The sequence below is a fragment of the Phoenix dactylifera genome, chromosome 16 (genome assembly GCF_009389715.1).
Source record: "Phoenix dactylifera cultivar Barhee BC4 chromosome 16, palm_55x_up_171113_PBpolish2nd_filt_p, whole genome shotgun sequence".
Lineage (NCBI taxonomy): Eukaryota > Viridiplantae > Streptophyta > Magnoliopsida > Arecales > Arecaceae > Phoenix > Phoenix dactylifera.
The window spans coordinates 2,331,479-2,383,946 of record NC_052407.1 but is presented as its reverse complement, the minus strand read 5'-3'; the positions used below and the strand labels follow the sequence as shown (position 1 = coordinate 2,383,946).

General features: G+C 40.6%; 3 protein-coding genes across 15 annotated transcripts in view; 1 reads left to right on the top strand and 2 right to left on the bottom strand.

The window, feature by feature from the left end:
- LOC103710203 (protein CHROMATIN REMODELING 35-like) overlaps positions 1-1,429 on the top strand; it is a 12,482-nt gene extending 11,053 nt beyond the window's left edge. For 2 of the 4 annotated variants that reach the window (XM_039114227.1, XM_039114230.1), the window contains exons 5-7: positions 1-796; positions 892-970; positions 1,072-1,429. The exon at positions 1-796 is cut by the window's left edge and continues 964 nt beyond it. In XM_039114227.1, coding sequence (XP_038970155.1) covers positions 1-796; positions 892-895 — 800 coding nt within the window. In that variant the 3' untranslated portion in view covers positions 896-970; positions 1,072-1,429. Of the gene's footprint in view, positions 797-874; positions 971-1,071 lie in introns of all 4 variants that reach the window. The other 2 variants (XM_039114228.1, XM_039114229.1) reach the window with 2 other exon arrangements.
- Positions 1,430-12,016: 10,587 nt separating this feature from the next.
- Positions 12,017-19,959, bottom strand: LOC103710173 (BEL1-like homeodomain protein 11). 5 transcript variants are annotated; one of them, XM_017843551.3, is made up of 7 exons: positions 19,794-19,959; positions 19,589-19,670; positions 19,396-19,481; positions 18,092-18,967; positions 12,558-12,919; positions 12,406-12,466; positions 12,017-12,315 (listed from the first exon to the last, which is right to left on the bottom strand). In XM_017843551.3, exons 4-7 carry the CDS (start codon positions 18,917-18,919, stop codon positions 12,205-12,207), a joined length of 1,362 nt encoding a protein of 453 aa, XP_017699040.1. In that variant the 5' UTR covers positions 18,920-18,967; positions 19,396-19,481; positions 19,589-19,670; positions 19,794-19,959; the 3' UTR covers positions 12,017-12,204. The 5 variants fall into 5 exon arrangements, with proteins under 5 accessions (XP_017699040.1, XP_038990492.1, XP_038990493.1 ...); XM_039134564.1 differs by having other exon boundaries at positions 19,608-19,670; XM_039134565.1 differs by having other exon boundaries at positions 19,632-19,670.
- Positions 19,960-21,616: 1,657 nt separating this feature from the next.
- Positions 21,617-30,039, bottom strand: LOC103710171 (BEL1-like homeodomain protein 7). Of its 6 annotated transcripts, none has more exons than XM_039134560.1 (6): positions 29,836-30,039; positions 28,443-28,519; positions 26,838-27,940; positions 23,293-23,669; positions 23,134-23,194; positions 21,617-22,477 (listed from the first exon to the last, which is right to left on the bottom strand). In XM_039134560.1, the coding sequence occupies exons 3-6, from the start codon at positions 27,846-27,848 to the stop codon at positions 21,836-21,838; spliced, it is 2,091 nt and encodes a 696-aa protein (XP_038990488.1). In that variant the 5' UTR covers positions 27,849-27,940; positions 28,443-28,519; positions 29,836-30,039; the 3' UTR covers positions 21,617-21,835. The 6 variants fall into 6 exon arrangements, with proteins under 6 accessions (XP_038990488.1, XP_008794018.2, XP_008794014.2 ...); XM_008795796.4 differs by having other exon boundaries at positions 26,838-27,815; positions 29,836-30,036; XM_008795792.4 differs by lacking the exon at positions 29,836-30,039 and adding an exon at positions 29,483-29,819.
- Between the last annotated feature and the right edge of the window lie 22,429 nt (positions 30,040-52,468).

The window sequence follows — 52,468 nt, the reverse complement described above, 5'->3', positions numbered from 1 at the left end:
ACTTTACTGTGCTTTTGAAACTCAGTGCTAGGCAAAAAACAATTGTTCAAACGTTAGAGAAGTTTGAGAAGTTCAAAAAATGCTCTGTAGGCAGTGCTGTCTATATCCACCCTCACCTATTGGATATCTCGGAAAGCACTGCTGGGGATAGGGTCTACTGCAATGATGAGAAGATTGATGGTTTGTTAGACTCGGTAAATGTGAGAGATGGGGTAAAAACTAAATTCTTCCTTAATATCTTGTCTCTTTCCGAGTCTGTTGGAGAGAAGGTCCTGGCTTTTAGTCAATACATTCTGCCTTTAAAATTCTTGGAAAGATTGTTGGTCAAAATGAAGGGTTGGCATTCAGGAAAGGAAATTTTTATGATCACTGGTGATTCAAGTCCTGAGCAGAGGGAGTTGTCAATGGAGCAATTTAACAATTCCCCTGATGCCAAGGTTTTCCTTGGTTCAATCAAGGCTTGTGGGGAGGGCATCTCTCTTGTGGGTGCATCACGTGTTGTGATCTTAGATGTTCACTTGAACCCATCAGTTACTCGCCAAGCAATTGGGCGTGTCTTTCGACCTGGCCAAGAGAAGAAAGTGTATACTTATAGGTTGGTTGCTGCTGATTCGCCGGAAGAGGAGGATCATAAAACTTCATTCAGGAAGGAGTTAATATCAAAGATGTGGTTTGAGTGGAGTGAATATTGTGACCATCGGGACTTTGAGTTGGATGAAATTGATATTGCTAGCTGTCAAGATATGTTCTTAGAGAGCTCCATTTTGGGTGAAGATGTCAAGGTCTTGTACAGAAGGTTAGTTTCTTACCATGCACATGCTTGTCTTATCTTCTCAGTTATTGTGCATGGGGGTATGATTTTTTTTTTTAATAGATAATCCTTGTATACAGGTGATCATTTGACTGATGCACAGGATTTATGTTAGGGCTTGAATTTCTTTAGATGAGCGGATACATATGACTGGTTTCAGTACATTCCTCTCCCTTTAAACTTTATTTTTCGTAATGTTAATCTTCTTACAATGTATAATTTCCATGGCCTTGAATATAACAGTGTTTTTCCTTCTTCAGGCTGTTGGAGTGCTACAGAGACAAACCAGTGTGCAACTCTTCTTGGTGTTGCTCCACTACATTATGTTCAAGTGATACTTTAGAGGAAAAATTTTGTAAATACTAATGATCAACAATTCTGTTGTCTGAAAGTTGATCCTTGTGGAAACACTTATCCATTGATATGTATGTGTGGATTACTTGGCAACTGATGCTAAGTTGTTCATAATTTTAGTGAGGTATGTAGTCCTTATTGAGATCCGTCCCTCCCTCTGTATGTGTGCGTGTTTACCATGAAATTAACATTCCTGTAAGACATCGTCTGATGTGCTCTTGAGCTCACTTGGTAAATTCAGAACTTAAAAACTTTTCTTGAGAATTTTCGTGAAGTTTTCTAGTTTTAAACCTGATTGACTCGCAAATTGGCATCATTTTTCAAGGGATCCCGAATTGACAACTTCATTTTTCAATTATTTTCCCACGATTCTGTCATGGAGAAAGTGGTGGCAGGAATCAAGCTTCGGCAGTGGAACTGATTTTCCAGAACCAGACAGAAGAAGATATTTAGAAGTTGAAGAAATTTAAAGGTATGCAATCATCATTACAAGTCTGATGATTGTGCTGGAGATAATCAGAAGCAGGTGTAAGCTTGTGTTGATGGCATAATCAAGGTAGAATGGTATAGGTGATCTGGATCTGCTAAGTGAAGCTAGTGTTTAATTGTGATCCCTGGCCTTCTAAGTTCCCTTGCCCAGAAATAAATATCATCCATGTTTTTTATATTTTTAAATTTCATAATCGGGCAGAAGCTTCTCGCTCACGGGAGTGCTGTCAAAAGTGGGAACTCGTCACAAGGCCTACTCTTTTTTCACACACCTGATCTGTAAACGTAGGGAAAGGCCTGACGACTAATCTATCATATTTTTAGTTTTTTAAGTTGAATCAAGGTTTACCGTCTAGATATTGAATTTTGTATTGATGCCACGCCAACATAGTATTCATACAGTATTTTATGATTTTTTTTAGTATACCAAGTTTTGGTATACCATCTGTATTAGGTATTGCTAAAGTACAGTATGTCTCGTGTTTTTTGGTTTGGATCGGTACGGTATATCTTAAATCAAAGGCAGTTGTACCTTGAGCAAATTTTGATATGATGACACAGAAATTGGAAAATAATACAGTCGGAATCAGATGGGGATGTGCCGGAGATTTAAGGGATAATGGATTATAACTGTAATTAATCATCAAGACTTAAAAAACATTTGGGGAAAGGAAAAAAAAAGCTGCAAATCTGGAATACGAGGATATTAGATTGGCAGCAGGAATGAAACTATTTGAGTAATGGTATGGAAAGGTTTTCTTCTTGGGCAACGTCTCCGCTGGGATCTCGTTTTGTATCCAATAAATATCAGTTCTATTAGCTCCGATGACATGAGGCAATAAATACTAAGATATCATCCAATATGATATGCATAAAAATCTCGACCCTTTTATCTCTGATGTTATTAACCAATAAATATCAAGATGTCGACCGATTACAATATTCAATGGCCATTACTTTTGAATCATTCTTTTACCTCTTTAAATAGGTTGCTTATCTAGGAAAGCTTGAAGTCAATGCTAAAGCATGGTCGGTGATCTCGGATTTATCATATTGAACCAAGATTCCGATATATCCAAAGTTTTAGGCTTTTTGAAGCTTTCGCCACTTCCTCTACCAGCCAAGAAAAACTGAGTTCTTGCTTCATCTTTGTCCGAGTTGCTAAGATGTATGTCAAGTTTTGAAAATCTTATGCTACAACTGTAACAACTCAGGACCTCACTAAAATGGTTAGCCGGAAGATATTTTTTAAGTTTCTTGATCTTGTATAAGTATCCAAGATCTATCCAACGAATAACTGATGTGGAACCAAACATATGCCCATATGAGTCCTCACATACTTCCTCTATTCAAGCCCTGACGTCCTCGTCAAACTAAAGGTTCAAATCTAATCACACAACACGATCGGCCTATGGTCAACTCCAATGAATTTGTGCTGCATTATCCCTAGTTTACATAGGCTATGGGTTGGGCTTACTTTAATACCATTTGTAACAACCCACGACCTCACCCAAAATGGCTAGTCGAAAGGTATTATTTGAGTTCTTTGATTTTATATAAGTACCCAAGATCTATCCAGCGAACTAAACACACGCCTGCGCGGGTCCTCACATACTCCTTCCGTTCATTATTTGTCGTGCCCCGAATCCGGAGCATGATTTGTAGTGCCTTAGATCCAGAGCATGACATAGCCATGCTATCGTAGGTAATTAGTGTCCACAATAACATGAAACCCACAATAACAAATCATAAAAAAATAGTATCTGTCCAACTTTCATTGCAAACCAAAGAGAAGGAAGTACAGAGCATCTAAAATCCAACATCAATGCCAAGCCCATCATTAGTTATATATTACTAAAACTCTTCTACATATTGCCAAACTTGCTAGTGCGAACTTTAAGCCTGGACCAACCTTCGATCCTACTGATCTTATTTGTCTGGGGAGAAAAATGCATCAATGAATATATGAGCGATACAACTTAGTAAGTAAATCTTTTACTACCTTACCAGATCAAGCATAATTTTTTCATTCCAATGCATCATTTAAAAAAAATAATAGATATTTCAAAATAAATATTTCATAATACGGTATAATAAAACAAGTCATAAAACTAATGGTATATACATAAATCATTCATATTTTATAAATATAACTTCAAGTTCATTTTGTAAATAAATAAATAAATTATTTTTATGATATTTAGCTATATTGGCTCGTGTTTGTAGATCATATTGATAGAACCCGATAATAGTTTTCTTGACATTCTAGAGAGATAAAATAGAGAGAGAAAGTGAAGAGAGGAGAGTATGAAGTAGAAAGAGAGAGTAGAGAAAGGAGAGGGAAGAGAGGAAGCAGAGAAGAGAGACGAAATGAGAGAAGAGAGAGAAAACGAGAGAGGAATGGCTCTCTTTCTCTCTCTCCTATTTTCTTCTTTTTCTTCCTTCTTCTTTTCTTCTTTTGTTCTTTCTTCTCCCCTAGCAACAGCAAGGAAAAGAGGGGTGGCTGATGGCGGTGGCTGCAACTGTCCGGCCAGGTGGTGGTGGCGGTGGTGACGGCCGACGGCGGTGGCCGGTCGGCGAGGAAATCCAAGGAAAAGGCCCGAAAACAGGAGAATGGACCTCTCCTTGGCTTCCGGCCATGGCTCTGTCGTGGAGGAGAGCAGGGAGGCCATGGTCTCTGTCGGAGGTCTGGCTCCAAGAGGCGGCAGCGCCAGTGGCCGGAAAGGGGATAAAAAGATCGGCCGAAACAGGGGTAAAAACACGGTCCTCTTTGCCGGTCGATTTTCGGCCGATTTTTCGGACGGCGGCCATGAATCCCAGTCGTGGGAAGAAAAAGAAGGAACAAAAAGGCAGTCCAAAGCATTACCTTGGCTCCGGTGGCGTCCGACGGCCCCGATTTTCGGCGGGCACAAATTCGAGCAGCCGTGAGCTCTACCGAAGCAAAGAGAGAGAAGAGGTAAAGAAGAAAGGAAAGGGAGAGGAGAAGAGGAAGAAGGAAGCAGGCGGAGGAAGAGGTTGTGGAAGCTCGGTGGAGTCGGGGGGTTTTATAACCCCCTCCGGAATGAATGGGGGCGGCCGAATGGCCGGAATGGCCGTACCGGCCGTCCGTTAGGCGGTTGCAACTGCCGCCGCAACTTCTCCAGTGGGCCTGCCGACTTTGTTCCCGGCCCAATTGGCCCGAGTCTTACGATAACATTTCCTACACAAACAGTTCTCTTGTCATGCGGCAAGAAAGATGGGCAACTTGCTAGATTTGTTGTCATATATGGCAGAATATTGGTTGATTTCGAAATAGCCAAATCAGCATGTGTAATGAAATCCTCTTGGGTGCATAACAGGTGCCGCAAAGCATTTCTGAAACCAGGTGCACAGGGAAGGTGATGCTCCAGAGAAGATGCCGGCGTTTGGACCGTGGATGGTCACAAATAACTCTCGAAGTCTACGGGCAGCCAAGATACAGACTTGGGGGAAGGAGAAAATCGAGTCCGGGGCAAGGCTAAACTCGGTGCCAATTTCTCCTCGCTCCGGCAAGAAATCATCCGAGCACAGAACGGAAGCTGAGGCTTCCCGATCGACTCCGAGGGGTGACAAAAGCCTACCAAGGTCGCTCGACGGAGGACACCGGAGAAGGACGTCTTGGCAGCCGGTGTGGGCGTGAGCAAGGTCGGACCGAGTCAACTCTTCCAGGGAGCTGAAGCGGGGGGGGGGGGGGGGGGGGGGGCTCGGGCGGTGCAGGAGTCTTGGGTCGTCGGAGGCCCCTTTCGATGCGGGGGTGCGGCAGCCTCGGGGAAGCAACTGGATAGAGCCCTCTCCGCGGTGGCAAATCTCTCCGTTTTGGGGGAGACGTCGATGGCCAGACTGACCGGCAAGGAGGGGGCAAAGGAAGGGCCCGCTGGAGAGGAGGCGGCCACTGGTTCCAGGACAAGCAAAGTGGGGGATGATTCTCTCGGCTACCCCAAGGCACGAGCTATGATACAACCGTGGCATATGGCACGATTGAACAGTGATAGACCTTTGCTGGGGGAGAGTTCAGAGGAGCAAGCCAGGTGTGCTAAGAAGGCCTGGGGCTTCGGTTTGGAGGCTGGCAGTGGGCAAAGGGAGACTGTGGTAGGAGGTGCAAATGATCATGTGAAGCCCTCTAGCTCTAGCCATGTGGCACAGTCTGAATGTGGAGATGATCATCACCTGATTCTGAGCCAATTGAAGGCAGTAGCGAAGATGGTGAGCCCAGGAGACTTGGCTAGTGGCGGGGAAACGGATGAGGCGGTGTTTCATGATTGCAACCCCGGGGTAATGGGTTGTGATACTTCCATGGGTAATCAATAAAAGTTCTCCTATGGAATTGCCGTGGTGCGGAGAAGCTTTCCTTTGCCTCGGCTTTTCGCCGGATTGTGAAGCAGCATAGTCCAGACATATGTGTGTTGTTTGAGACCCGCCTGTACGGGAGGAGCCTACAAAAGGCTAGGAGAGCGATTCCAGATTGTGGGGATTCTATGCAATGGAGTCTCGAGGGCTGTCAGGTGGCATTATTGTCACTTGAAAGCAGGGATCTTGCAGATGGGACATCTTTCATGTTTGTGACCAAGAGGTGATCATGGTGATCTCGGAGGGTACTAGCGCCCCTTGAGTCCTTGCAGCGGTGTATGCTAGCACTGATTTCAGGAAGAGAAAGAGACTATGGGAGAAAGCATCGTAGTTGATTTGTCAGGGTTTCCCTATGATGATGGCTGGTGACTTCAATTGTATTGTTGATCCTCAGGAGAAGATGGGGGGTAAGCCTTTCTCTTATGAGAGGAAGGTGAAGGAGTTTTAGGATTTTCTGACTGCTAATGGACTGATAGATCTGGAATTTTCGGGCCCTAGATTTACATGGTGCAACAATCAGCAGGGTCAGGCTAGAGTTTGGAAGAGACTGGACGGAGCCTGTGTGATAGTTGGGTGGGTCTAGAGATTTCCGGATCATCGAGTGAGTCATTTGCCCAGGATTGCGTCCGATCACTGCCCTTTATTGGTGTGTACAGATGCATACACCCCAGTGCACCCCCTTCTTTAGATTCGAGAAGCTGTGACTGTGTTATCCGCGATCATGGGAGATGGTGAGGGAGGCATGGAGCATCCCAGTTAGGGGTGATCCCATATATCGGGTTTCCCGCAAACTGGAGTTGACGAGGAGGCGGCTGAGGAGGTGGAACCGAGAGGAAGTGAGGAACATTTTTAGTAGGATTGAGGAGTCAGAGGTGGCCATTGCTAGATTACAGGCTCGGGAGGTTCGAGGAGGGGGGCTTTGGATGAGGAGGTAGGGGAGCTCAGATCATTATTGGCACTGCATGATGCCCTTCTCAGACATCAGGAGATATTCTGGAGATAGAAGACGAGGGTACAATAGATCATGGAGGGGGATAGAAATACCAGATTTTTTCACCAGGCGACAGTGATTAGGAGGCATCAGAACCGGATCGGAGTTATCAGAGGTGAGGACGGGCAGCAGTCGGAGGATCCGGATATGATCCAGAGGATTTTGGTGAGTTTCTTTAGGGCCAGGTGGACAGAGCAGTCGTCAGGTGGGAGTCTAGCAGATATTCCGCCGTCAGTGGTCGGGGTTACAGAGGAGGAGACTTCAGCTTTGATCAGGCTGGTTTCGGAGAGAGAGATTAGGGAGGCGGTGTGGTCCCTCGGGGGGGACAAGGCCCTGGGGCCGGATGAATTTCCACCGGTGTTCTTTCAGAGATATTGGATGATAGTTGGACGTGATGTGACGGAGACCATACAACAGTTTTTCAGCTCAGCAGTGATGGCGGCTGAGTGGCAGCAGACTTTCATCACCTTGATACCGAAGCGGCTGGACGCTTCGGAGCCGAGTCATTTTCGTCCGATTAGCCTTTCTACGACTCTGTACAAGGTTACGACTAAGATTCTTGCTGTCAGGTTGAGGAATGTTCTTCCTAGGCTCATCAGCCCAAAGCAGGGGGCTTTCTTGGAGGGGCGGAGTATATCTGACAAGGTACTCATTGCCCAGAAGTTTATGTTTGACCTCGGGAGGGCTCCGATGAGGAGAAGCTTGATGGAAATCAAGCTTGACATGGAGAGGGCCTATGACAGGATGAGGTGGGACTTTGTGCAGCAGTCTTTGCAGGGATATGGGTTTCATGAGATATGAATCAGGTGGGTCATAGGCTGCATTAGTGCTCCTTTTGCTATTCTGATGAATGGCATGCCGTCCCCTTTTTTTAAGTCGTCAGGTGGGTTGCGCCAGGGATGCCCACTTTCTCCACTACTGTTCATTATTTGTGCGGATGCACTGTCTAGATCTCTTCGGCAGGCAGTAGCCAGTCAGGAGTTGGAGGCTTACAGATTGGTGGCGGGGGCCCCTACGATTTCTCACCTGCTCTTCGCTGATGACTGCTTGCTTTTAGCCAAGTCGTCTAGGCAGGGGGCCCAAGTGATAGGTCAGGTCCTTCGGGATTATTGTGCTGTGTCGGGTCAGCGGGTCAACTTGACCAAATCGTTTATTATGTTTAGCCCGAAGACTAGAGTGGCGATGAAGCACTCCATATTGGAGATCCTGGGGGTGGGTGAGCGGGTGGGTACGATGACATACTTAGGGATCCCACTCTATGGCCGACGATTGAGGACTAGGGACTGTACCTCTCTTGAGCTCAGCATCAGATGCAGGTTAGAGGGGTGGCAGATACATTCACTTTCCATGATGGGTAGGATTACCCTGGTTCGCTCAGTTCTTACATCAGTCCCCATCTATCTAATGTCCCATGCCGTGATCCCGGTGGCAGTTCTGAGGTCCCTTGAGCAGCTTTTCAGAGAGTTTATCTGGGGGAGGAGCAGTGGTAGAGGCGGTATCCATTTGTTGGCGTGGGAGGTTGTTTGTCAGCCGATCAGCGCGGGAGGTCTGAGGGTGCAGTCTTTGGTGGCAAGGCGGGAGGCACTTGCGGCGAGGCATGCAGCTAGATTTGTGCTTGAGCCCGAGAGTATGTGGTCCTCTTTGATGAGGGCCAAGTATGGAGAGCTGGGACTTGGGATGCGAGCTGGGCTTCATCTTTCCCCGGTCTGGAGGGAGATGTGTGTTAGGGCTATGGTGTTGCTCCCGGAGATTAGATGGGCCATTGGGGATGGTCGTTCTATTGATGTGATGGAGGACAGCTGGGTGACCGAGTGGCCGATCTGTCGCATGCCGACCTTGGTGGACTCAGCGAGATTATCAGGGTGTAGGGTCAGGGATCTACTGGACTCAGAGGGGGGCTGCTGGAGGGTGGGGTTGATTCGGGAGGCATTTGGGGAGCACTTGGCGGAGTTGGTCTTGTCTCTGCCAGTCCCCACGGTGGGGGGGAGTCTGACAGGTTAGATTGGAGGGCGACGGGACGGTCGCGAGTGCGGGCTAGAGATCTTCACGCCCTGTTCAGCAGGGAGTCAGGCCGACAGATTGCGGGTGGCTGGATATGGAGGCTACGGATTCATCCCCAAGTGGCACTTTCATCTAGAAGGTGGCTTGGGGATGCCTTCCGACCAGGAGTTTGCTAGTTCGGCGCGGTATGCGGGTCCCTCATTATTGTGAGGCATGTGGTGATATTGAGGAGAACATCGAGCATGTTCTTCTGCAGTGCCCCAAGGCCTGTGAGATATGGCGGAGGTCATCGGCCCCACTACTAGACTCGGTGGGTTCAGCACAGGACCTGATGCAGTTACTGAGAGACTCCATGAGGAGTCCTAGAATCTGTTGAGGATGGGATTCTTAGGGCGTATCTGTCCTACCATATATGGCTGGACAGGAATGCTGGTATATTTGAGGGGAGGCGGTCGCCTCCGTAGATGGTGGTGAACAGAGCGGTGCGTCACGCGAGGGAGGTTATTGCGGCTACCATTGTGATTTTTTCTGGGATGGCTAGGGACACTTGGGGTACTCACGCTGTTTCAGTGCTCCGTTTTGTCCTTGTTTCTTGGGTACCCCCATCCCTGGCTATCTCAAAGTAAATTTCGACGGCAGCGGGTCAGCGGATGGCGTGACTGGAGGGGTTAGCTTTGTGATCAGAGACCACTGTGGTAGGATGCTTGCTGCAGGTGGGCGCCGGACACCTGGGCTCACTGTTGTTGGGGCAGAGCTGCGGGCTGCCTGGGAGGGGTTATCCTATGCCAGGCAGGTACTTGGTGTGGAGCGGGTGCACCTTGAGGGGGACTCAGCGGTGGTGATTGACTGGATCCGGGGGGTGGACAGGTATGGTGATGGTCACCCCCTTATCCGAGAGACACGGAGGATGGCTCAGTCTATGGGCGGCTTTCAAGCAGTTCATGTGTTTAGAGAGGCGAACAGGACTGCAGACTGGGTCGCCTCCTATGTCGCCCAGCACTCCGGAGATTTTTTGTGGACGTCCGAAGCAGATGTTCCTTTTGCTTTGTTGTCTTTACTTTCCCATTAACTAGATCAGGTTAGACTTATATAAATGAGTAGCCGCTTTTACCACAAAAAAAAAAGCATTTTTGAAACTATTTAATTAAAATGAGGTGATTGTTCGATTGCCAAGGTCCTTTTTTGGATTAAAATAATAAGGATAATTTACTTTTCGGAATATCCTTCCAGGAGTATTGTGGAGAGCTGAACACGGCAAGAGAATTGTTTTTGGGGAGTCCTATATCATTACTCATTTCACATAACCGGAGACAAGATGGAATTCAGTCTCACTAGAGACCCAGATTCCAAGGGTTGGACTGTGTTCATAGTTCAAAATGGTACCTTTTTCTGCATTTCTCTTCCATCACCAGAAGGCATGAGTGAAATTAGTATGATTAGGTAATGTGCTGGAACAATAATGGACAAGGGTGATGACAGACATTTCCAATAACTTCTGAAGCCATGAGTAAACTTGGGACTTCTAAACAGATCATTGCTAACACCTGGACTGGTATCAGCTTCCTGAAAGATTCGCAGAAAAGTAATAAAACTGATAATAATCAAAGCAGTGGCTTCAGAAGAAATAGGAAAAGCTCTATCGGTTGTCAGATGATCAAGTTCCAAGCCCAAATGATCATCAAGCCCAGTTACACATGAATATGATATTAGAATTGCTGGATCCTTATGCTAGGAATTAAAACACCATAATAAAATAAATTTAATCACATACCATTTAGTCCAGCCATTCCGATGCAGTTTTTTTTTAATAGCAGTCCTCACGTATAGGAGAAACTCTAAGATCAGCTCTTCCTCTCCCTCTCCTTTATCTTATGATGTCATTCAATGGGGCAGATAACCCTCTAACTTATATATATAGTATTGAGTCAGAGTAGGGTTTTGAATGGGAGAAGGGACCGGGCCAAAATAAATAAAACAGTTGTTGAGCTCTCCCATTTAGGTACCCAAATAACCAAGAACCAGGCCCTACACCTTCATACCACATTCCCATATATATATATATATATATATATATATATATATATATATATATATATATATATATATATATATATATATATATATATATATATATATATATATATATATATATATCCGAAAAATACTGAGATGGACCATAGCCCAAAACTTTATGGATCACAACTTTATTTGGGCTTCTACAACATGCTTGCCCTCTTGTGAAGAAACTTGTTTGCTCACAGCTGCAACAAGATGAATACCCATCAGGTAGGTGCCTAAGAGGCGAAAGGGCTAAGCGAGAAGATTTGGTGGCCATCGTGCTAAGCTAAATACAGCTTACAGCATGCATGGTTAGATGGCTCTGGATATTCTCCAGTACTTAATGAGGGAGCTTTTCCTCATTAGACCTCTATTTTACTGCCAAACTGATCTTTGTAGCTGGACATTTAGGGCCAATTGTTCTTCTTAGACGAATTTTGAGAATTCTAATACCATAGGATAAGAAAAATAAAATCCTGTTCTCTAAAGCATTTTTTTCTTTCTTTGTGCCTCTATGAGCCATCCAACTCAGAAAAGTGTCACAGTTGAGTATGGATTGAATCGACAACATGATTCATGAAGAGTGGACCAGATTGGTGTTGTCATATGAATGCCATCTGATTCAAGGAACTTTAACAGAAATCTAATTCATCGGACCACGGTTCAGAATTTAATCCCACACTGTTAGTATGCCAATAATATAATATCTATCTTAATATATAAAGATCCTGGAATCATTGATTGCCGAGATTTTGGCGTGGGCCTGCAACCTGAGCTTGGGGTCATGGGATGGGCGAACTGTTGAGGAAGATTGGATCAAATTGTGTTGTAAGGTGCACGAGATGTATGCCCTATATAAGAATGCTTTTATACTTTCTCAGGTTGGTGATATCCACCCAAGTTGTCGTGAAATAATGTGTGCATGCACAGTTAAGAGACATTGAGACTCATCGTAATTCACTGCTACAACAAGCAGCTTGATTTCTCTCTACATAACCTTAGCTTCTATAAAATTAGAAGTGTCACAAATTCCAAGAAGGACCAGCAGAGATAGGAACATACGCAGAAAACATTAATCAAATCATATCATATCATATCTTACAACAATCCAAGTTAACCTTACTATGGTCATATTTTAAGAAGATGGGTTTGAACTCCCAGATTCCTCTGCAAACTCCTCTCTGTACATCTCTTCAATCATTGGCTTCCACAGACGGACACGCGCATTTATGAACCAGTTTGAAATCTGGCATCAAATGGCAGTTAAGTTTAGTCCGACAATTAAGAGAAATCTACAAGAACAGTGTCTAGGAACAGATTTGCAGTCGCATATTACTTGGTTTCTGGTTAAGCCCGTCTTTGAAGCCAGCATAAGCTTCTCACTGTCATCTGGGTAGCTGTTGGAAAACAACGGGATCAAAAGATAGAAAGATAGCACTGCATGGTTAAAATTTCCTTCGAGAAAGCATTGCATGGATGAAAACTTACGGGTGAAGAAAATGTTCGAAAAGCCAAGCTCGAAGGACTGCAACTGAGTTTTCTGGTAATCCTCTTAGTGGTCTCCAAACTTGTCGGATTTGGATCATTCCTAGGTGCCGTAGAGTCTCTCCCTTTTGTCCAGTGCTCTCTTCGGAAAATTTATGTCGCGAAATTGGTATGTCTTCAAACTGAGATTCCCTTGAAGCATGTATTTGAGCGACTATCGAATCCCTGAGGTGGGAGAAGTGTCGAGACATTGCTTGGATTGTGAGGGCAGTGTAGGATGCAGCAGCTCCTGAGCCTGCTACGACCTCAAATGATGACACCACTTGGTCCATGCGGCTGAAATACTGCTCATATCGACTCTCAAGCTGGAAAGGAAGAAGATATCCAGTGTAAACTTGGGCCGAGTAATTCCGTCTCTCACACTTATAATTTTCTTCCAAAATTATGTTATATGTTTCACATCCTAGGGAAATGCGTAGTCCTAGCAGCATTAGAATTTGTTTAACCAGAATGCAGTTATTGCTAGTTTACATCCAGATAGCTCTGTATTTTTTCTTCACAAAAACAGAAGCCGTTGGAATGGAACTCTGACAAGTAATGTGCTGATGAGGAACTTTTCCTCAAGGACCATTTCTATACTCTCTCCTCCCCCCCCCCCCCCCCTGCTCTTCCTTCTTCTATAACACAATGTATCGAATCAACAAATTAGGATTAACCTATAGATCTTACTGATTTAATATCTGACAATATTTCATTCTACAGTCTTTGGATAAGATTTCCAAGTAGATTTTGTTGTCAAGACAAACTTCTATATTAAAGTGCCCCCATTGGCCAAGACATTTATATGATATAATATAAAAGTTGGTCTTTTTCGCCGGGGGTTGTATATAACATTGCCAAAAGTACATAGGGGCTGCATATGATATTGCTAAGTGCATATAGCAAAGCCACCTATTAAATGATGATAAATCCCATATCCAACCTCTTGATCTTCCTCAGCTCTTGTAATATCTTAAATGATTGTCAATCTCATTTGATCGATTTTATATGAGACTGATGAATGCTATATTTATAATATTATAGATGAAATGGCCCGGTTTGGCCAAACTTACTAGAACCATCAATGGCCGACCAGACTCCTGATGGGAGTTTGCTTTTTTTCCGAAGCCCAAGACTCCAAGAAGAATTCCGAGACCTAGGCTACTGGAACCCTAAGTCTCCTCTATAAATAGAAACCCCTCTCCTCCATGACACTCCACCACCGAGCAACGTCCCTCATCCTCTCTCTTTCTCCCTCTTTTCTCTCTCTGAGTTTGCCGTTCCCCAACACTATGCCCACTGGAGAATCGAGGCTATCAACTTTGTCAAATTTCAAGGTCTAACAAATTGGCAAGAAATCAATCAAGAAAGCCCTTTGCCTACTTTCCTTTTTTTTATTCTTTTTTTTTCTTTTTTCGACAATCGACACAAATGCCTTTTGACACTAGACCCGTGGCCAAACTCCTTGGTCTCCCTACGACCGTCCATGGTGAAGCCATAGCTGCCTATGAATGGCCAACTACCAAAAATTGTTCCGTAGCTGTGGTATATTCATTATGATAGTTGTACTTTTGCATTGCTTTATAAGGAAACACCTCTCACATCAAGTAAGCCTATCCATTCTGATAATACAATATACACAAATGAAGAGGATTCTAGCTTTGTGGCTTCTTCATATCCTTTTTATACTTCTGTGGGGCTTCTAGAAATGTTATTCTATCTTACATGGGATGGTATCAACTTTTGCTAAACTATGAACAAAACTGCAGCATCTGTAGGAATTTCGGAAGCTAGGACAACGGTGCCAACTGCCCTATTTTCAGATGCAGTGAGCGCACAGAAAAATAAAAAGAAGTACAGTTTTTTCATGCACTTTGAACATTCTGATTTTCTCTAAATCCTCAAAGAGAATGTTAATATTGCCTTTCTTCTTTTATTTAGTCTTACTCTAAATTAGAAGAGAAGCACTAGGCCTTGGAGGCAGAGAAACTGCAATGTGAAGCTAGGACAAGGGTATGCTTTTTTTTTTTCTTTTCTCCTATTAATTCTTAAGACTAATAGTGCATAAAAAAGTTCAGCTTTATGCAATTTCATGGCCATCCTAGGGTTCCGACAACTGGCGCCACTGCCCCTTGACACCGAATCCAAGGCCAAACTCTTTGGCCTCCCTATGACCCTCCACAGCAAAGCCATAACTGCCGATAAATGGCCAACTATCAAAAATGAAGAAAAGTCCATGTTCTTCTATTTTTTCAGTCATGCTTTCCTTTGTTTTCTCGCCAGCCAATCATCGTCGTTATTTTTTCATTGCCTCCAACCGACGACCATGACCTATAGCTTGGACCTGCCTCCAGCAACCCTAGCCCCGTGGCCAAACTCCTTGGCATCTCTATGACCCTCCATGATGAAGTCATAGCCATTGGTGAACTGCCGATGCATTGCTTTTTTCCTCTATTTTCTCGCCAACTGATTATTGTTGTTATTTCTTCACTGTCTCCAACTGTCAACCATGAACTCTAGATCGGATTTGCCTCTAGCAACCCTAGCCCTGTGGCCAAACTCCTTGGCCTCCCTATGACCCTCCATGATGAAGCTATAGCCGTCAGTGAATGGCTAACTATCAAAAACGAAGACAAATTTATGTTCCTCTATTTTTTTAGTCCTTTTTCCTATGTTTTCTTGCCAGCCGATCATCATCATTATTTTTTTACTGCCTCCAACAACCCTAGCCTTCCCTTCCTTTTCTCCCTCCTCTCTCTTATTTCTCTCTCTTTTCCCTCTTCTTTCTCTCTCTTTTCCCTCTTTCTCCCTCTAGTGGATCTACGGACCCCAGAGCCCCATCTCTCTTTCCTATGGACCCAAGTAAACCCCGGTAAAGAGGCCCTAAACCATCCTAGAACCTGAGTGCTATGTCGAATCCATCACCTCGACCCTTATAGGTATCTCTATAATATGGTCACCATTGACCCCTGCTAAGTCATCTAAACCATAACTAGTTCTGAGCAATTGAGTCTACCCTATTCGGATTGACCCGAGCAGTTGGGCACCACCGTCTTGCCGATCCTATCCTTTCTCCACCAAGTCCGAAAATGAAGCCACACAAACTACAGCACCCAAATTGGATCTTTTTGTCCAATTTTAATCTATTTTCAATTCTCTTGGGTTTCAAAGTTGTTGATTATGAATTTTAATGGCTTTGAATAAGTTCGATGATTTGCATAGTTGAATTTTGAGAGTTCAACATGAAAGAGGTAAGTAATCTTTACACTCCTAGTTTTCAAATTACCAGTTATTTTATCATGAAAAGAATGATTCTACATTTTTTAAAAATTAAGGATTAAGCATATGATATTATAAAAACTCATAATTTATCTTAAAATAATGGTTCCATGTATATTTTAATATTAATGACTTATTTATGATATATGAACTCCATATTAATAAAAGTTGTATTTTTGTTATGAAAAAGAATGATTTCATGATTGCTCTACAGCTAAAAATTTATTTATGGACTTCAAATTCTACAAAGTCACTCATTATATTTCAATAGACATGTATAGTTTAAGAAAATATGTTTTTAAAAAATATGATTTAAAAAATATGACAAAAGGTTCTTAGATGTTATGTACGACCCCCTAAAAGAAGGGTAGATTTATATCCAGAGCTAGTCCTATACGATCCTGCCAGTGGATAATAGCAGTTGGCATACGACTCTGTCAATGAGTAATAGTAGTTGACATACACCCTACCAGCAAGTAATAGCAGTTAACATACGGTTCGACCGACGGATAATAGTAGTTGGTATTTTATTGATTACAACCCTATCACGAGTATAATAATGACCTTAGCATTTAGTCTGAGAGAAGTAATTTCAATTGTACTATAGTTAAATGATAAATAATTTATGACTTTATTTATATTATTCACTTGGAACCATGTTTATACATATTCATAATTTATACATACATACATACATACATATATATATATATATATATATATATATATATATATATATATATATATGATTGGCTTTATGACATGCTTTATTATATGGTACTATAAAATATTTTATCTTGCAATAATTGTTATTTTCTCTAAATGCTGTTTCGATTATGCAAAAATTTATGCTTCATTCGGTAACATAGTGTAATATTTACTTACTGGGCTGTGCAGCTCATATTTTTTTTCTTTTTTTTTTAGACGAATAGGTTTATTTGGAATGAAGAATGATCCTGACTTAGAGTTCATGCTAGAAAGCTTGGGGATTTTATAGCAAAAATTTTAGTTCTTTAAATAATTATGAATTTATAGTTGGAGACTTCATGAATCTTAATGTTATAGGTTTTGGTATTTAAATTTGGATTTAGAAGCCTGCACTTGTCTATTTATTTAATAGATGATAGACTTGGACCCTATTGTTATATTCTATTTGAGATGGATTTTCCTATAGATTTACTATGGTGGGCTCCATGTTATCATGAGAGGTACCCTACTATAGCATGACCATGTTATGATTTTGATAATAGATAGTGATAAATAACATTTGATTGGTTTTATATAAGACTCATAAGTGATGATAATTGTTAAATTTTTTATGAGATCCTAAATCCAAAATTCCATTTGAAATATGCAACTTAACATATGAACATCCCAAATCAAATTTTTAAAAGCTTGCCATCTATTCAACAAAATAATCCTTAAGATAAAGCCACCTATTAATTTGCTCTTAGAAAATTCTACATGTGAGTGTTTCGCAAAAATTGAGAAGCTCCAAATATAAGTTGAAGATATATCTATTTAGAGTAATAAATAGAACTTTAATTGAAAGGCTTCTAAAAATCTATATAATATAATATAAAAATTGATCTTCTCACTAGGATTGCACATAGAATTGCTAAGTGTACATTATAAGCTGTCATCTATTCAACAAGAAGTTCTTAAGAAAAGGGTAGGTGTTAATCTTCTCTTAAAAAATGCCACATGCTAATAGATTAAAAAACTAATAAGAAGCTTATCTTCTTCAGTTTTTTCTTCTTATCTTCCATACCACTTAGATTGTCTATTTTTTGGGGGTAATAAATAGACTCTTGATATTGATGACAACAAAGAATGTTTAACGAAAGGGAATATAAAAAGGTTGCCATAATTGTGGGAAGGGTTCTATTTTCTCTTCAAAATCTACATAGCCAACAAGCACTACAGTATGTACATATCTCTACATATTTATTATTTACAAATTTCTCTCCTTCTATGGCTATTTACTATGTACCATTGCTCATGCCGTGACCAACCAAGCATTAGTCAATGATGCATGCACCATCTAGCAAATCATGAAAATATTGTCATACTACTTATTATTTACCATAAAAAAAGCTATTCTTTTGTAACTCAATCAAAACTTACCAACATTCACAAACTACGTATGCATACCAAATCCCCTGCAACTCACAGGTCTACAGCTAGTTTGAAAATCAAAAAGAGAGGGGAGTGAGTACCTCATCCAACAAAGCAACAAGCTTGGTGATCCTGACCTGAGCATCATTTTCCTTCTCTGATGAGTAATGATTTGTCCATCTTGTGTTTACTTCATGATTGTTCATCCTTTCTCGCGCTTGAAAAGATCGGCCGCTAATCCTATCAGTCATTCCAGCTGCCATATGTTTCCTCGATTGCTTATTTGAACTTTGCTCCACTGCATTGCTTACGCACACAACTTCATCAAGCAACTCTTGGGCTGGCTTCAGGTATGGTGAATTTTGAAAAGCAGTGGTTAAACATGACATACAATCAGCAGGGTTTGAGGTATTATCACCACTGCTAGTTTTTTCACATTCACAGAACATGTAGTCATCCCTTGCATGTTTAGCACTTTGGGGATGAAACTCTGCTGAATCTTCTCTAGCAAGTGTGTAGTTTGAAGACATGCTATTTAGTTGTGTCTGCTTATACTGGTTTGGACTCAACACATCAGAGAAGGGGTGAGAACCAAGAGTTAGTGATAATCTATTCTGACAGCCATACATAAAACCATGGAAATTGTTCCTCTTCTCAGCTTGACAATTCACCAAATGTCTCCGTCCTAACTCAGAATCCTCCGATCTTTGATTATGAAGCATGTCAGTTAGTCCAAAAAATTGTTCCCCAGGTGACTGGAAATCAGATGGCATGCTAAGTTGAATCAAGTCATTCTGGTCCTTTCCATCGCAATACAATGCACTGCCAAGATCTCCACAATGAATTCGATGGTGATCATCCATATCTGAGGTAATGCATCGGCGTAAAACGCTGGAGGCTGACCGATTTGCAAACTCTTGTGAAACCATAGCTATATAAATCAGAGTCACAGAACAAATGGTGACATTGTGAAGTCACTGCAGTAAGCCATAGCTACATAAATCAGAATCACAGAATAAATGATTTGGCGGCAATACATCGATGCATCAATCAGCATCCTCCTTGTACCAAAGAGTGGTACATGGAAAATACAAAAACTTTATGATTGCTAATGAAAAGCATGCATTCTAGAGGCAACGAAATAAGCTTTGTAGGTTAAAATATTATGATGATAGCTGGCAGATCAACAGAGACAATGTTTTTCTTTTCAACAGATATCTGTCCAAGCTCTCTTCCCCTGTATGCAAAGCTTGAAAAGAGAAGTAGAATAACAGTCTTACTTCTTTTTTATTTAAAATTAGAACATGAATAGGGATTACAATCTCACAGTGATTTTCATAAAAAAGAAGAGCAATAACGCAGGAGTTCCTTGAAGGGAGTTAACGAACAACAAGATTGCGATTACCTTCATGTCCATGGGCGTCCGAGAGATGGATTGCCAAAAGCCATGGATGCTCCTAGTTGGGGGGATCAAAAGCCCTGACCAGGGAGCTGCATTGAAATCGAAGATAACATATTAACAAAACCAACTTGCTCCAGCAGCCGCAAGAGGCAGCGATGAAGGCAATACATCAAATACAGAGCTCTAAGAGAAACACCAGGGCCAGAAAATAACACCATGAGCTAAGAGACTCAGGAAACCTTAGTAGGAAACTGAGAGACCGCCCAACTCTTTTAAGACTGAAGAGGCAACAAAAAGGACACAGTGAATGCACACGGGAGAATAGACAGTACCCAAAACAAACTTGGTTAAAAGCCACTCAATCCAACAGTATCCGCATGTGTGTTATGTTGACAACTTACAGATCTGAATACATAGATCACATGCTGATCTTGGCTGATAAAGATGGGAGAATATTTGATGGCTCGCTTCCGCTACCCGAGCAGCCTGAGAGCCATTCTAACCCCTAATGCCTCCAAAAACCATCAGCAGCTTTGAAACACTTGATAAAAGGAGGAGGAAGAAGAGCAAACAATTGAAAAAGGAGGGGGCTGAAAGCAGATAGCTTGATAGGGTGGTCCCCTTGGGAGACAGAATAAAGGTTTTGGGGGGCGGGGGGTGGGGGGGGGGACCAAACAGAGATTAAAATTTCAGCTTTACCACTCTGCTGTCATGTAAAGACTAAAGGGGGAGTCTCTACATGTTTTATTGGACGCTGTGCGGTGCAAAGAGGCGAGAGCCAGGTCAGAATTTCAAAGAAAAGGAAAAAGAAAATTAGAAAGTGGGGGAGGTGGGGAAGGAATCCAAATCTGTTCAAAAGGGCGCTATCTTTCTGGTTTCTGCTGAGTGTAAGAGGATAAGGGAATAATATCTCCTCCTTTTCACTCTGGTGTTTCAATGATAAACAGATGATAAAAGGGATCAGGAATGACCATTGAAATGGATTTTGGTTAAGGGGGGAGGTGGGGTTTGCGTTTGATTGCGATGTGTGTTGGTGAATCATCTGATTTTGATTTGATTTGACTGTACCTCAGATTGGGGTTTCCTCTGGTAATGATTGCTACCTTTTGTCTTCTTTTTGTTTTAAGCCTCCCCCTACTGGTGCTCTCTCATTCTGATAGGTGGTCACATGCTGGCTGCTAATGATACTCGCTCTTCTCTTTTCCCACCAATATCTTCATTACCATTTCATTCAAGCTCCCATCTGAAATGACAGCTCCATAGCAGGCTTAGCCGCTCCCTCTCTCTCTCTCTCTCTCTCTCTCTCTCTCTCTCGTCTGCTTTTTTTCAGGGAACCATTTATTTACTGCAGCTCTAGTTCTGTCAAAAAGATGTGCAATCTATGGGGCCACTTGGCCAGTGTTGCAGGTCTGCGACACTAAATACATTGAGCTTTTTTAAGAGAAAAGATCGGACTTTCTTGCATTTGGGTTGCACTTCAGTAGTCGTTGTTCCCTAGGCGACGAAACGCAGCTTGCTTTTGGTCATGCCGCCCAATGCCTTCTCGTGTTTGCTATTGTGAGTTCGCAGTAGGGTGATCAGCACCAACGATGGGGGATTAGTATAAAACTCTTCCCTGCACAACTGCATGGGAATTGGAAGCAAAGTCTCTCCCTGGAATGCATGGCTAGGAGTGATCCAAGTTAAATGATCGTCGACTGTAGTAAGCTGCTGTCGCAATGGCATATGAAAGCCATGATTTGAAAGTTATTAGCATCACAAATGTTAACACCAGTTCAGAAAAAGAAAGAAAAAGAAAACCTAAGTTGGCCCGAAAACCTAAAATTATGAAAGTTAGAAGATGGTCATCCTAAGGCTGCTTAATATCTAGGGTCCAGCAACTGTCAGATATGCTTTCCAGTTCTCTGATTTCTTACCATCTTCCTCCACATTTCTTAAGCAATGTTTTTCTTTTGTGAATAATAAAAGAAAATCTCATGAGATAGTTTGATGTCCATTGCGAGTAATGACTGAAAAAGAAGAGTACTTCAACCCAACAACTTCAATCATTCTGAATCTACCTCCATCTTAAAAGCAGCATTCATCATTTTGCTTTCGAATGTTTTGCTTCAAAAAAAATGCTCGCAATGTCACATCGTTTCCTTTTCTTGAGGAAGATGTCTCCGTGTCTCCTTGAAAGATGAGAACATATCACCGCACCCACCCAACCATACACAGACAGAGATAGAGAGAGAACTACATCATATCTTACCTTCAATAAAACGAAAATGAATAAAATTTTTCATGTTCCTTCTTCTATCTTCACATGCTAGCCTATTCATCCCACCCACCTAATTTATATTACATTGTATTAAATGCTATTGTTTCTAACCAATGCAACAGTAACATCAAGCTTCTTTAGGCATGTTAATCCCACATCAGAAGTTCTTCTTTCTAAGAGCATTCAAGCCACAAAATCATGCAGCAGAGGTGATGGCCCAAACCTGTGGCGCTGGTCCATCGAATTTATACAGTCATAATCTGTGGCATCAGCCTCAAGAGGAGGAGCAGCACTGTAGACATCTTGCCCTCTCACCCCGAGGAAGCTCTGCTGACCGTTCGATACAGGAAGACAGCCATCGCAGTGCTGCAAACCCAATGTGAGAGACACGCCGCCATTCCTGTACCTCCCCAACTTAGCCATCTGAAAACCAACAAGCCTCCCACTTCCGTCGGATTTTCGGGCTATAGCATCATGGAGGAGGCCGCAGTCCCCTCCGTCATGCTGCCGGTCCTTCAACATGAGGTTCATGAATGTGTCATCGGCACTTGCCTCATTTGGAAACCCAGCAGCTGTCCCGCCCGCATCCATGCTGGAGATGTTAGATTTAGAAGATTCATTGAGCTGGCTCGTGTGGCATCCTTCAGTTGCAGGACTTTTTGAGTGTTCCCTCTCCTCAGAGGATCCGGTCTCATCTCTACTTTTGGGTATATTCTCCAAGGAGGAGTTTGAATCCATCTCGGTTTCACCAATCTCTTCTTTATACATCTCCTCAATCATAGGCTTCCACAGGCGAACACGAGCATTTATGAACCAGTTTGAGATCTGCATGAAAAGAGAAGAAATTAACCATAAATAACGGATGTCAAATAATTTGTCCTGGGACTCCAGGATTCCATTAGCATGAATATTGGCTGTCAATAGATGATAGATCTGTGGGTATGACAAGGCAGATGCATATAGATTTCATGTATTTCCTGCTGGAGTCGCCAAAGTATAATTATTAGTTCTACGAGGGTCTGATCATATACCAATGTTGAGCGTACAGACCTATCAAACTTTGCAATATAAATTTAACGATCAAAGTATATGTGGCAGTGAGCATTATATGACACAAATAACCTTATTGGACACTAATAAGTTGGAAGTAAAATGTTTATGTTTGAGCTGGATCAGAAATGAGCACTCTCATAATTGTTTGTGCACAACTATGAGTTATCGGCTACACACTTCCAATTATCAGTACAGTTGGGTGTACAGACCTTGCTTTGAAAGAAACAGGTAGTGACTCTTGAAAAGATTTTAAATCAATCTATGGTATTAAATCAAATCAAATCTGTGAGTTTAACAAGCAATATTTAGCAACGTGAGCTAGACATTCATCTTACGAAAAAACTCCACCTTTTCTTCTGGTAATTTCAGTTTTTGTGCCTAAACTTATTTTAAACATAAACATATAAATAAATAAATAAATAGCATACCTGGCTCCTTGTTAAGCCTGTCTGTCTTGCTAGCATTAGCTTCTCAGAATCCTTCGGGTAACTGGAGAAAATAATACACAAAAACACTCAAAAAAAAAAAAAAAGCATGCAAAACTAAACTATCAAAAGGAAACAAAAAAGGTGTCTAATGGAACTTACGGATGAAGGAAGTGCTCAAACAACCAAGCACGTAATACTGAAACAGAGGTTTCTGGTAGCCCCCTTTGTGGTCTCCAGGCATTGTGCTGAACCATGCCAAGCTGCTGCATTGCCCTCTGTTGCTTAAGTTGCTGATCTATGTATTTCAAGCGAGATATTCCACCACCCTTACTATTGGAACTATCTTTCTCTCCAAGGCTCTTTTTGGTAGCTCGAATCTGACAACTAATAGCATCCCTCAGACAGCGAAATTGTCTAGATATTGTTTCAAGGGCAAGTGCAGTGTATGGTTTAGCAGCCCCACACCCTGCAACTACATCAAAAGATGACGCTACTATTTGCATCTGATGGTAATACTGTTTATGTCTCCTGTCAACCTGCAGTTTGATGGAAGGAAATTAAGATCTGCCAAAAATAAGCTGAGGTCTGTAGGTAAATGAATTATCAGTCAATATCTTCATAAAAATAACATTTGAAAATCATTCATCAATCATTAAGATTGCAAATTTGCAATCATCATAGAATTATATCAAAAAGTAATTAACCTTTGGCCTATTTATCCACAATTGATTTTCCATAGAATTTTCCTTACAAGCATGGCATTGAATAGATCAGTCTTCGATGTCACTAAGTGATTTATAGTCTTAAAGATTGTGGATCACTGCATGTTTTTCAATTCTCCCATATAAGTAAACTGTAATAATCATTTTTAACACAAAATCATATACCATGTTTCTAGGCGAATGATTATTATCTTTTAAAATTGTATCAAAATTGTTCTCTAAAAAATTCCCAAAGAAATCAAATTTCTTTACAACCCTTAATAACAAGAAAATCTGATGCATTAATACTGCTCTCTCATCACACATTTCAATTGCACTATGATAAAATTTATCTCAAACTAAACATGTTGCAAACGATATTATTGAATGTTAAAAATAAAGACTAAAAAGCAAAAGCAACCAAGGCAGCATCTGTCCAAGAATAGCAAACAAGCACTTGGTATTTACTACCTCAGTTACACAAACTCTGACTGCATAGAATAGAAGTAGCTAGGAGCTTATATTGAAAATTGATAGGCCTATTCTAGCACACCTATATAACAAGTCATAAACCTCAGCATTGCATGGGCACATCACAAAACCTTCTCTGGTAACTTTTTAGGTTTTAGGTTCTCTTTACATTTGAGACTACTTATAAATCTGATGAGATTCACATTTTACTGATATTTGTTCTAAGGAGGTTGATCAGATTTATAATTTGCTTTTCATGAAGTTCCTATATTCAGGTACAATACAGCCATGACTTTAATGGAACCACAACATGAGATTTTAGTGTCTATTTCAGATCTCTGTAATAAATTCTTTTGAAATTATTGACTATTAAAATGTAGAAGAAGGATTCAACAGACCAAGTTGTCAATATCTCAAGTGTTGCAGAAGGAATAAGGATGTAAAAGATATTTTTCTGATTTTCAATCATAAGTTCAATGACATGCTGAGAATTAATTTGTATGGTCTAGGTTAAGATAGATTTTGAAGATCAAGTCATTGTTGGCTTATAAATGTGAATAATTCCTAACCATAATACCAAGTGACATGGATCAACCCGAGTATTCTTCTATTATTGTGGTGACTCCGCAGGACCACTCCTCAACATATAAATCACATACTCCAATTATCAGATAAACTTTCAATGATTGAAGTTCTTGGCATAGACTATATTTGGTTTTCAAAGATCATCATTTAATTGTTATAACCTTTATTATGCTGCCTCTCCAATAAACTTGCTAAGGTTCATAAGATTGATCTGACCACATTAGAAACACACCACACCTGTTCACATTTAGTTAGCAGCAAAAATTACTCCATCTAGAATTCTCCTTTTTTAGGAAATCTTAGTATAGAGTCAAACCAATAAATCAACCACAGCATTCTTTCATGAAATTTCAGTTTTACTGGTCTTGCATTTGATTGAACCATGTAAAGCCTTTCCCTTGCTTATCCTTGTTCTTTTTTCCCTCTTGCTTTTGATATCCAAATTGTCGTTTTGTATCGATTTTAAAACCTCTCCTATTTCCATTTTTATCTCATCCATGCTCTATGAATATTTCTCCATCTCTTCAGCTGGACTTGGATAATATTTCTAACAAGATACTAAAACTAAATAATTGCATTTGTGATGCATACTAGACTTTACTAGCTCTATTGCACCTTTTTTTTATCCTATATCATGCTTGACTGTTTGTTTCAAATGATGTCCTACCTCTAATATGTCACTATTATACGTCTGGAAGACATGAGTTTGGAGATAGTTAGGGATTAGGACAGCTTATATACCAAACTGCAGCAACCTACCTACTGCTTCTATCGTGATGCTATCCAAATTACCTCCAAAAGATGAAGAAATGAGGTATAGCAAACAATTTCACCACTTCAACCATGACAGTGTGAAATTTCTCTCAAAAGGGGAAGCCAAGATCCTCTCATTTCTTTTTGGCAGTAATAGATATATTCACGACCCTGATTATCATGGCTCTGTTAAGCCTACCGTATATACAAAGGAAGGCATTAGGCAGATAGCCTAATTCAGTGATTAAAGGGTCCATTGTTTTCTGGTGAAGAGAATTCATATGTACTGAGTCTAAAGAATCCTTTCAAATTCAGAAAGAAACAAGCACTTGATGAACAATTATAATGTGGAGAAAACATTTGAAAAGCTGCATATCTCTAGAGATCCATAACCTCCACCAACATTCTACTCAAGCTCATCCTTCAAAATATTATATGTACACAAATATAAAGCATGATAAATGTACTAAAACTGAGTCAGATTGTGATAAAGAAATGGATATAAGAGAAAAACCAAAATGCTAGTTTTCCAACTTCCACTGCAATTCACAAGATGGATAATGTCACATGCAAATGCATAGTATAACAAAATTGTGGATCACCTAACCAGTCACTACCTAATCTCCAAAGCAGAAAAGTCCATAAACATTGTTTGTACAAAACTCTTTCTTTCCACCAAGTGATAAAGGAAAAGGAATTAAAAGAGAGAAAGCAGAAAAGGATTTTGATGCACTATTAAGCATATAATTTGTCTTCTAATGATTAGTTAGATAACTCAAGAGGTAATAGACAGTAATGCAATGCATGTTATGTATAGGAATCAAAGTTCATAAGTGACTTTTCTTTCTTTTAGCTTGAAGAAGGCAGCAGATATGTTTTCATAATTGAATATAATTATGTGCTAAAGAATATGCACCTAAATTTCTTTTTCAGCTTTAACCACACATAAGACAGCAATGTTAAAGAAGTAGGCAGAAAACCAATAAAAGAATAACCCATTTGAATACAACTAAGAGGATCAATTAGAGCCAAGATGATATTTATGACAGAGAGAGATCCTGATCTAATCTACTGGTGTTGGAAAATCCAAAAATTTAATTTGCACATTTATTTCTGACAGCAAAACTTAGTTTCACTCAGTACATAGTATATTGTAGTTGAAGAGCTAAAATTAAGAAGTACATGAGTTTGCACCTCATCCAACATTGCCAGAAGCTTCATCATCTTGTTCTGTAGGTCCTGCCTTTCGGAGGGTGAGAGTTCAGTAGGTGATTGATCATTGGACCCTTGAGGATTTAAAGACATCCCATCACCCTTTGATTCTGCATCATTATCTCTGCTATCTGTAGCACCAACAGAATTATCCAAACTTTGAGTTCTGCCTGTTTTCTGTTTCAAAGCCTTCTGGACATTAACAACTTCATCAAGCAACTGCTGTGCCACCTTGAGATATCTAGAGTTTGGAATTGTGCTTGTGAAACTCGAGAGGTCATATGGAGAGGCATTTGAATGCATAAGCTTGTTTCTACAGATATCATCTCTAAATGCCCTGCCATCTCCCAAATTTGACTGATGAGAACTTAATATCGAGATGTCTGAGTTTGCAGGCTGGAACTGAAATGGAGGAACTGGAATCTGTGTGCCGAGGCTGAGAGATAACGCCTGGCGTTGTGCAGTCGAAATATTTGACTGCCGCAAAGACAAGTTCTGGCCATTTAAAATGCCCAACTGCGTATGAAGACCCATATGGGGATCATCAGCAACTGAACTGGGAACCAGATCACTGACTCCAGTCAGCGACCTGCCAACTGTTTGCATGAACAACACCTCATTCCTTCCATCCCTCAGAGCATTGTAAGGGCGTTCACCAAGATGAGATGCAAAGTCAGCCCCCCCTGTAAATGAGTCCTGTGATATCATAGAGGCGGGAACAGGAGGGTCAATGCAGTTTTGTTGGGATTGGTTATTGCCCGTCAATTTGCCTGAATATGGAACGGAAGGCGAATAGCGTGGATACATCATGTTGCTTGCAGTTGAGGACTCAGGATATGATGCATGTCCTGGGTCCCTTGTATAAAAGGTTGGCATGACATCCATTTGGTTGGTAGAGCTGGAGTAGAAAGTAGCCATTACCCTCTTCCTTGGTTTTGAGATGGATAAGAGATTTACAAACTGTACAAACAGATGATTATAATGGTGAATCATTACAACATATATATTCTTCTATGGTTATTCTGGTCATTGAGACTCAAGCAGATTGTCACCACAAAGAAACCCTTTGTGTATAAATGATATGGCTGCAATAAATTAGTACAAATAAAAATTAGCAGCAAAGACAGAAAACAAAAGTTTGACAAAGATGGAGACGAAACAAACTTGAGAGAAGACGATAAAATACAGCATAGGTAAGATCACATGGAGTAAGTAGGGAAGACATCGGTTTATCGTAATGAGGATAAGAGAACAGATGTTCTTTCAAAAATAAAAATCTCATTATAATAGAAAGAAAAAGTTGAGGCCTAAATCATAAGTTGGCCTAAAGCTACAAATTCCCCCAACAGATATCGCGGCATGAAGAAGCAAAAATCAGAAGATGCTGATTAGGACTAAAAAAATAAAAATAAAAATAAAAATAAAAAACTTATCATCAAACTACTGTTTATATGTATCTCCAGGTAGCTCCTTAAAAGTTGGAATGTTACATGGAATGAGCTCAGAAGTTGAAATGCTGGATATACTAACAAGACGAAAACAAGGAAATCTTAGAGTTTCCAAAACAAAGTTTTGAGGCTTTTTTACCTTATTTAATAATCTAAACAACAATTGGAGGCAAAACCTATCAGAGTCCACTGCTTCGTTCCTGCTTCATGATCAATCTGCACAAACACTCAAGAGCAGTAATTATTCTTAGGACGCCACTCGCAGAACACCGAAAACTATGTAGAGTAACTTAAGTTCCGTGTTTCCAGAGCAGAATGCAATTTTTCTTTAAATACCAAGGAAAGCCAAAAAGAAAATCCAGTGACCACCCAATTGTTTCTTTTTCATTGCCGCGGTTCTTCTAGCATGTGCAAGGAAAAGGAGTTTTTTTCATGAACAATCAGAGAGGTAAGAAAAAACTCCTACCTGCACCTACAAAACCCAAAATCAATACGCAAATTCGACTCCTTTCATTCCTTCCAACTTGTCATCACTCTCAAAATTCCAAAACCCCATAGTGCCCAAAAACCCTAACCACACAGCAAAAGAAAAAAAAAACTGTCACTGCCCCTTTTCTGAAAGAGAAAGTTTTGCCTGAACAAATACATATATTAAGAGAAAAACCGCATGTGCACTTGGAAAATCCAAAACTCTTTTCTGAAACCTCCATTCTTTTATACCAGTCGATACCCAAAATTCCAAGAACCCAAAGCCTAGACCCCCCCCCCCCCCCCCAACAAAAAAAAAAAAAGTTGACACTCAAAAAAAAAAAAAAAAAAAAAAAAAAAAAAAAAAAACACACACACACACACACACAACTTCCCAAAATCCAAGAAAAGAACAGGAAAGAGAAAAAAAAATGAAAAACCCAACAAAGATCAGCTTCCAAACAAAAACAAAACCAAAACTTCGAGCTCATCATCGGCAGAAAAATTAGTTGCACCCACCATACACAATAGTTAAAACAAGATTCCGACAAAGAGAAGAAGAAGATGATGATGAATACGAAGGAGAAGAAAGAAAGATGCGATTTTGATACCATATAAACAATTGAAAGGGTCTCTTCTTGAAGTACAAGGAATTGATGGAATTGGAGGAAATAGAGACCGAGACCATAAATAAATAAATAAATAAAAAACCTGAGAGCGAGAGCCCTGAAGAGGGTGCGCCGTGCTCCTCGTGGGGAGCAGAAGAACATGAATTCAAAGCCGATCGGCTGAGAGAGAAATCCTCCCAAGGCGGAGACAAAACCGATCCCGAGGCTCAAAAACAAGCCCTATTCATCGGACTCATAAGTTCCTCCCACCCCCAAATAATAGAAGAAGACGACCCATCCATTTTTAATATTTAAGTCCTCTTTTTCCCTCCCCATGCTCTCACCAATAACTTTTTTAATATTATTTTCTTTCTATTCTCGGCTCTCTTTCTCTCTCATCAAATCATCATCTTCAAACACAACATTTCTATATTACCACGTGAAAGCAAACCTTACCCTTCAAAACGCCATGGCAAGGCTTTCTCCCCATCTCTAGTCTCTATGCTACCTCTCTTCCAATCCAAGTCTCTCTCACTTCCTTCCTATCAACTTGTAGAGTTCTCTATCCCCTAACCACCAGTAGGTAGACCTAAACCTTGTCTTGACACCTAAACACAAATGCGCTTTCATAGAAGAACAGTATTCTCATTTTCCATGCTTGCAAATTAAATGCTGTCAAATGAAGCATTTTCCACCTACTTCTCTTTCTCATTTTTTACATCAATAATTATTTTTGAGCAAAATGGTGGAAAGAACCACCATATGTTTTATTAGAAGAAGAAAGGAAAAAAGGAGATATTTAAATTAAAAATTTTAAAAAAAAATAGTGTAGATATTAGGCTCTACCATTGTTGTCTTCTTTTTGTTGCACTAGATCCTACGTTAGTTTTGTTATCTTCTGGCTATATATTAATTATTAGAAAGCTCTGCACCCTAATCAACTACTATTAAAAGCAAAGAGATTGCTTTAATTAATGAGCCTGATTAGATGATTAACCAGTTATTATATACACCTGCTTACAAACACTCCTTGTTTGGCCACTTGGTGGATTTGAGTGTGACGTTTGTTGATTAAACACTCCTTGTTTGTGTGTCTTCTGGTTGCTTACGACACTTTCCTACAATTTTTAATGCCTACATGGCCCCTTCTGTCTATATCTGCATGGGTGTTTTTAAACTCGAAGAGTGTAATTCTGGCTCTTCCTCTCGGAACAAGGTGATTTATTTGTACAGGCCCCACGGCAATATCTAATTGATAGATGCATCGTTTTGATGCCTGTTGTATAAAGTAAGAGACAGGTGAGACTTGGAATTATAAACGATTCAACTATAATAAATGAGCAATCAAAGCCTGTAATTGATCAAACAGGCAACAGGGAACAAGTCATTTGGGTTGATGAATAATGTCTGTGAAAAAGTTTCATAAGCAAGTTGGCACCGTGGCGATTGTGTTCCCAGTTAGTTTATATAGATTCTTGGGTTTGATTAGTAAAACTCGGTTGTTCCTTTGTTAACTCGTAGAGTTGACACTGAGTTTGATCAGTGTAATTAGAATTATAACTCAAAACGAGAACACTTGATGTGGTTTCTTAGTTTTAGTATACCAGAAAATAGTTATCCTCCTATGCTTGTTTATCAGTTTGTTCAAGATGCAGAGAACTTGAATTAACCTTTGAGTCCACTCAGTGTCTAGCCAATTCAAGTTGATCTCTGGGTTTTTGATCTTTGGGTCGAGATTTCTTGGCTTGACCATATGAAAGCTCAAAAGAGGATGGATTCTAAATAATCTATACTAATTATGGGCATCGTATATTTTTTTCTTGGCAATGAGAGATGGCTACCTAGGCATGGCTTTAAGGGCACCAAACACTTTCACAAAAAGAGCGCATGTAATATGTCAACGTCAAAAAAAAATTCTTAATCATATTTAACAGAGCATGATACATACACAGTTTGTTCTATATTTTTAATCATTTTTTATTTTTTTATTTTTTTTTTGCTTTGTTCTTTTGTCGACAGGTGAAGCTATTGAACAACCTTCAACAACACCACTGATCAAACATATCATATCAAAACTTTGTTGCTAGCGTCTGACCAAATTTAATTTACACTAATTCTACCTATTCCTACCTGATCCCAGTCTCCAATCAAATATATAAATAGAGATATGATCTCAAGTTTTACCACATTTTTTTCTCTAGAAAACAGAGTTTTATGATGTAGATTGATCCAATCATTTTGTTTGGGTTAAATTGAGCTCCAGTTTGACGCATTGTGCTTGTATTCTCAAGTGATTAAAGGGGTTCACATTCTGGTCCGCAAACTATAGATAGCTTTATCCTGGATTGATGCACAATGTCATAATTTTGTCATGCTAACCCAAACATTTAATTTCTTTTCAAGATTGCCTATGTAAAACTAGTAGTTGCATCATAAACACAAGCTTGCTCCAACTATGCCGAGTGCAGACACAAATAGCAAGTATATTTAATGCATGCAGACCACATAGAAATACCAGTTGCATATGTGGTGAATAGTGATCCAAGCTAGGCAACAGCTAGAAGACGCCCTAAATAATTGAATTCATATAAGATGCTCATGGATGTCAGATTTCTGGTAGGATACAATTCATTAATTATTGGAGGATCTATGAATGTTCGAACCTAACATTGAGAGATAATAAGCTTTCACCTAGACTGCAAGCTAGGGTTCCGATCGAAACCCACCGGTATGAACTACACAATAATTAAAGAGATCAAGGGCTTCTGTCTCAAGTAGTGAGCTGCAGGTGGATGCTTTCTCAACAACATGATCACAATCTTAGGTTTTGTTTCTTATTTGTGTCTCCAAGGGGCAGTTGAACATGGTCTTGCTGTCCTATATATTCCACATATATTCCATCTTTTTTTTTTTAGGTGATGCATTCCACTTCAATTTGCATGATTCCAAAGTTTGTATTGGTATAAATACTGGCCACCAACTGACGATTTCAAAAGCCTACTATTTGATATTTATATTCAATGATATGAATCTGAATCCTAGCTTGCAAATTGCAGTTGTAATAAAAATATTGTTTATGGTGACAGAATCTTCAGAAAAAGAAGGACAGAAAATAATAGAGGCTCAGGTAGGGTCTGATACCAAGTAGCCGGCCTCGCGGCCTCTATTAGTTCTCGTAGTCTTCTTACATGGAAACGGAACCATGAAGGCTTATCACGCATTCCTTTATGGTTTCCAATTTGGTGTAACGTGTGAGGCAAGAACGTGGGTTTGCTCGCTTGACCATTCAAACTCATTTGGACGTGAGGAAGCGAAAGCATAGTAACATTAGCTTCGCATTTAAATTCACACCTATGTCAGTCAAATCCAAGCAACTTCACATTTAAAAAGCTTTTTTTTTTTGGATAAATGCAGCAATTTATATAGCTCTAACTTGAATACATCCTGCCAAATCACGAGAAAGCAAAAAGCACAGAGACGAAGGAATATCTCCTGTAGATGTCCATAAAAAAATCTCCGAAGTACCGGACGATGAAGAAAGCGACCCAGTCTGCTACTCTATTTGCCTTCCGAAACACATGTGCTGCCTGCAAGCCATCCATCTTCTGAACCAGCCTACGAGCCTCTCTGATGAGAGGATGATCATCACCATATCTACTCTTCATGTTAACTTCTTGAAACACATTTGCTTTGCAAACATACTTATTACTCCTATATATCTCCAACTAATGGAAATAATTTTGCTCCTAACTTTTTGGTAATCAATGATTTTCATCTTGACTCTTTTATACATGCATAGGAATTAAATGCTCATTAATTGCATTAGCTTATACAGCTCCATTATGGTATATCTTTATTGGCAAACTAGCTTTAGCATAACATTTCTATATCTAATGGGTGACAAATAGAGCACTGAATTATAAGAAGAGTACATAGGGCTCGTTTGGTTCGCGGAAAGCATTTTTCCTTCTAAGAATATGATTTCTGGAAAGAAGATTTATAAGAAGAGAATGCCTGAAAATGTACTTTTAGCATGTTTGGTTAAACATTGAAAAGTGACAGATTTACAGAGTGCTTATGTTTGGTTGATCATTCACTTTTCTGAAAAAATTATGTATAATTCCTATTATACCCTTAATAAAAATAAGGTTGTTGAAGGGTATTTTTGGAAAAAAATAAAAATAGAGTGATTCCCACTTCATGAAAAAGTAATTTTTCCAAAAAAAAAATTTTCATGAAATATGGAAATCTTATTTTTTTGGAAATACAACTTTCTTATTTTTATTTTTTAAAAAAATTCCAACCAAATAAGAAGTATTTTATTATTTGCTCATTATTTTTTTTTTTTTTTCCTCATGAACCAAACCAGCCGTCTGTGAGGTACCGGTTCAAAAGTTTTTCATACTTCAGTAGATCATTCATTTCAACTAAGAAACCAACCCCCTCGTATGGATAAAAATATTTATATTGTCGCATTAGTAAAACTCTACGGAGGGCAACTGCTCATCTTTATTGGTGGATCGTAGCAAGACGATATCAGCAAGGAGACAAGGCTCTGAACTATTTATCATGGTCGTGGGGGGACACATTCGGCAAACAACGCTGTATTTTCAACACGCGTAAAAGATCAAAGCATGGACGACGTTGCTCTGCCAACTTTTGTACTTTCTTTCTGCCAGTATATGGCGTCGAAACAGGCGGCATCACTGCTTTGATGGGATGTAATAACGAAGACAACAAGATATGTACCAAAAAAAAAAAAAAGACAGCAAAGATGACTGATGCGGCACTTGCAATGACATATATTTACACGAGTCAGGGAGATAAAAGATGTTTTCGTTACATACTTTACTTTTTCCACATCCCATATCAAACACTGTAATATTTTCTGTAAATGACTGGTAGGTTAAAAGTGTCATGTCTGTTGCTTATCCTGCCAACTAGTTTTAACTCACTTGGTTGCACCTCCACCAATTTTTTTTTTCAAAAATTCATCTCGTACAGCATTAGTTTGTAATACCTTGATGCGGCTAAGAATGGATCGGATATTATCTTCCCATATCCGGTTCGAATCATACACAATTTCAGCTTTCGCTCGCCTAAAAGCATCATCAAGGAATGGTGGTGTTAGTTTGACGTTGGTGGTATCTGATGATGCATTGGAGTTTTAACTTTAAAAAAAATAATTTTAAAAAATAAATATATTAGTTTTATTTTTTAAATTGTAGATAGTTTAAAAATTTTAAAATTTTTATTCTTTTTTCAAATGTAGAATTGTGGCTCTTCTGAAAAAAATGTTGGTTCCAGTTTCCATAGAGATGCGATATTTTTGAAATATCACATCTTTGAAAATGCCGCATTATATTAGTCACTCGACATAGTCTATAAATAGGCTCTGGATCTAGTGTTTTGGATAGTTGAATCAAAATTATTACTTTCCTACTTCTTTAGACGAAACAGAGAATTCTTTTCTCCTTCTTTCTCTTCTTCGAAACCTCTTTCAAATTTTTCTTTTCATATGGGCATCTGAAGGAGTCGGTCGGGTCAAACATCTCTAACGATCATACTCGTTGGAGGAGAATCAGACTAAGTCGGATTGTTGTACCTTATAGACGAGATCGCCATAAACTTGCACGTAGGGGGTGAAACACGTTTGTAGAATAGTATATATTACGCACCTTAATCTAAACATTCTCTGTTTCCATGGTGGAAAAACACTGCTTCTTGTTTAGTGGTGAATGGGAAACAAGAACCGAATAAATTAGAAGGGAAGACGTTCACGGCAATCTAATAAGTTTACAAAAGCACGTTTTAACATCGAAGAACATATTTTAATTTGAGAATGGTCCGGTCCAAACTCCAAACAAAGTGCAGCCTTAGATAAGACAAAAAGTGTACCTTCTTCCTTCAGCTCGCCGGGACTCTGACCCCTTGTCGGTCTAATTAATTGCAGCTTTTATAATCTATAGCAACCCTGAAGATTTTAAAAGTTAGAAATTGGAATTAATAGCCGCAGTCTGAAATTTAACTATGCCATATTTCCAGTGGGGTTTAGCCAATTCACAATAAGCTGCCTCTTTAAGAACGAAAAGGTACGTTCTTTTCCAAGCCTTCAAACTCCAAATGAACGTCTTCAATAGGATGTGCTTTAGCTATTGGAAAATTTTGTCATTATACCAACTAATATATAGTACAACCTAACACCATTTGAGCTCAAACGAGCTTGACTTTATAACTCGTCCATCAAAACCACAAACTTCAACTAGATATGGAAGAATGATATAGTTGATCTTCTTATCTTACTAGAAATGAAAAATGATAGTTGGCCAATGGGACTGATCATGAGCATGTATTTCTCTACAGAAGAGTCTACATTAACAATTGTTGGTGAAAAAAAAAATTGTACTTTGACAATTGACATGAACTAATACATTCTGAGTAGGTTGCTTTCATTCCTGATATTCCTCCCAAACAATACAATACAAGCTTCAAGCTCCCCGGATACTTCTCACAAATTTTGCCAAACAACAATGTAACATTCGTATATTGGATGTTTACAATGCCTCTTTCAGCTTCATCAACATTCTTTCAAAGCTTCCGCAGCTCCAAAAAAAAAAACGACAGGGGATCACCTTGTCGGAGGCCTCTATAACATCTAATGCGACTTAAATGCGGCCATTAACTAACATAATAAGCTTTTGTGCGCATCCTGTCTCTCCAATCCAAGGCTCCCCAGAGCCTCGAGCTCTCAAGATTTGCTTAAGGAAAAATTCCAGTCAGCCCGACATAGGCCTTCTCCATATCAACTTTAAAAAAGGAAAGTCTCAGCCTTTGTCTTCCACAATCAAAAAGGAGCTCTTCGGTCGTCGCAAAAGAATCAGGAGTACATCGGTCGGGAAATAACCATTCTGAGCCTATTTGCCAACATCTTTATGTAGATTTTAAAGCCTCAGATTGCCCAAGGATCAGATTTTTAGATGGAGGAGGCAGCGCAGTGTCTATCCAAGAAAGATATGGAAGAGGCCAAATAAATGATTGGAGAAGAAGAACAGATTTTTACTCAAAGAAATGGTCGAGACACTAAATTTACCCACAGAAAGAAACATGTTTACAATCTTTAGGAAACAGATTTTGCGTATTTGGATCTTTTAAAATCTTTATTTTACAAAAATAATTTGGATAACTTCTTAGGTACAAGACTATTTGTTTTTAGGAGTGCTATAGTTGCTGCCCAACATCTTCTCACTAGCCTTGTACTTCTCATTGTCTTGGCCATTACAATGGGCATTGAAGAAAGCAGATTGCTGCGTGCATCATTAATCATTGCAGCCTCCTCTTAACAATTTGAATCGTTATAGATTTGAATTTGTATTCACTAAACACATCATCTTCCGCTTTGATACATAAACTACTTTTTTAGTTGTATCGTTGGCTATGGTTGTCGAGCCAACACTTTCCTGATTCAATTGACAAATCTTGCATAGGAAAGTTCTGTTAAAGTCGACTGAATGCCAATAATTATTCCCCCATGAGAAAAAATAAAAAAAAAAAAACTTAAATTGACCACTTTGGAATGATTTAAAAATTTGAAGACCTAGTCTGAAAAATTTTTAAAGATGAGGGATGACTCTCCGAAAATAGCCCAAATTTGAGGAAGTGTCACTGTAACTTTTTTTTATAAAAAAAAAATCAGCTTTTCTAAAATTCCAATAACATCTTCATGTTATTTTTTCTAAGAAAAAAACATCATATCATTGTCGAGAGATATGAATAATGTAACAATTTTAACATTAATTATACAGGTTTTTACAACAAGAAATAATCACAAAAGCCCAATATCTCACCTAATTTAATGAAGGATATGTTGAACTCCAAAGAAATTCTCCCCCCGTGTGAAATCCCAACGTACTTGTGATGAGACCCAGGCCAGACCCCAAGTTGGGCCGGCCTGGTGTGGCCCAGTTTGGGCGAGCAGACGGAAGGGCTGCTGCGAGGAATCCTCTTCTTTTCCTTGGGCATATTCCACCCCACCCCACCAAGCCCTCCAATTTATTTATTTTTTTGGTACAGTGCCTTGGTAGGCCTGTCAGGATTTGAAAAAGGATGGTGCCCTCGTAGATTCTCCGGAGACACGAACTCCGCCGAAGGCAAGGATAACCTAGCCTCCACTCATGTTTTCTTCTTTTTCCTCCCTCAATTGTTGGTGGTTTAAGCTCTTATTTTTGCTAGAAAACATAGTCAAGTTTTGCCGAAATCATATGTATGAGTCTTTGATCTTCTTCTCTTCTGTTTCCTTGTTCACCAGCCTCATCGCTAGCCGAGTTTTTGCCCGAAAAATCCGTGAAAGAAGGAGTTCCATTTATCTCCTATTTTTCGATCCAAAAACTCCTTGATTGTGTCCTTTTCTAACTTCCTCCACTATCAGCCCTTGTCACCGAAGATGGGAACTTGTTCCCATTACTGCTTTGGGCCGTCACTAGAGCCCCACCGCTAGGGAATTGTGAAGGAAAGGAAAAGGCTCGAAACCTTTGCTTTTAGCCATTTCTTCCCCTTTTTTCTGTTGTCGGCCACCATGTCGTCGATCACCCTACTGCTAGTCGCCAGTTTTCCGTCTATCGACCACCTCGGACACCTAACCGTGGCCATCTCCCTCTTCCTCTTTCTTCTCTTCTTCTTCTTCTTCTGGTTCTTCCTCTCTTCCCTCTTCTTTTGTTCTTTCTTTCTTCTTATTTTTCTCTATTATTTCTCTCCCCTCTTTCTCTCTCTAAACACACCAAGGGATCTTAGTATAAGCCCCATTTCTTTTGTTCGAGTCCTAGTTAACCCCAATATGGAGATCCTGAACCGCCTCGATACTCGGGCAGTAGACCGGTAATTTGTTACCTCGACCCTTGTTAAATTCTTTTAAAATCCAGTCATTATTCACCTTCATTAAGTCACTTAAATCATGTATGATCTTAACTAGTTAAATTCATCTTGTTTGGACCAATCTATGCAGTCGGATATCGTTGTCGTCTGACCGATCTTGCCTTTCCTTCATCATGATTTAGGCATGAGGCCATATCCCTAATTGTATTTTAATTTTTAACCTTAGTTGGCTTCTAAGATAATGATAAAATTAATTATATTTTAATGATATTAAAGTAAGCGAACCTGATTCGTCTAACTGAAGTGGAATTTTGAAGTAAGAAGAGGTAAGTAACTTAATGTTTCAAAATATATTTTTTTGACCTTTAGTAAAATTATAATTAGTTTATTAAATTTGATTGTAATCTTTGTTTTATATTTGAAACAGTCATGTATGTTACTATTATGCTTATAATTGTTTTAGAATACAATATGTATTATGATATTATTGTATGATGAGATTTGGAGAATTTGATTAGGTAAATTATGAAATTTATTTTATATATATTTTTAACAAAGCTATGATCTTGTCCTGCCAATGGGGATTATTCGTTGGTCTGTTGACTCGTAATCTGAAAAACTGGTTTTGACATCGAGACATCAATGATTAGAATAGTGGTATGTGTTATATGTCACTTTGTGCATCTTGTATATGACCCATGCCACTAGGTTACGTGGCCATAACCTGATGTTGAGTCTAAAATTAGTTTATAAAAATAATAGTAATTTTTTAAAAAATATGTATTATTTAAGATTTAATTTGTTTCTAGTCAATATCATGCTATTTAATTGTTTATTTATTTCGCATACTTAGACTCTACTTTATGGTATTATATTGTTCATTCGGCTAGTATAGTTTATTATTCTTTTTTTTCTATATTTCAAATCTTAAATCATAATTTTTCGGAACTTACAGAAATACGCTAGATTTGCTGAAGATCGTCATAATTATTGGAGTTCTAATTTAGACTAGCTAGGCTAGTTTAGTTCAACTTTTTATTTGATTTGAATAATAAAAATTAGCCAGCATATTTTGACCAATGGTACTTTGGCATAATTAATTATGAAAATAATTTATTTTGATCTTCATTAAATTAATTTTTCGAGGATTGCAAAATTATCATTATTATTTTTAGATTATTATGGTTTAACCAGCAGAGTCTTGTAGACTTATAAGGTCTGTTCCGTAGGTACGTGTCTGTTACGAAGTGTGATAGATTCTACAGCACAAACGGGCATCAAAAGGTTGGTGTGACGTGCCTGCAGGTTGTCCAACCTTGGAACTAACTCCACCATCATTTCACAACCCTATATTTCATGGGTTCGACGGGCCTTCAGGATACATGGGCTGGTGTTGATAGATTGTCGGTCTTGGGCCCACGAAGATTGTCTACTTTGAGACCTCGACGATGGCATTATTGCCTATGTTCAAAATGTTTTATGTAGGCAGTTGGGCTGGTCGGGATTGGACAGTTTCGTTACTGCTCATCCACGTTTAGGGCATATTTGGTTGAAGCGGGTTAGATTGTAGAATAAAAATGAAAATAAGTGACTTTCATTCTAGTTGTTCGATTAGAAAAATTTGATTCTTAAAGAGAATAAGGATGTTCCAATTCTCCAAAATATAATTTATACTAGATGGCACCTACCTTTCTACTATTAGCCTTGTCACCCCGAACTCCTCCTATCCTTACTGCAGCTGGCCTCCTCATGCGACTGCCCGAACCCCAGTGCTGCCTCCACTAGCATCACCGCAGCCAAGTGCATCGCCAAACCATGGGCCTACAACGGCACAACCCCACCCAAGCCAGCTCCCAGATGGGGGACCGCACCTTAAGGCGAGGCCATTCGAGCTAGATTGGTGGCTGGCAACCTGACTTCACCGGCTCGACAGCCTCCGCAGCCCCCTCACCACCAGCCAGAGAAGACAGCTTCGATCGGGCGGGCGGCCTCGCTGCACCGCGGGAGTTAACCGAGGCAGGGCAGGGCACCTTCGCCGCAATAGTCACCGGCGCTCGCATGGCCAGGATCCAATCTCATCTTGATTCAAGCCAACGTCAGCTCAGCAGCCTCAGTCGTAGAGGAAGACGATTGAAAGGCAGCCAAAATTACCATCCCGCCCTTAGCCGGCCTGTTGTTCCTGGACATGGCCACAAAGTTGCAACCAGATGGACTTCAGCTACTTGTTGGGAATTAGCAGAATAAAATTTGGCCGTCTTTACCGCAACTAATGGTCCATCAAAATTGGGGGGAGAGAGAGAGAGAGAGAGAGTAAACAAGGAAAAACAAACTACCTATGTTCATGTAACCTATCCATAATTTTTACAAGATAATAATAAATCATGATTTAATCATCTAGAAACTCTACCAGACCTGATGGTCTTTTTTTTTTTAATACATATATGAAGAAGGATCCACTAATACGTATTTACCAAATTACTCCAAATACCAATTTTAAGGAAGAATTATTTGTTGCACCAAATCCACTGCTGAGCTGGTGGACAAGTCTAACAAGAAAGTAACACAACCAAAAAAAAAACACTAAAGCTATATTGTTTTTTGATTGGAATGATTCATTAGCTCAGCAACTCATGACCTAATCTAACTAAAAATTCTATCATTCTAGGAGGGTCCTTGGAACTGAGCCTTCTAGTATCCATTAGCCGTTGAATAGGCATGCGCGTGAGGTAACAAATCGTAAGTTAGCAGGACCATCCATCGGAATATTGCAGCCTCCACCTTTGACGGACTTGGCCTTTGTTTGCCCTGGAAAAGTAGAATTCGTCCACCCAGCCGTCCCTTGCCGCCAGAAGTGGGTCCACGGCTGGGTACCTGGTCAACATGGGGTCCAGGTACCCCTCTACCCATCAATCATCATTCCAACTTGTTGGCTCTTGGCTGACCCCAACAATATTGCCAAACTAACATTCCATTTGGCATAGTTGCTAGTTTTTAATTCCATTTTTTTTATTTCATAAATATAAAAACTGAGTTAGAACAGTTGTTTGATAATTCAGTTTATATTTTAAATATTTTAAGATTGACAATTAATTTTTTTATTTTATTTTTTTTATAAACTAGTTACTATCTTGTACTATCTTTCTTCCAATTATTTACCATCATCTTTACAACCATCTTTGTACTCTCATCGTGGCAAAGAGCACTCATCAGCATATAAAACAGGAGTTCAGCAGTGCTATAGAGAAGAGGGGTTCTCTGTTTCGAGAAACGAGAAAAAAAAAATTTGCGGGCTAAGAAAGTAGCATTTGGATAACAAATTTTTAAAATTTGATATGGCTTTGACTATTTCTAAAACGGACTCTTAATTAACATAAAATAATATTATTAATATATTATCGCTGTCTATTGTTGTTATCATTTTCAACATCAATACTATATTCATTTTTTAATTTTAAAAAATTTGTTAATTGGGAAAATGAATATTAGACGCTGTCTTGTCTAATATGGGCGGCTGACGCCCGTGATTTTTTTTTTTTTTTTTTTTTTTTTGTTGGGGCGATGCCGCCCACGTGGACCAAAAAAAAAAAACAAGAAGGTGGGGGATGCCTGCCACGTTGTCAGCTATTATATGTTGGTGGAGGTTGACGTTCATTCCTTTAATAATGGCAGAATCAATGGCCTAAAATTGCACCCGTTCGCAGTAAATAATCTGTCTACAATTGGAAAGATTTTTTTTTTTTTTTTGGTTTGGAAGTCGTGTTGGGATCTACATTTGCTTGCACAAGCTTAGTAATATTCATTGCCTCCAAAAATCTCTCTGCACCGCCTAATTTAGATGCAGGGGTCTGACCACAGAGACAAATCTAATTCCGGATGTCCTGCCATTCATATGCCTAAGTTCTTCCCAGCCGTTCTTCTTTATTTTGAGCTCTAGAATCTTTTAGGTGCTCACTATGTTTAAGTTATTAATATTTTGTTGCTAGTTGGCAAATGGATCATTATTCTTTATTCTCCACCTTTAATATTTTGCCGTTGCTTTTTCTTCTTTTTTTTTTTACATCTTTTTGGGAAAGGAAACACTTCTCGAGTTTGAAAACGGCAGATGGAAATGCCTCTTTTTATACTTCATATTTACAAGTTTTATGATCATGAATACTTTATTTTATGTAGTTTTTCGCTCATAGAGACCATAGCAACAGGATGGAAAATACTATCATCTATCCACTGCTTGATTAATCCAACCATGTTTCTAGTCATTTTCTTTCATTATTGCTGAGTTTTGTTACTTGGTTTGGTACTATTTCTTTTACTGAGATCATATAAATCTTTGCAAAATAGTCAATCTTTCATTCGGGGCTTCTAAATTGAATAATTAGAAAATGTGAGTTTAACCATACTGTCACCTAAACGCTTTTCCATTTAATAAACACAAGAAAAATTCAGCAACTACCAACTTGCCTCTGATATTACTTTGTTGAGAAAATACAATCAAGAAATAATGATGTCACAAACCTCTTTTTCCTCTTTGTGTAATTAAATGGAATATCACTTACCAGGCAACAAAAATCTCTACAATCTACTCAAGCAATTAACAAGCAAAATAATCAAGCAATCCACACACGAGAGGCAATACAATTTTTTTGAATATGAAAAATCCTTCAATGTGAAGGAAAAAACTACGGAACCTAGTCGAGCGAAAAAATTCTACTATTTAGAATAATAAGATTACAAATGATCCTCTCTAATTCAATTAGAGCCTGCACAAACATCAACAAGATTTAATCTTGGCTTCCACAATAAGAACATTCTTCATCAATAAGACGGATTTTAACAATAAACAACAAAAAAAAGGATGAATCTCACTAGGTGTTCATGTTTGAAATAATTATAGAGAAGACTTTTCAATAATTCAAACCATTTAATCTATAGCTCTCAACGACGAAAACAACATACTGAAATTTTAGCCAAATCGATATACAATCAACCATCTAATAATCCGATAAAGTAGCACATTTTTTTTCTTTATTTTCTTTTTTTTCACCATTTTTTGCAGACTGCCAAACTCTCTGATTTCCACGATTACCTTACCCCAAGCCAAGCAGTTTTAAACTGTCATCTTATTTTTTTTAAAAAAATTAAATGAGGTGGGTTCCACATGAGGAAGAACCATACCAACAGCTTAGATGTTGTGTTGATCTAGATTTGCTTGCACAAACTTACCCAGGCCCTAATTTAGAGGCAGGGGTCTGACCACCGAGACATATCTAATTCTGGATGTCGTGCACATATACCCTAATTCATATGCCTCAGTTCTTCCCAGCCATTCTTTTTAGTCTTGAGCTCTAGTATCTTTTAGGTGCTCAATATCTTTAAGCCATCACCATGTTGTTGCTAGTTGACAAATAGATCATTATTCTTTATTTTCCACCTGCCTTTGCTTTTTCTTTTTCACATCTTTTTGGAAAGGAAACACTGTCGACGCCTCATACCCCCACTTCTCGACTTTAGAAACGGCAGCAAAAGAAGTTGGTCAAGACCGTGTGTTTGTTTCTGGCCTTTGAAATTGCGTAGAAAGTAAGCCACTCAACTTTGAAAAATGGCTGAAACATAACCGGTTCAATGCACTGTTTTCCTGCGCAAAACTCCACAACTTAAGGCGATCTTTTCTGACGCATACTATCAAATACACGTTCATGTGCTTCTAAGGTTAAGACTCTTTGTTCCAGGAAACATGTAGATGGAAAAGTTAAAACCAAGCACTGTAGACAAGAAACATGTGAATTGATGTGGTGTGCCCAAAAAGTGTGGAAAATATGACACCCGTGGCCGAGTCCATTTCATAGAAACATCATATTTCAAACAAGTTGTTGGCACGCGGAAAGCTAGGTCCAGAAAATCCTCCTCGTGTAGCATGTTTTCCTGGCCAAAATTAAGATCCCAACAACCAAGGCAAAAACTTGGGGGTCATAATATAATAATATAATATTCTAGAGCATATGCGGTCAAAACAGGTGTGTGTTCCGCGTTCGCGACCCGACGACCTCCTCCACCCTGTGTTGCTTGGAAGGATCGGCCCACAGCTAATTCTCAGCCTCACACTTTTTTTTTTTTTTTTTTGGATGGTTTCTTATGCAGCTCATCATTCAGACGATTTCATTTGCATGGACCAAACTTCTATTTTATTTTTTTATAATTTTTTTTATTTTTTGATTTTTGGTCAATACTCATATTTATTGTATAAGAGCTGCCGAGGTATCAAAATAATAATAATAAGAAGAAGAAATAGTTTGCTAATCAAACTTTCCTGCACCAGGATTCGTTCCAATAGAAAGCTGGCGTTAAGTTGTTCTCGACATAAAGCACACCCATCTCCTGTTCTTGGAATAAATCCTTTACATCCCCAAACAGCCGCATCTCTGTTTACTTTTGCCCCTTTCATCGAGCCAAATGCGACTCCAAGCCGCGAGGTAAGGTCACCGGTAGACTCGGAGAATCCCGGTCAACGTGCGAATCGAGCTACGAGCCTACGATCCGACATTTCGAGGAGACATCTGACGAGACATCTCCTACCCCCGAGGAGCTGTGATCCCCTCACCTACCTTGAAGCTTACCTCCTTTTCTCTTTAGGAGAGTCCAATTCCAATGCAACGAAATCCCAATGGCAACACGGAACGAATAAGTAAATAAATCATATATTTCTTAGAATTCCGCCATTTCATTTGATGTCAAGAGAGAAAACAAACAGTATGACATTTACAACAATCCCTCACAGATCCATGAAATAACTGGAAAAATATTTTTCCACTTTTTTTTTGGGACTCAAACAGTATAAAGAATGATGTCGGTGGTGTCGAAGGCCGGCCGGACGGCGTTGCCACGGCATGCCCCTCCCGCCGACGACGACGAAGAAGAAAACGCCATCCAGCCCGTCATCAGCCCACGATGGCTCCCGTCACCGCCCGGGGTAGAGTTGCTCCCGTCGCCTTCCTCCTTCGACGGCGGCTTGTAGTACATCCGCGCCGTCTGCGGGCAGTGCGAGTGGAACCGCGCCGCTATCCTCACCCCCAGGTCCAACATCTCCACGTACTTCCCCATCCTCCCCCCCTCTCTCTAAAATGGTAAAACTAAAATAAAAGTTAGAAACGGAGAGAGAAGGAGAAGTGCAGAAGAGAGAGGGGAAAATCTCTCTCAGAAAACCTCCCAAACGGAGGCCATGGACGAGAGATCTTTGGATTGGGGGGGAAGAGGAATGGGGGGGGGGTCGCCCAATTTATAGCGCCTCTCCCGGGATATCCCGGTCCTTTATGGAATAGGAGCACGCCGCCGCCTACCGGAGGGCCATCCTAATTCTATCCCAGGGTTTATTTTTAGGTATTACGCTTTCTTGGAAGCCAACGCGCCGACCTCGTGGCGCTGCTAATAGTGGAGGCCCGGTAGGTTCTGAGTGGCTGAGGCCTCCTTTGAATAGAGCCAGCTGTGGCCTAGGATTTTCCACGTTGAAGAATGTCATGGCTAAGCTAAAATAACGAAAAGCTGTCATTGGACGAGGCGTGCAAAAAATTATACAAGTATGAATATACGGTCGATTAGATTGATTCTCTTTAACCAATAATCTCATCGCCACAAATTGTAGACTGAGTGCAGAAAACTTTGGACTTAGGAAATTAATATAATTGATAGAGATAAAAACACAAGAGGTCTGTTGTAATAAGCCCGTAGATGATGAAGATGTAGAATTAGATGAGAAAAACTATAATTAAGCATTAAGCCTATGATAAAGGTATTCTGGTTTGACAATGCAATTTATTTGTAATGATGCTTGATTGGTGACAATATTTCAATTCGATAAATCAGTCAAAAATCGGTTAATCAAAATAAACAGATTGTATCGGCCAATACTCAATCTTGCTCACCATGATGAGTGAAAGAAGATTAGGAGGCATGAGGTTGGTTAGGAAGGAGAAGAGAAATAAGCACCAAAGAGAGAGATGCATGACCTATTTATAGAAGAGTGGCGTGCCTTACTAACATCCTCATTAATATGAAATTTAGCATTAGATCTTGATGGGTACAAGAGATTCTTTGAATGATATGTGGGTCATTCTGGTATGCAAGAGTATCCGTGAAGGAAGATATATGGTAGGAGCAGAAAGCTCGAAGAAATCAGAAGAGATACGTGCAGATTATTGAAAATAGAGATAATGCTTTGATAAAAAGCCAATCCGCAATCAGCAAATCGAAATCATATTGCATGATTTCTACTCTGTAGGTATCGAAGGAGGATGACAGATATCTCATCGACCTCTTGGTCATTGGCCAACAATATATAGGGGTATTGTTTATATCCTATCTCAACCATCTAGCTGACAGTCGAGAGCATGCACTACATGGATCAGGTTTGATAAAAAGAGAGTAGATAATAATCATGTGACTCTCGCAAGAATGGGAGAGTTCGACGATGATAAATTTTACCAGATGTGGAGGTATAGACTAAAGAAAAAGAGTTCGATCAAAAATAAATAGAAAGTTTAGAACTTGACTATGGTCAATTGCAATACATAAAAATAAACAGAGATGACTGAAGCAATCTTAAGGATAGTCTCAAATATAGATTGTATCTTAAGTCGAAAAAATATAATTTGAAGCCTATTAGTTGTCAAGCAATCGAGCTGATGAAAATATACAGTAAAGGATAACTGGTATTAGCTACTAGAACTACCAGGAGTGGAGCCCAGATATGACAGCAACCATCAGAGTCCGCAGTTATTATCTATTAGCATAAATAAGTGAAAATTATACTTTATGAAAGACCATTGAACAATCAATCTAATGCATCTTCATCTTATCTAATATTACTCTATTTTTTATCCTGAGAGTAGGTATAACTTATATTTTCATCATAACCCAGCGTTACACCCTTTATCTATCAAATAGTGTTGTGATGGTGGCAAAAATTAATGAAGCTTAAGGCAACTGGATTCATGCCACTCTATATCCTCCCTTGAATTACTTTCCAACCAATTCAATGTCGGTGGCACGCTCGCGTGCACCGACCTATGTCTTTGAACTTGTCTCCACTCTCCTCTGCCATATTTAGATGGAACTTTGCTTGTCCGGACAAGACAGAAAGAGCGCCGACAAATATAATATAATGGAACATCATATCAAGTATATATTTGTTTATGGATATTTTGGTCATCATGAAAATTTTTAACCAACAAGGAGTTTTAGAAAAAACCTTTATTTTAGAGCTTCTTCTAAGTAGATCTTTTCATTTTCTTAGTAAAACCAAAATTGTTTCCAAATTTTTTACCAAATACCACTGTACCATCCAAAAGTACTTTTGGAGAGCTAGAAAACAATTCTAGTTCTCTAAAAATTTTGCCTAATAGGGTCTAACATCCTCTTTCTCATAGTTACTAGTTTCCAATTTCATTTTTTTATTTTTAAAATATAAAAAATTGAGATTAATATCTTACTTGGTAATTAAGTTTATATTTTCAATATTTAAAAATTAATAATTATTTTTATTTTTTATTTTTTTGAAGATTAATAATCATCTATCACTATCTCGTCATCCATCATCTACCACCGCCACAACCACCATCAACGAATGATCTTCAATTGTTGTCAACCACCGCCGTCGATATTATCTTCATCATCAATGTTATATTTATATTTAATTTTCAAAAATTAGCTAATTTATATAAATAAATATTAAAAATTGATGGCATCCCTAGGGCTCTCTTCTTATTACTTCTTAGTTCTAAGTTGTATTTTTCTTTTGTTTTTATTTTTCTGTTTGTTTTTGTTTTTTCCCCCTCGTCCACCGGGTAGTTCTATATACACCCCCCCTATTGCTCAGGACACCCCCCAAAAACCAAAAAAAAATTACCCAAACTAACCTTTAGTGTAATTACCATATTGCCCTTGAAATTTTCTCATACACCCCCCCTTCCTCCTCCTCCGTTTCGTTTTGAAAAGAAAAAAAAAAACACCCCTCAAACCCCCCTTAAACCCCTCCTCCCCCGTTCCCCCTTCTCCCTCTCGTCGCCGGCATTCTCCCGATCTCCGACCACCTCGCCGGCTTCTCCCGGAACCACCTCGCCGGCTTCTCCCGAAATTTTTTTTTTTCACGGTTCGTGCTCCGTTCGGCACTGGATCGCCGAACAAAAGGCTTCTGTTCGGCTGAACAGTGCCGAACAGAAGCCTTCTGTTCGGCAACCCTCAACCGAACAGATCTGTTCGGCTGCACAGTGCCGAACAGAAGGCTTCTGTCCGGCACTGTTCAGCCGAACAGAAGCCTTTTGTTCGGCGATCCAGTGCCGAACGGAGCACGAACCGTGAAAAAAAAAAATTTCGGGAGAAGCCGGCGAGGTGGTTCCGGGAGAAGCCGGCGAGGTGGTCGGAGATCGGGAGAATGCCGGCGACGAGAGGGAGAAGGGGGAACGGAGGGGTTTTGGGCGTTGGCGAGGTGTTTTGGAGGGGAAGAGCGGGGTGGGGGGGGTTTGGGGGGTGTAGAGAGCAATTTAGGTGAGGGGGTGGGGAGGGTGGGGGTAATTTAGGAATTTTTAATTTTTTAGGGGTGTCCTTAGCAAATGGGGGGGTGTAGAGAGTATTTAATTTTTTTTTAATTTTTGGGGGGTGTCCTGAGCAATAGGGGGGGTGTATATAGAACCACCCTCGTCCACCTGAAAAAGAAAGGAAGAAAAGGACGCCTGCACCCTTGTCAACTATCAATCCTTCCATACGACCACTTTAGGGTCACGGAAGCTTTGTGGGCAGATTTTTCTGCAACAAGAAAAGCTAAATAAAAACTAAATGGCCAGCGGCGGGCTGGTGATTGAATTGATTAACCAGCTGGCTGATATATTAATGGAACAATAGCAAGGTGGTAGCATAGTTAAGATGGAACTTTATTTCTACCCATATGGTTCATATTCGAAGCGCACGGACGTCGATTAAATATTGAAAACCAGATATCCCTCATCCGGACATGCTCGGTGGAAATGCTATCTGATTCAACTGGTACTGAGGTAGCGCTTGGATGACGTACTCATACGTAGAGTGCAAAATTTCTACCCGCATCAAACATTTTCTGATGAAAAGGAGGCCTAGTGAGGGTTGCTACATAGGTGAGGTCCCCCCTTCCTATTATGTACCAAAAAAAAAGAAAAAACAATAGCATGCTCATGCAGCGGTCACCGGAGAGTATAATGGGCATTTCTTATACAATTTTATTCCTTCAAAACAAGTTGCTTGCAGGCTGCCAATTTCTTTTTTTTTTAAATGTTAGTAGGTGAGCAATTTCAATATTCTAAAGTAAAAGAAGTAGGGCCTTCACAGATACTGCAGATAGGAGGGAGTTCCGCAATTTCCTCTCGCGTAATAGCCTAGTTGATCTGGGCTTTTCCGGTCCGCAGTTCACTTGGTATAACAACCAGTCCGGCCAAGCTAGGGTGTGGGAGCGACTGGATAGGGCTGTTGCTTCCACTGACTGGCTCATCAGATTTCCCTCCTATAGGGTTAGTCATCTACCCCGGATTGCTTCGGATCATTGTCCCTTGCTGATTTCGACGGTATCGGGTTCGAGTCACCAGAGCCCATTCCGTTTCGAGAAGGTTTGGCTGTCTTTCCCTCAATCCTGGGACATTGTCCGGGGAGCTTGGGGTCTGCCGGTTCGCGGTGACGCCATGCAGAGGGTTTCACGTAAATTGGAGTTGACTAAGCGACGGCTACGCCGTTGGAACCGTGAGGTAGTGGGCAACATTTTCAGGAAGCTGGAGTAAGTGGAGGTCGCGATTGTTGACCTCCAAAGACGAGAAGATCAGGTGGGCGCACTCCCTGAGGCTGATATGGTGAGCCTCCGAGGTCTTCTCGCCACCCACCACTCGATCCTGCGGCAACATGAGATATTCTGGAGACAAAAATCTAGAATTCAGTGGATCAGAGAGGGCGATCGGAACACTAGTTTCTTTCACCGATCCACGGTTATCAGAAGACAGAGGAACATGATTCGTTCCTTGCGGGATGAGCTGGGCCACAGGATTGAGGATGATTCGGCGATCAGCCATATCCTACTCGACTTCTTTTGCTCTCGTTGGACGGAGGATAGTGGGCCCGCCACCGTTGGCCAGCTCCCGAGAGCTGATTTCCAAATCGGTGCGGCTGAGAATGCCCTGTTGGTTTGACCAGTGACGGAGGGGGAGGTGCGAGTGGCGATCTGGGCTCTGGGCGAGGATAGGGCCCCGGGTCCAGATGGATTCCCTTCCTTTTTTTGGAGATACTGGGGCATTGTCCGGATTGCAGTGGTGGAAGCAGTTTTATGTTTCTTCAGTCAGGCAGGGATGCCTGACGATTGGAAGGCCACATTTGTCACGCTGATACCAAAGCGCCCGGACACGTCCGAGCCGAGTCACTTTAGAATCAGTTTGTGCACTACTTTATATAAAGTTGTGGCAAAAATCCTGATGGATCGCATGATGCCCTTTCTCTCTGGCATTATCTGTCAAGAGCAAGGTGCTTTTGTGGGAGGCAGGAGTATTTCCGATAATGTTATGGTGGCCCAAGAGATGATGTGGGATCTTCGACGGGCCTCGAAGCGACGGAGCCTGATGGCTATCAAACTGGATATGGAGCGAGCGTATGATAGAATCAGGTGGAGTTTTCTTAGGCTAGCCTTGGCGAGTCTGGATTTCCATGACACCTGGATTGGTTGGGTTATGGGGTGTGTCCGGGGTCCGAGGTTTTCTATCTTGGTCAACGGCTCACCGTCCCCTTTCTTTAGATCTACTATGGGGCTTCGGCAGGGATGCCCGTTATCCCCGTACCTGTTCATCATCTGTTCTGATGTCCTATCTCGGTCATTGCAGGCTGCGTGCTCCGCCAGAGAGCTGGAGGCTTACGTCCCAGCTCCAGGGGCCCAGCCGATATCACATTTACTCTTTGCCGATGACTGCCTCCTCCTGACGCGTGCTTGCATAGCGGATGCTCAGGCTATCAGGTAGGTTTTGGCCACCTACTGCCATGCATCTGGTCAGAGAGTGAACGCCCAGAAATCCACCATCTCCTTCAGCCCGAGTACGCCACCCGAGATTCGACGGGGGGTTCGGAGGATTCTGGAGATGCCCGAGTAGGATGGGACCTGGACCTATCTGGGTGTTCCGATCACAGGTAGGAGACTGCGTGTATCCGAGTGCACCGGGATGGTGCAACGGGTCCAGAGTAGGCTAGAGGGTTGGAGGGCAGCGTCCCTATCTATGATGGGTAGAGTAACGCTGATTAGATCTGTACTGGGCTCTATGCCCATTTATCTCATGGCAAACACGGTGGTGCCAAGATCAGTCCTTCTGAAGATCGAGTGACTTCTTCGGGGCTTCCTATGGGGCTCGCTTGGCGGGGGCCGTGGGGTGCATCTGGTGGCATGGGAGAGTATCTGCCTCTCTCTTAGGGAAGCTGGTTTAGGGGTGTTGTCTCTCCTGGAGAGACGAGAACTGCTCCTCGCCCGGCATGCCCCCCGCTTCATCCTGGAGCCGCAGGGGTTTTGGAGCCGGATCATGATTGCCCGTTATGGAAGGGCAGGCCCGGAGGGCTGGGCCCGAGGAGGGCGGAGTTGTTCCTTTCTATGGCGTGAGATAGCGAGGTATGTGCCCATGGTATCGGATCATACCTGATGGTTGATAGGCGATGGGCGCAGTATCGATGTGACCGGTGACCCATGGGTTGATGGCCTTCCCCCGCGCCTTTGGCCAACTACAGTTAGTGTCGATGCTGAGGAGGGTCTACATGTCTGTGATCTCATGTCCCCCGGGGAGGTCGGCTGGGATGAGATTCGATTGGCCCGCTTCTTCGGGGAGCATCTGGCGGAGAGGGTCCGTTCTCTCTCCCTACCTCGGAGTGGTGGACCAGATGTATGAGTGTGGGGTTCCTCGACCAGTCCTAGAGTCCGGATTAGTGATCTTTCTCGCATTCTTAGGCAGGAGTATGAGCCTGGTCTTGATTGCGCCTGGATTTGGTGATTGGGCCTCCTCTCGAGGGTCGCGTTGTTCCTCTGGAAGGTGGTTTGGGACCGACTCCCTACGAGAGCTGTACTTGGTGGACGAGGAGTGAGGATCCCATTGGAGTGTGGGGTATGCGGTGCGGTCGAGACGGTAGACCATGTCCTGTTTCGATGCACATGGGTGAGGGATACTTGGCGCCTGGCAGGGGTCCCACAGTTGGT

What these genes read in the sequence shown, in the direction of transcription:
- LOC103710173 (XM_017843553.3), bottom strand. Translation starts at nt 18,919, where the DNA reads ATGGTTTCACAAGAGTTTGCAAATCGGTCAGCCTCCAGCGTTTTACGC. An exon ending in TTGTTGCTTTGTTGGATGAG is followed by an intron (nt 12,920 to 18,091) that starts GTACTCACTCCC and finishes CTTCCTTTCCAG; the next exon opens with CTTGAGAGTCGATATGAGCA. An exon ending in CGGGCTTAACCAGAAACCAA is followed by an intron (nt 12,316 to 12,405) that starts GTAATATGCGAC and finishes ATTTGATGCCAG; the next exon opens with ATTTCAAACTGGTTCATAAA.
- LOC103710171 (XM_039134560.1), bottom strand. Translation starts at nt 27,848, where the DNA reads ATGATTCACCATTATAATCATCTGTTTGTACAGTTTGTAAATCTCTTA. An exon ending in TTCTGGCAATGTTGGATGAG is followed by an intron (nt 23,670 to 26,837) that starts GTGCAAACTCAT and finishes ATCAAACTGCAG; the next exon opens with GTTGACAGGAGACATAAACA. An exon ending in TTTGAGCACTTCCTTCATCC is followed by an intron (nt 23,195 to 23,292) that starts GTAAGTTCCATT and finishes TATTTTCTCCAG; the next exon opens with TTACCCGAAGGATTCTGAGA.